This window comes from Phyllostomus discolor, chromosome 6 (genome assembly GCF_004126475.2).
Source record: "Phyllostomus discolor isolate MPI-MPIP mPhyDis1 chromosome 6, mPhyDis1.pri.v3, whole genome shotgun sequence".
Classification (NCBI taxonomy): domain Eukaryota; kingdom Metazoa; phylum Chordata; class Mammalia; order Chiroptera; family Phyllostomidae; genus Phyllostomus; species Phyllostomus discolor.
In genome coordinates this window covers 171554210-171615157 of record NC_040908.2, presented here as the reverse complement: position 1 = coordinate 171615157, position 60948 = coordinate 171554210, and the positions used below count along the sequence as shown (strand labels likewise).

The 60948-nt window shown below is 64.2% G+C and overlaps 6 protein-coding genes across 8 annotated transcripts; 3 read left to right on the top strand and 3 right to left on the bottom strand.

Moving 5' to 3' along the window:
• The first annotated feature begins 645 nt into the window (after window positions 1–645).
• NLRP6 (NLR family pyrin domain containing 6) lies at window positions 646–7133 on the top strand. The gene is made up of 9 exons (XM_036030042.1): window positions 646–674; window positions 769–896; window positions 1265–1654; window positions 1915–1953; window positions 2196–3999; window positions 4517–4609; window positions 5621–5791; window positions 5881–6048; window positions 6461–7133. The coding sequence occupies exons 1-9, from the start codon at window positions 646–648 to the stop codon at window positions 6597–6599; spliced, it is 2961 nt and encodes a 986-aa protein (XP_035885935.1). The 3' UTR covers window positions 6600–7133.
• A 2004-nt stretch (window positions 7134–9137) lies between these two features.
• PGGHG (protein-glucosylgalactosylhydroxylysine glucosidase) lies at window positions 9138–14736 on the top strand. Of its 3 annotated transcripts, none has more exons than XM_036029938.1 (14): window positions 9138–9444; window positions 9665–9951; window positions 10299–10509; window positions 10585–11020; window positions 11824–11943; window positions 12272–12403; window positions 12570–12681; window positions 12864–12936; window positions 13025–13161; window positions 13252–13385; window positions 13489–13584; window positions 13766–13863; window positions 13979–14149; window positions 14232–14736. In XM_036029938.1, exons 2-14 carry the CDS (start codon window positions 9693–9695, stop codon window positions 14734–14736), a joined length of 2484 nt encoding a protein of 827 aa, XP_035885831.1. In that variant the 5' UTR covers window positions 9138–9444; window positions 9665–9692. The 3 variants fall into 3 exon arrangements, with proteins under 3 accessions (XP_035885831.1, XP_035885832.1, XP_028370907.1); XM_028515106.2 differs by having other exon boundaries at window positions 9141–9444; window positions 13938–14149; window positions 14232–14358; XM_036029939.1 differs by having other exon boundaries at window positions 9139–9444; window positions 13489–14149; window positions 14232–14358.
• A 2257-nt stretch (window positions 14737–16993) lies between these two features.
• On the bottom strand, window positions 16994–18223 carry IFITM5 (interferon induced transmembrane protein 5). The gene is made up of 2 exons (XM_028517423.2): window positions 17835–18223; window positions 16994–17413 (listed from the first exon to the last, which is right to left on the bottom strand). The coding sequence occupies exons 1-2, from the start codon at window positions 18186–18188 to the stop codon at window positions 17201–17203; spliced, it is 567 nt and encodes a 188-aa protein (XP_028373224.2). The 5' UTR covers window positions 18189–18223; the 3' UTR covers window positions 16994–17200.
• A 1444-nt stretch (window positions 18224–19667) lies between these two features.
• On the bottom strand, window positions 19668–20810 carry LOC114500111 (interferon-induced transmembrane protein 1-like). Its single transcript, XM_028516703.2, has 2 exons — window positions 20541–20810; window positions 19668–19995 (listed from the first exon to the last, which is right to left on the bottom strand). The coding sequence occupies exons 1-2, from the start codon at window positions 20703–20705 to the stop codon at window positions 19801–19803; spliced, it is 360 nt and encodes a 119-aa protein (XP_028372504.1). The 5' UTR covers window positions 20706–20810; the 3' UTR covers window positions 19668–19800.
• Window positions 20811–36675: 15865 nt separating this feature from the next.
• Window positions 36676–37958, top strand: LOC114499172 (interferon-induced transmembrane protein 3-like). The gene is made up of 2 exons (XM_028515107.2): window positions 36676–37181; window positions 37675–37958. Exons 1-2 carry the CDS (start codon window positions 36996–36998, stop codon window positions 37816–37818), a joined length of 330 nt encoding a protein of 109 aa, XP_028370908.1. The 5' UTR covers window positions 36676–36995; the 3' UTR covers window positions 37819–37958.
• Window positions 37959–40502: 2544 nt separating this feature from the next.
• LOC114499173 (interferon-induced transmembrane protein 2-like) lies at window positions 40503–41637 on the bottom strand. Its single transcript, XM_028515108.2, has 2 exons — window positions 41304–41637; window positions 40503–40752 (listed from the first exon to the last, which is right to left on the bottom strand). Exons 1-2 carry the CDS (start codon window positions 41487–41489, stop codon window positions 40564–40566), a joined length of 375 nt encoding a protein of 124 aa, XP_028370909.1. The 5' UTR covers window positions 41490–41637; the 3' UTR covers window positions 40503–40563.
• Window positions 41638–60948: the final 19311 nt, after the last annotated feature.

Genomic DNA, 60948 nt, shown 5'->3' with positions numbered 1-60948 from the left:
GTGAGGGCCCCCCTCGTCCCCAGACACGGAGCCAGTCCCCGACACGTCCACACAGGCAGTGACATGCGCACACAGGCGGGCACCGTCAGGAGAGCCCCACACTCACATGGTCCCTTGGGGTCCCCACCAGCCCCACATCCTCCGCACACCCAGGCTGCTCCCCATCAGCTGCCCGGGCCTGGTTTGGGAGGCTCAAGGAGGGAGCCAGGGTCCTCCCTGTCCCATCGTCTCCTGGCCCCCGTGGCAGCCTTCCTCTCCCTGGAAACCCTGCCAGCCCCTCCTCTGCTCTGTCCCCCTCCACTGCGGAAGTCCCTTCTCCGCCCTGCCTTCAGGATTTAACCTAGCTCTGAGCCAGCCGCCTCCTCCATGCAGTCCACCCTGATCTGCAGAGTTACCTGCTCACAGCCAGGCCTCACTGCCACACCCTACGGGTCCTTGGGGAACAGTAACCGAATAAAAGGGAGGAGAAGCTCAAAGGTCACCAGGCAGAGCTCGGAAGGAGGGCTGGTTCACAGGTGTGCGGAGGCTGAGCACCAGCCGAGCTAAAGCCCCGGGGCCTGGGGCATGGGTGGGGCTGGACAGCCCCCTTGGGCTTGGCTGCAGTCCCGGTGCTGAGGGGTCACCTGGACCTGGGGGCCAGTGACCATGGAGGAGCCGGAGGCTGCCCGCTCCAGGTGAGTGCGGCCCCTCAGAGCGGCCACTCGGGAACTGGCCGGTCTCGGCCTCTGGGTGGGGGGCCTCACCCTGCTGGCTCCCGGGGCTCCACAGCCCCCGCCCCCGCCCTCCCCCACGGCCCCAGGCTCCAGATTCTAGGGACAGACCCTCCCAGGGTCAGTTCCCCACGGGGTGCTCAGACGCAGACCCCGCCGACCGGGGCGCAAGGACCCGGGCTGGGGGTGAGTGCGGTGCGGCCGGGAGTCAGGAACACAGCCTGTGCCGCCCCAGGCCCCGGGGGAGGGGAGGGAGGGCAGGGAGGCAGAGGGCACAGCCGTCCTCACCACCTCGGCTGGGGCCTTTGGCCCGGCCAGGCCAGACCTGTGAAAGTCACTGTGCGGGGAGGGGAGGTGGGAAGCAGAGAGGCACCCCTAAGTGGCCGGTGCCCACCCTGGAGTGCACCCACCTCACCACCAGGCCGCGACACCTTCACAGGCAAAGTGTGGGAACACCTGGGAGCAAAACCCCACCTGGGTCCTGGGAGGGGAGGACTCTCCTCCGGGCACAGTGTCGGCCGGGAGCCACCTGGGGAGATCCCGGCGCGTTTGAGTCCCTGCCCACCGTGGGCACCGGGACTCCGGGTCAGGGGTGCGGCGAGGTAGGGGAGGTTTCCGGACGGGCCCACGTGCTGATCGGCCCGCCCGCCCGCTTGCCGGCAGCGTGCAGCCCCGCGCCGCTGCCGCCCGCGAGCTGCTGCTTGCTGCGCTGGAGGACCTCAGCCAGGAGCAGCTGAAGCGCTTCCGACACAAGCTGCGGGACGCGCCGGTGGACGGCCGCAGCATCCCGTGGGGCCGTTTGGAGCGGGCGGACGCCGTGGACCTCGCCGACCAGCTGACCCAGTTCTACGGGCCGGAGCCCGCGCTGGACGTGGCCCGCAAGACCCTGAAGAGGGCGGACGCGCGCGATGTCGCGGCTTGGCTCAAGGAGCAGCGGCTGCAGCGTGAGCGCCGGGCGGGGGTCGCCGGATGCCTGCCCCTCCATTCCCTGCCATCCGGGCGGAGTCCGGCACGCAGCCGCCCTCCTTTCCGCTTCCCCAGGAGCGCCCCGCGCGCCCCTCGCCCGCCCAGGCTTCGCCCACAGGTTCCCGGGACCGAGGCTGGGATCCCCGGGTGCCCCTGGGGGTGGCCACGACCCCCCACTGCGCCCCTGCCTCCCCCCCACCGCGAGTGCCCGTGGCCTCACGACAGGCCTTTCTTTCAGGGCTCGGCCCCAGCTCCACGGCGCAGCTCTCCGTGTCCGGTAGGTCTCCGCGTGGGAGGCGCAGGCCCTCGGCTGTCCTGGGCTGGAACACAAGTGCCTTCCAGCCGGTCTGGCCCCAACAGCTGCTCCCAGAGAGCAGCGGGTGCGGGAGGGCCAGCGGGCTGGGGGGTCGTGGCGCAGCCTGGGAAGTCGAGCCTGGAGCCGGGTGGGGAGCGCAGCGGGCACCGGGGTCCGCTGACGCAGCCCGCCCCATCCCCGGCCCCGCCCCCCCTCGCCCCCAGAGTACAAGAAGAAGTACCGTGACCACGTGCTGCGGCAGCACGCCAAGGTGAAGGAGAGGAACGCCCGCTCGGTGAAGATCTCCAAGCGCTTCACCAAGCTGCTCATAGCGCCCGAGAGCGCCGCCCCGGAGTGCGAGGCCGCGGGGCCCGCGGAGGAGCCGGAGCCGGAGCGCGCCCGGCGCTCAGACACCCACACCTTCAACCGCCTGTTCAGCCGCGACGAGGAGGGCCAGCGGCCGCTGACCGTGGTGCTGCAGGGGCCGGCGGGCATCGGCAAGACCATGGCCGCCAAGAAAATCCTGTACGACTGGGCGGCGGGCAAGCTGTACCAGGGCAAGGTGGACTTCGCCTTCTTCCTGCCCTGCGCGGAGCTGCTGGAGCGGCCCGGCGCGTGCAGCCTGGCCGACCTGATCCTGGACCAGTGCCCGGACCGCAGCGCGCCCGTGCGGCAGATGCTCCAGAAGTCGGAGCGGCTGCTCTTCATCCTGGACGGCGCGGACGAGCTGCCGGCGCCCGGGCTGGCGGAGACCGCGACCTGCACCGACCCCTTCGAGGCCGCAGGCGGCGCGCGCGTCCTGGGCGGTCTCCTGAGCAAGGCGCTCCTGCCCCAGGCCCGCCTGCTGGTGACCACGCGCACCGCCGACCCGGGCAGGCTGCAGGGCCGCCTCAGCTCGCCGCAGTGCGCCGAGGTGCGCGGCTTCTCCGACAAGGACAAGAAGAAGTACTTCTACAAGTACTTCCAGGACGACTGGAAGGCGGAGCGCGCCTACCGCTTCGTGAAGGAGAACGAGACGCTGTTCGCGCTGTGCTTCGTGCCCTTCGTGTGCTGGATCGTGTGCACGGTTCTGCGCCAGCAGCTGGAGCTCGGCCAGGACCTGTCGCGCACCTCCAAGACGACCACGTCCGTGTACCTGCTTTTCATCGTCAGCGTCCTCAGCCCGGAGCCCGCCGCGGACCGGCCCCGGCTGCAAGGAGAGCTGCGCAAGCTGTGCCGCCTGGCCCGCGAAGGCGTCCTGGGGCGCAGGGCGCATTTCACGGAGAAGGATCTGGAAAGGCTGCAGCTTCATGGCTCCAAGGTGCAGACGCTGTTTCTCAGCAAGAAAGAGCTGCCCGGCGTGCTCCAGGCCGAGGTCAGCTACCAGTTCATCGACCAGAGCTTCCAGGAGTTCTTCGCCGCGCTCTCCTACGTGCTGGAGGAGGGGGAGGTACCGCCCGGGGCGCCGGCGGCGGGCGGAGTGGCAGAGCTTCTGCGGGGCGACCCCGAGCTGCGCCACCACCTGGCGCTCACCACGCGCTTCCTCTTCGGACTGCTGAGCGCGGAGAGGACGCGCGACCTCGAGCGCCACTTCGGCTGCGTGGTTTCGGAGCGCCTGAAGCAGGACGTGCTGACGTGGGTGCAGGAGCAGGGCCAGCGTCGCCCTGGGGTGTTGCCAGAGGGGGCCGAGGACGCCAACCTGCTGGAGGGCCCTGAGAGGTCAGAGTCCAAGTCGGAGGAGGAGGAGGACGAGGAGGAGGACGAGGAGGAGGAGGGGGGCGCGTTCGACTTCTCGATGGCGCTGCTGTACTGCCTGTACGAGACGCAGGAGGGCGCCTTCGTGCGCCAGGCCCTGCGGGGCCACCGCGAGCTGGCGCTGGAGCGCCTGCGCTTGAGCCGCATGGACCTGGCTGTCCTGAGCTACTGCCTGCGATGCTGCCCGGCCGGGCAGGCGCTGCGGCTGGTGAACTGCGCGCTGCCCGCCCCGCAGAAGAAGAAGAAGAAGAAGAGCCTGGTCAAGCGGCTGCAGAACAGCCTGAGCAGCGGCTCGTGAGTCTCGGGGGCGGGTCCCCTCTCCCGGGCCCGCGCGGTGGGCGGGGCCTCACCGCCTGCCCGCCGCAGACCCGTCTTGGGTGGGGAGCCTGCTCTCCCCCCACCCCACGCCCTCTCCACGCCCACCCCCAAGCGCACTGTGTGTCAGGACGGCTGCCCGCGCCTGTCTCCTTCGCCAGACCCTCCGCGACCCCCGGGCGAGGCTGGGGTCCTTGTTTCCGGCACCCAGGCCCCACCCGCAGCTCAGCATCTGCTGAGAGAACAGGCATTGGGGCCCTGACAGGGGCTGGGGGCGCTTGGCCCCCCACTGGGAACTTGGGCGACCCGGCCTCGCAGCCCCGCCCAGCAGGCGGCAGCGCGGAGGCGCGTGGGGACGCGGGTGAGAGGGCTCACTTTGGGCTTGGGGTGAGGACGCAGGCAGGTCAGACACCTGAGGACCACGGGGAGCAGGGAGGGGCTGGGAGGGGCCGGCGGCGTCACCTCTCTCCCCCCCCCCCCCCTCCCCCCCCCGCAGTTCTCAAGGCAGCACGAGAAAACCCCAGCCCTCCTCACTGCACCCGCTCTGCGAGGCCCTGACGGACCAGCAGTGCGGTCTGACCAGCCTGACGTGAGTGACCACGCCGCCAGCCCCTCCCCGGAAGGGACACAGAGCAGGGTGCCCTGGGGAGGACAGAGGTGTGTCCCTGTCTGGGAAGGGCTGAGGAGACAGCCGAGAGCCTGGAGCCCCTGGTCTCCTGCCCCGAGGTCCACAGGCTCTGCCCCGGCCCCTCACGGGCTTAGGTGCCGGTTAGGAAGGGGGTTGGCCAGGCTCCAGCCAGGCGCAGGGAGCCGCTGAGCACTGGCCGGGGGAGGGGGGCCTGGGGGGAGCAGTGTGTGTCTCCCATTCCAGGGGGCTGCTCCGCACCTTGTGCAACTGCCGGGCGGCCCCTCTGGACTCTCGGGGGCAGCAGAGGAGGCCAGGCTGTGCTCTGCCCCCTTGGGCGGGCCAGTCCGTCTGAGCTCCAGCCCCCCCCACCCCATAACAGAGCCTGAGGTCGGCCCCAGAGGGCTGCCGTGAGCGTTTTGTCAGCCAGGTCCCCAGCACGGCGCTCAGTGCGTCCTGGCGTTCCCTGTCGGTGGGCACCCGGCAGGCGAGCCGGGGCACCCTGGGAGCCGGCGGGCACCCGGCTTGATGGGGAGGGCCGTCCGTGTGTCACGGGACGCGGCAGCTCTGCTCAAACGGGGTGTCTCCAGTGAGCACACACGGGGACCCCAACGGGGATCGGTCGGCACACCTGCCCCGCAGCGTTTGCTCAGAGCGGCAGAAGGAGCAGAAGCCGCTCCCTGCCTGGCCGCTGGGCACCAGGCCGCCCAACTGGGGTCGCCCTGACCAGGGGGGCGAGTGCATGGAGGGGACGCGCGGGGGGGGGGGGGGGAGGGTCTGCGTGGGCTCCTCCTGACACTCTCGCGCCGCGGTGTCCCGGGGGAGCCTGGCGTGCGGCCCTGCCCCCGGGGACACCGCGGGGACGGGGGCAGGGAGGCCGTGCTGCCGGCACATCCCCAGACAGGGCCGCAGCCAGCGGGGGTGCCGTGTGGCGGCGGAGGGGCCCGACACAGACCCTGTGCTCCCGGCCCCCAGGCTGTCCCGCTGCAGACTCCCAGACTCGGCCTGCCGAGACCTGTCCCAGGCCCTGAGGCAGGCCCCCGCCCTGACCGAGCTGAGCCTCCTCCACAGCGGGCTCAGCGAGGAGGGCCTGCGCCTGCTGAGCGACGGCCTGGCTTGGCCCAGGTGCCGGGTGCAGACACTCAGGTGAGGCCGGGTCCGAGAGGGACTTAGGGAGGGGGCGGGGCGGGGCAGGGGTGGCCCCCCCAGCGGCTCCTGACCCAACCGTCCCCCAGGCTGCAGCAGCCCGGCCTCCAGGAAGCCCTCCAGCACCTGGTCGCCCTGCTCCGGCTCAGCCCCTCGCTGACCACCCTGGATCTCAGCGGCTGCCAGCTGTCGGAGCCCATGGTGACCTACCTGTGTGCGGCCCTGCAGCACCCAGGATGCCGCCTGCAGACCCTCAGGTGCGGGAAGGGTGTGGGGGCACACCTCTCAAGCCCAGGTTGGGGTGGGCGCCTGGGGGCTCCCCCTTGACCTTGGAGAAGAGCCCCTCCCAGGGTCCCCTGAGTGTCTGGAGACACAGCCTCCACAGCCCTGGCCCAGCCCCTACCTAGACGCTCCTCCAGACCAAATGTCCACGTGTGGTCTGCTGCCCGTGGCCGGTCTGGCTCGATGAGCCAGCACCCTCTCGCTCCCCAAAGACTTGGCTCCCAGCTGCCCCCCCTCTGCCCAGCCTCCAGTGGCCCCTGACAGGCCACCTGCTGTCACCGTGCACCGTGGCTGCCCCCTGTGGCTCCCCTGACACCACCTACCCCCACCCGGGACTCCTCTCCCCTCCCAACCAACGCCCCCCTCGTCCTGTGTCCACGGCTGCAGCCTGACCTCCGTGGAGCTGGGTGAGCAGTCGCTGGAGGAGCTGCGGGCTGTGAGGACGGCGAAGCCAGGCCTGGTCATCACACACCCAGCGCTGGACAGCCACTCTGAGCCTTCCAAGGGATACAACACAGCCTTCTGAGGCCCGAAGGCCAGCGTGGCCAGGAGGGCTGCCGCCAGCCCTACGAAGTCAGTCTCCCCGTGCCGAGGGGGAGCCCAGATGGACAGGGTCCCTCTCATGGTCCTGGACGGGGTGCAGGGCACGCCCTGGGGACGGCCGGAGACCACCACTGCTCCCCCTCACCTCCACGTTGTCCCCACCTACTCCCTCTGCCGGGGCCCTCCAGCCACCCCCTTGCCGGTGTCCCTGGCAGCAGTCACAGTGCCGAGACCCCCAGGGACTGAGCACCTGCCCTGGGTGGACCTTTCCCCATGTGCTGGGCACCGAGCAACACCCGCACCGACCCTGTCGCCGTCTGCGGTGCCGGCCCCACGGACCCACAGTTCTGTCCCCGGCCACTGAGGGTCAGGCAGGGGCTGCCCCTTGAGCAGAAGGCGGCCGGTTGCCGTGCCTCCCCTGGAGCTGGGGTCTTGGCAGCAGGAGGGACGCCGTCCCCGAGGCGGCAGGGCTGGGCCCGCGGGGCCCACGGGCTGCCGGAGGCCTTCCGGAACTGAGGCCAGGCCAGAGTGGAGAGGGCATGGGGGCAGGCGGTGTCCGTTGAAAATAAAGTCTCCTTTGCATTATTTTTAGGATTGCATTTACTTGTTTTAGAGAGAGGGTGGGAGACAGGGAGAGAAACATCAGCGTGAGTTTGCCTCTCGAGGGCCCCCTACCAGGGACCTGGCCCGCAGCCCAGGCGTGGGCCCCGACTGGGAAGGGAGCCCGCGACCCTTTGGTCCGGCTCCACCCACGGAGCCGCACCAGCCAGGGCGGCCTTCTCTGTGCTTGTCTGCTGGCTCCCGTGTGCTCAGCTCTGCCTCCCGTGGTGTCTGGCCCATCCTCGAGGGGCGGGGCCCAAGCCCCCATTTCGGGGATGGGAGAACCGAGACCCGAGGGGGTGGCCCGGCAGCAGGAAGCCCTGAAGCTCGGGGGGCAGGCCAGCAGTGGGCAGCTCTCACGTCCTCCGGCGTCCACTCCCCAGGGGACCCACCCCTGCCCAGTCCCTCTCACACCCGGTCACTGGTTCCCCACCCACGCCAGACAAACCCCCTCCCCCAGCGCTGGCCTTCGGGCAGGAGGACAGGCAGCAAACCCGCGCAGCTGCGGCCGGGGTCGGGGGCGAGGAATGCAGAGCAAAGGCACAGGAGGGAAGGAGGAGGGTCTCCTGTGCCCGGAAGGGCCTGGGGAAGCGTAAGGGGGACAGGGGCCCCCAGGACACCCCGAGGGAGTGTTCCCGGCCACGGACACGCAGGCTGGCGCCCAGGCCGCGAAGGGCGCATCTCGGTGCGCTGGGGCTGCTGTGGCAAAACACAGGCACCGGCGGGGCACGGGCCACGGGGCTTTCTTCCCCACAGTCCTGGAGGCTGCGAAGTCCAGGGTCGAGGTGCCGTCCACTCGGGGTCTGGTCAGGACCCTGTTTCTGGCCGCAGGGGGCTGTCCTCGTGTCGTCTTCAGGTCGCAGGGGTCGTGCTTGCTCTCTCCAGCCTCTTCCAAGGGCACGTGTCCCATTCTTGGCGGTTCTTGACCCCACGGCTCCCCAGAGGCCCCACCCCCACACGCCACCCGCTGCGGATTAGGTGTCAGCGGACGGACAGATTCGGGGGACACAGCCGTTCAGTCCGCAGCAGGGAGCAAGCTCAGCAAGTCTGGATGCCCCAGAGGCAGGAGGGAGCCAGCTTGCGGAGTGTGGTCGGTCCGGGAGGGGGCCTTGGTGCCTTGTCCTCCTGGCGAGGGGGCACCACGGCGCCCGTCTGAGTACAAGGGGTGGTCTGACCTCGGCACTGCGGGGGAGGAAGGGCGGGGCGGGGCAGGCGCAGAAAGCGTGGAGTGCGCCAGCCCGGGGGCCACAGGGCAGGGGACAGGGAGGGCGGGCCGGCCTGGACGGCGGGCCTCGTGGGTGGACACGCGTGGAGGGACACAGGTGGCCAGGGCAGCTGGGTCAGCAGTGTGGCCTTTGCCTGTGCTGGGGGAGTTGGCGGGAAGAGCGGTTTCGGGGACCTGTTGCATCTGGGTGTCTCCGGCCGGGCTCTGGGCTCAGAACGCCTGCCTCACGGGGCAAACCGGACGGGACCCGCGGGCGGAGGGGGGCGGGGGGCGGGGCCCGGGAGTCCGCGGGGCGGGGCGGGAGAGGGAGGCCGAGAGCCGAGGCTGCTCGGAGCCGGGAGCGGACGCTGGGGGCGAGAAGGACGCCTGTGCAGGAGGACGCCTGGACGCCCCCCGGAGGGCGGGCGGGAGGGGGACAGCGCACCGCGAGAGGCCCAGCGCGTCTCGGGTTCAACCTGGGAGAGTCTTTGAGGGCGGAGCTGACACTGTGTGTCTCTCGCAGGCTCCCTGGAGCCCCGTCTCCGCACCCGTCGCGCCGGGTCGCAGACGGACCGCAGCCTCGGGTGGGGACCGGGTGCAGCCCCGCCCACCGCCCTGCAGTCCCGCCCCCGGCCCGCGCGCGGCCCCGGCCCAGCGGCCCGCCCGCCCAGGGCCACCCCGAGGGCGGGGACCGCCGGCCAGTCCCGCCCTCCCCGCGCTGCCCCGGGGGCGGGGACTGAAGGGCCTTCCGGCCGCAGAGGCAGCCACAGGCGACCAGGCCCTTGGGTCCGGGAGCGGCAGCGCCGACCCGGCTGAAGCCGAGCGACTGGGCAGGGCTGCGGTGAGCCCGGAGACAGCGGCGACCCCTGATAGGGCTCCAGCCTGGCCCCTCGCTCCCAGCACCCGGGTCGGCGCTCCCTACACCCCACCCCGCTGCCTCGAGGAGCAGGGTTCGGCGGCGGAAGCCTCCTCACTTTCACTTGCATCCGCGGGGCGGGGTTCTGGGGGTGCGGCTTGGAAAGGGCCCGTAGGTCCGTCGCAGTCTGGGGACTCAGCCGGGTCCCCGGAGATGAGCGTGAGGGGTCCAGGGCTTTTCCTGGGGCGGCTGCAAAGTCGGGGCTCTGAGAACCGGGGCGGTGGGTCCACACTCCTCCCACCGTCTGTTGGGGGCATCGGCCCGGTTCCCAGGAGGGGGCTTTGGGTTAGCAGCGTCAGAAGGCAGAGACCCAGCCAGTTGGAGGTCCCCGACCCCACCCTTTTCCAGGCCTTTCCATGGCGGGCGCAGGTGAAGACCCCACCCTGTTCACTGCCCACTCTCTGCCCAGTGACCGCCGGCTCTGGGCCAGCGTGACCAACGCCTACTTGGGCACGCGTGTCTACCACGACACGCTGCACGTGAGCGGCATATACAATGGGGCCTTGGGGGACACGCACCGTGCCGTCCTGCCCAGTCCCCTCAACATCCGGCTGGAGGCCCCCGAGGGGACAGGAGAGCAGCTGACCACAACCTTCGTCCTGGACACTAACACAGGTAGCCGCCGCCTGACCGGGCCCCACCCCCAGCCACTGTTCCAGGTTAGCGGGGGCGGGGGGCATAGGAACCTCTCTCTGGCATGCCTGACCCGGCCTGCCCCGGCCTGCCCCGCCCAGGGAAAGGAGGGCAGCGGTGGGGCTCCTGGTCTGACCCGGCCTGCGGTCCCAGTACGGCTGCCGAGTCCAGTCCAGGGCAGGCGGGCTGCAGAGGGGGGTCCCCCTCACTGGGGGGAGGTGGACGCCACTTCCAGCCCAGCAAGGCCAGGAGCTAGAAACTGTGCTCGCTGGCCGTCTGTGGGGCAGGCCCGCCATTTGCCTGTCCCCCCCTGCCCCCCGCCCCCCCAGGCTCCTTTCTGCACGCCCTGGAGGGGCCCAGCTTCCGGGCCTCCCAGCGCATCTACGCCCACCGCACGCTGCCGCACGTGCTGGTCTGCGGCGTGTCCCTCGCCCGCCGGGGCCCCGGGGGCCAGCCCGTCACCGTGAGGCTGCGGTCCGCCTTCTCCCCAGAAAGCCCGGACCTGGCCCTGCGTCTGGGGCCTGACTTCCGGGGAGCGCGGTGAGGAGGGGCCCGGGGGGCCGCCGGGGGGCCCGGGGGGAAGCCTGTCCCTGAGACACAGCCGTGCTCCCGCAGGTACCTGTACGGCCACACGCTCACTCCTGAGCACCCAGGGGCGCCGCGGCAGGAGGTGCACATGCTGTGGACGCCAGCACCCACGGCCCTGACCCTGGGGGAGGGTCAGCAGCACAGGACCTGGGAGTTCCTGGCCGTGGTGGGCGGCAGCCAGGCCGAGGCCCAGGCCTGCCTCGCTGAGGCGCTGCGGCTGCAGGCCGGCGGCACCCTGTACGCCGTCCACGCCCTGGCCTGGGCCCGGCTCTGGGACAGCTGTGGCCTGGATGTGGTGGGGCCCCTCCCCCTGCGCCAGGCCCTGCGAGGTGCCCTGTACTACCTGCTCAGTGCCCTGCCTGAGCCCGGGGCCCCAGGACAGGTCTGCCACGGACTCAGCCCCGGGGGGCTCTCCAACGGGAGCCGCGAGGAATGCTACTGGGGCCACGTGTTCTGGGACCAGGTGCGCACCGCCCACCCCAACTCGCACCTGCCACGGAGTGGGCAGCGCACGGGCATAGAGGGTCCTGTGGCCAAGGGCACAAGCATGCTGCTGCCTCTGCCCGCCTGGGGCAGGGGCCGTGCTTGGGGGAGCCTGGGGACCAAGGCAAAGGGAAGGCTTCCCGGAGGAGGTGGTGTCTCAGCCAAAGGATGTGTGGGCACTTGATGGAAAAGCGACTCAGGCAAGGGGACCAGGGGCACGAAGTCCCAGAGCCGGGAGGGTGCATGGCGTCTGGCCAGGGTGGGGCAGGGGGGCTCACGGGGGCAGGAAGAGCAGTGGGAGGGGCGGCTGCGGGAGCCGAGGACTCTGAGCGGCACGGGCAGGTGTGTGTCCTGGAAAGGCTCTCGCAGCAGCTGAGGGAGCGTGGACGGAGGGGGGCGAGGAGCAGGAGCCCGGAGCAGCTGGGGCTTGGTGACCGGTGGACGTGGGAGGGTCCAGAGAGCGGGGGCCGTGGCCCCCCCGTCGCTGCGGGGCTGGGGGAGGCTGAGCCGTTCCCTGCGGGGCGCGCAGCGGCGAGCCCCGGAGCAGCTTCCCCTCCAGGCGGCCCCCTGCCTGGGGCCCGGCAGGCCAGGCCCAGGTGCCCACGGGGGAGGCGAAGCGCTGGGGTGGGGACCAGGGGTCTGAGCTGCAGATGGGCGAGTGCGGTGGGCAGGCCCAGCGGGCGGCAAGGAGCTGGCCGCCTCTGGGGCCCGCCAGGGCAGAGCAAGTGTGGGGGAGAAGGCCCCAGAGCTCCAGGACGAGGGACCCTTCGGCTGTGCCCTCAGGATCTCTGGATGTTCCCCAACGTCCTCCTGTTCCAGCCCGAGGCCGCCCGGGCTCTCCTGCAGTACCGCATCCAGACACTGGGTGGAGCCCTGCTCAATGCCCAGAACCTGGGCTACGAGGTAAGGCGGCCTGAGCACACCCCCACGGGCCCCCTTTCCGGGAGGGGCCGGGGCGTCCTGCCTTCTCACAGCCTGCATTGTAGGGGCGGGACTACAGCCCGGTGGAGTCCCAGCTGGGGCCCCTCACTGCCCTGCACGGAGCAGCACGTGCACAGCGGAAACCGGGCAGAGGCCACGAGGCCTGCGCAGGGGACAGGCAGTGGGCACTCAGAGCCCACAGGCCCCCCCCAGGGGCACCCAGGGAGGTGGTGCCCCCGCCTCCGCCCTCTGGGAAATGTGTGGGCTGCGCCCCGCCAGGCCCCCTGAGAACAGTCACCCCAACTGTCAGGGGGCCAAGTTCGCCTGGGAGAGTGCCGTGTCTGGCCTGGAGGTCTGCCCGGAGGACATTTACGCGATCCAGGAAGTCCACGTCAACGGGGCCGTGGCGCTGGCCTTCCAGCTGTACCAGCACAGCACCCAGGTGAGCCGTCGCCGTGGGCCCAGCTGCGCCCGCCTCGTGGGGCCGCCCGCTGCCCGGCCTTCAGGCCAGGGCACTGGAGCCACGGGCACTGGCGAGAAGTGCAGCGACCACTGGGGGCCAGAACCGGGGGTCTCATGGCCCTGCTTCGCCCTGTGCCCCCCCCCAGGACCTGCAGCTCTTCCGAGAGGCTGGTGGCTGGGACGTGGTCAGTGCCGTGGCGGAGTTTTGGTGCAGCCGAGTCACGTGGAACCCCACAGAAGAGAAGTACCACCTGATTGGTGCGGGCGTGGGGGAGGGCGGGTGGTCGTGGGGGCGTGACGGGGGGGCGCTTCTCCGTGCGGTGCCACGTGTGGCCTGCGGTGCCTGCGGCGGCCAGCAGCCCGCACTGGCCGGTGGTGTCGGGTGGGTCTCTGGGACCCCGGGACCCCGCCCTGAGCACCGTCCCGCCCTCGGCGTCCAGGAGTCATGCCCCCCGACGAGTACCACTCGGCGGTCACCAACTCCGTTTACACCAACGTCCTGGCCCAGAGCAGGTCAGACCCCAGCCCCGCCCCCCGCCCAGCACGCAGGGACCCCCCGGGCGAGCCCGATCTGCAGCCTCTCCCCCCGCCTCTGTCCTAGCCTGCGCTTTGCTGCCGCCCTGGCCCAGGACCTGGGTCGGCCCGTCCCCCGCCGGTGGCTGGAGGTGGCTGATAAGATCAAGGTGCCCTTTGACCCGACACGGAACTTCCACCCCGAGTTTGACGGGTATGAGCTCGGTGAGTGGACCCGGGGCCCCTTCGAGGCCCCTTTCCCGACCCCGAGTCCCTGGCTGCTGCCTCGTCAGCAGCTCCCGTGCCCCCCGCCAGGAGAGGAGGTGAAGCAGGCAGATGTCGTGCTCCTGGGGTACCCCGTCCCCTTCCGTGTGAGTCCTCAAGTTCGCAGGAACAACCTGGAGGTGTATGAGGCCGTGACGTCTCCCCGGGGCCCCGCCATGACCTGGGTAAGACGGGTGGCGGTCCCCATGGCCCCGCCTGGCCCGCCTCGGCCTGCCCTCCCCGTGTGCTGGACCCCGCCTCAGCGTGTCCTCTGGCCTCTGACCCCAGAGCATGTTTGCTGTGGGCTGGATGGAGCTGAAGGAGCCCCGGCGGGCGTGGGACCTCCTGCAGAGGAGCTTCGCCAACATCACGGAGCCCTTCAAGGCCAGCCTGGCCCCCGCCACACCTGCCCCGTCCTCGGACCCCCTGGGCGGCGGGGGCGGGAGAGCCCAGCTTTGGGGGCCACCGCCCTGGCGATTCCCCCCTGACCTTCCGGGGATGGGGACGGTGGCCTCAGGAGACCTGTGTCCTGGTGGCCCTGGCCCTGACGACCTTGACCCTGCAGGTGTGGACGGAGAATGCAGACGGGTCCGGGGCCGTGAACTTCCTGACGGGCATGGGGGGCTTCCTGCAGGCGGTACTCTTCGGGTTCACGGGGTTCAGGTGAGCGGGCCGACCAGCAGGAGGCGGCCCCCGGCCCTGCCCGCCCAGCACCCAGAGCCGCCTCCTCCCCCCAGGATCACGAGGGCTGGCCTGACCTTTGACCCCACGTGTCCGGCGGAGGTCTCCGGCCTACGCGTCTCTGGCGTCTCCTACCTGGGGCGCAAGCTCGACTTCTCCTTCTCCGAGGACTCCGTGACAGTCGCGGTCAGGTCCCGGGCGGGGCCCCGGGCGCCTCTGCTGGAGGTGGAGCTGTGGCCGTCACAGGACCGGCTGCCCCTGCCCCCAGGTAGGCTGCTGCCCCCGCCCCACGCCAGGGCCCGTGACCCCAGGTGCGTGCCCTCACCCCCGGCTGGCCCCTCTCCCCGCAGGACACAAGGTCTCCTTCCCCCGCTGTGCCGGCCGGATACAAAGTTCGGTCTCGTAGGGCGCGGTGGCAGCAGGCCTTGCTCCAAGGAAACCCAGGAGAGGCCGGTGCAGACACTGGAGCCCAGCGCAGCCCCTCTGGGACCCGGGGGCCCTCTGGACCCACAGAGTCCCTCACGGGGCGCTGAGGTCCTGCCCCTGCCCCGGCAGTGCTGGGGGCTTCAGGGACACCTCTGGGGTGCTCCCCGCTTCATGGACGGGGTCCCAGCCCACCGTCCGACACCCTCCCACCCTCCACCTGGCAGCCAGCTTCCTGGGCTCCGGGCAACGTCTGGGTTCCGTGGCCTGCAGTGCAAGACCCTGCTGAAACCCCACAGACAGGGGGCTTCCCCGTGGCCTCCCGCGCCAGCGGATCTGGCCCGCTCCTTGGGGCTGACACCCGCACCTGCCGTGGCCCCCAGGAGGGGTGGGGAGCACGGGCACCCTGCTGCAGAGGCAGAGGCAGGGTGAGGGCCGTGCGGGGACGTGCCCTGCAGCATCTCTCGGGCGCTCCCCCACAGCCTTGCGGGAGGACTCTCTGCCCCACGGACAGCACCGAGGGCCGTCCTGCTGCCCGGGCCCAGGTGCCCTCTGGCTGTCTCGGGGGCTCAGCATCCTTCGCCCTTGACTCCGGGCCACCACACGCCCTTCCTCGGCCGAGTGGGGTGTGGAGCAAGACCCCGTATCTTCTCTCCGACCGGCCGGGAGGACCGAGCCCAGTGCGCGTGGGTTCAAAGCTGTGGCCCTGGGCCCACCCGGCCCGGGCGGGCTGCCCTCGCGGGGGCGCTGCCCAATTAAAGTTGGGGCTGGGACAGGCCCTGTCTGCCGTGAGGAGTACGGGCGCGTGGTGGGGAACTCACTCACTCGGTGCTCGTGGCTGGGTCCCGACATCGGCCCCTCCCCCCCTCCTCCCTGTGGCCACCTGCGTCCTGGCGGTGGGGGGTCCCAGCTCTCCAAGAAGCAGACACTGGGCAGGCGAACTGTGGTGGGCCGGGGTGGGGGGAGGCGTGGGGGACCCCAGGCCTGACTGTCTGTGGCTTCGGGGCGGGGGGGGGGTAGCACACAGCACGGAGTGGCATCCGAGGGGCAGCCAAGCTGTAGTCCATCGCCCGTGCCAGCACCAGCTCCCGAGGTCCTGGGGCCCTGGGGCGCCCACAGGCTCTCCCTCCCCAGCGAGGCCCCCGAAAGTCTGCCGCAGCAGAGCTGAGGGGGTCCTGGGCCGCAGCCCTGGAGCCGGGGCGGGGGGACCGCTCTGACGCAGCATGGTCCTGCTGCGTGCACACACCCCCTGTGTGTGGCCACCTGTGTCGACAGCAGGGCATCCCTTGGAGGGACATGTGCTGGGCTGAGGGCCCACGGCAGCCAGCGGCCCATACTGGACCAGGGTCCCTCAGCCTGCCCAGGACACAGCCTGGTGCTAGTGACCTTCCCCTACCTGGCTTGACCGCACACTGCCGCAGCACCTGGGCACAGGCTGGACAATCTTCGCCCCCACACGACCCCCATCCCATCCCATCCCATGCTGGGGACCCACCCCCAGCCACACACAGGCTGACCCCTGCTCCCAGCCTCTCTGTCCAGCAGGTCGGCGCCTTCTTGAGCCAAACCTGGAGCTCAGGGTCGGCAGGCAGTCTCCATCCTGGACCACACACCGGCCCACGGCCCTGGTCTTTGGTCCAGTGTGGGACCCATGCCCGGCACGGCGCTGTGTCTCCATCCCCAGGCGCGGCCGGCCCAGTGCCGGCTCAGCCCAGCGCACACCACACCCCTGGGCTGGGGCCAGGGCACTGTGCCTCCACGCTGGAGACAGCGGGGCCAGCTGCTGGGGTCACCGAGGGTGGGGGAGGCTTTGGGGACTCCAAGGACAGCAGACAGACCTCTGCCCCCAACCCAGGCAGAGGGGGCTCCCTGGGGACGGAGGGGCCCAGGGTGGGGCGCTCACAACACTGAGCCGCCCTGTGCTTATGGCCCCTGCAATTAGCCTGCCCTGTCATTGGCCTGCCCACAGCGAAGCCCAGGGGACCCCCCCTCCCCCAGGCCACACAGGGTGTGTGCCCGTTTTGTACCCTCCCCCCACCAGACCGCCGGTCCAGGGGGTGCACAAGGCGGGAGAAGGTGAAGACACGCATATGGCACCCAGGGTGCTCAGAAAATATGCTCACTCCCCAGTGTCCCCTCCGCACAGCCTCGTGGTGGGGTGTGGTCCCATCTATGCATGGGCGCGTGGCGAGTGTGCACGGGTGACCGCGTGGGCATGTCTGGGTGTGCGTGTGTGTGTTTGGGCCCAGTCCCACTGACCCCGTGACCCCATGACCCCAAGAAGGAGATGGGCACCCACCCGACCCCCAGAGAGAAACACGTGGGAAACACCTCAGTGGCCTTGTGTGCAGACACGCGAGCACATGCAGGCAGGGCGGGCACACGTGGAACCAGGGAGGCATGCCACACATGTTCCGGGAGGCAGGCCACTGAACCGCGGTGCCCAGCAGGGCAGGCAGATGAAAGGCTTGCGTTCCCGGATCGGATTCCAAAATACTCGGGCGCCTCCGCCCAGAAGCCACAGGCCACCCCATGCCTCAGGGACAGTCAGAGACCATGGCCAACAGCAGATCATCCGGAACGAGCCTGCCCACTGTCCTGCTGGGCTCCGGCTGGGGCGACCCCAGGGCTGTCCCCTCGGGACGACACCCACCCGAGCCCCGGCCAGGAACCAGGCCTGGCGGGCACCTCGTGGAACCAAGCACTTTTAATCGTGAAACCCAGGCAGGGCCTGGTGAGTGGGGGGTGGGGCGTCCGGCTGGGGCAGGGAGTAGGGTGGGGGGGGGGACCAGGGACCATCAAGGTTAGGGTGAGGCCCCTGGGGTCCCACGGGGAGACCTCCGTGGCCAGCCGGGGCTGGGCATCAGGCCAGGAGGTCAGGGGGCAGCCCAGCCGCTCAGTCATAGTCCGAGTCCTCGAACTTGGTGCTGAAGAAAGCGGCGGAGTCCCGGGCCAGCCGGGACAGGTGCAGGGCGCCGGTCACCACCAGCGCCAGCAGCAGCAGGGGCGGCACCACAGCCCACATGGCGGCCAGGATGTTGTAGCACTTGGCCCTGGAGCCCAGGCGCCGGGCCTCCTCCAGGTCTCCGGCCACCTTCTGGTCCCTGGCCTGCGGAGGGCAGCAGGGTCAGGCCCCTGCCTGGGCCCGGGGCTGGGAGGGGGCCCCCGCCACCCCCAGGCAGCACTAGGTCCACCCATACCTCGGAGCGCCGTGCTGAACCCCGAGTTGAGGGCCGGGATGTGGCCTGAGGGGACATTGCCGGGGGCTCACCCCCCTCCCTTCAGCGCCACCAGCAGACACCCGGGTGTGGTCCTGAAGGGGGCTCCACCTGAGCTGAGGCTGGGAGGGCCCCTGCCACCTTGCCGGCGAGCGCAAGCCTCCAGGGACCCTCGGTGGGTGGGTCGTTTATGAGGAGCACCCCACCTTGGTGGGCAGGTCGGGAACTTAGGAGCCCCTTCTGGCTGCCCGCCGGCGACCCCCGACCCGAGCCCCCTCCCTCGGCCCGTCGGCGCGCAGGCCCCGCGCCCACCTTGATGGAGTAGGCCAGCGCCAGGAAGCCCAGGCAGCACAGGTTCAGGTAGAGGGTGCTGAACACGGACCAGATCAAGTGGTCTCGAGGCGGAGCGCGCGGCGGCCCCAGCGCCACGGCCGTGTGGGCGGCGCTGGCAGCCGTGCGGGGCGTCGGGGCCCCGGAGTCCTCGCGGGGGTATGCGGTGTCCATGGGTTCCAGCGCCGTCGCCGCCGCGCGCTCCACTCCCGCTATGAGGGGCGCCCAGGGCCGCTTATACCGGCCGCCGCCCGCCGGCCCAGTGCCGCCGCTAAATATAACGACAAATAACAGCCCGAAGTCCCAGCCACGGAGCGCCGCGCCCCGCCCGCCCATCGCCCCCGCCGCATGCGCCCAGAACAGCGGGGGCCCTGGGACCCCGCCCAGAGTGCCCCCCACCATGGAGGGCCCAGCGGCAGCCGCACAGCGCCCTCCAGTGGTCCCCCCTCTGTGCACCCTGTTCCCTGATCTCCAGCGGCGGCGGCCGCTGGGACGGACAGGGGATGCGGCCCGCCCACCACAGCTCCCCCCTGCAGCAGAGGGCCAGAGGGGCCGCCTCCGAGCCCTGGCGGGGACAAGGGCACCTCGGCTTCGGGCCGGTCTCAGGCCAGGGCTGCGGAAACCACTGCCCCTCCATCTCCAGTGCCCAGCGGGCAGACTGCGCGAACCACCGTCCAGACACCGGGGCCCCGCCTGGGCAGAACCAACTCGCCGCCAGCGTCCTCTCCTGCAGGGCCCCTTCCTCCCTGGGCCTGACCCCCTCCTGCTCAGTCGTGGGACCCCTGGGGAAGGGGCGCCCTCCTGATGGGCAAGGCCTGTTGCAGACACAGCACAGCCCTCTTTAGGCCCCGGACTCGGGGCTCCACACGGGCTGGAACAGGGTGTGGGGGAAGGGGGCCAGGGTCAGGATCTTCCTAGTGTGTGTGCGCCAGGACCCAACAAGACCACAGGGGGGAGAGGGGCTGCCCCCCAGGCCACAGCTAGCAGGACTGACCTCACCCCACAGCTGGAGCCCAGACGAACCCAGGTCCCCAAAGGGCAAGGTTCATGGGGAGACAGGTTCACCCCCCACACACCAGCCTGTGGCCCCCCGACTTCTCCAGCTTCTCCGTGGTGGCTGCAGGGTCTGCAGGCAGGGAATGGGTCAAGCTGAGGACAGCCCCAGGCCCCATGTGCATCAGGGGCCCTGGAAAAAGCTCCCACCCCACGCCTGGGGGTCCCCAAAGGCTGGGGGCCCTTCCCGGGCACTGGCAGAGGCTCCAGCCAGCAGGCCCAGCCTGTTTGGTGGGAGGATTTGGTCCTTCCTCTCAGGGTTTCTGTCCGTCAGGGCTGCCTGCTCCGTCCCTCCCTGGTGCCAGCACACCTGTGCTGCTGTCCCCTGAGGGGGAGCACAGACAGAGCTGGTGGGCTGGGGGAAGCACAGCCATGGCGGGACCACCCAGGAGGGGCTGTGGGGCCGGGCTCCACCCTGCACGGGACCTGCAACCACCATGGCCTCCCAGGGCACCAGTCTGCAGCACTCACCCCTGCTCCCAGCCAGCCCGGGGTCAGGGAGGCTTGTCCTCAGGGCCCAGGGTGAACGGGACCCAACCCCCCTCAGATCAGGGCTCAGATACGGGGAAGGACCAAGCCCCTCCCTGGGGCCCTGTCCCAGCTGCTGCTCCCAGCGGGAGACCAGAAACCAGGGACATCTGAGAAAGAGCTGGGTCCCCCTCAGAGCAGCAAGCAGGTGGGCCAGGGTGTGGGTGGTGGGCTCAGTCTCAGGGGCAGGCTGGGCACTCAGCAGGGACAGTGGCCCAGGAAACGTCGGCATCATCACATCCAAGGGCACTTTATTGGGTTCAGTGGGGACAGCTTTGTCCGTGCACAGCGCTGTGTGGAGGGGTGGGCGGCGGGGGCAGGGCCGGGAGGGGTGGGGAGGACGTGGTGCCCCGGCCACGGGCAGCACCTAGGCACCTCCGCCGAAGCGCTGCGTGCTCTGCACCATTGCATGATAGGCTGCCGGCAACACCACCACCAGACAAACAATGCCCACTACGATCACAAGGATGCCCAGGACCAGGGCCACGATGTTCAGGCACTTGGCGGTGGACGCGTACTCCCGGGCCCCAATCACGTCGCCCACCATCTTCCGGTCCCTGGCCTGGGGGAGGGGAGACGGTCAGGGGGGCCTGGAGCGGAGCTGGGGAGAGCCAGCGGCTGTGACTCAGGTCCTGCCCTGCTGGTCCCTGCCCAGAGCCCTCCCCCTGCCCTTCAGCCACATCAGGACCCTCCTCTGCCTGTTCCCTGGAGCCTGAGCAGGTCAGGGCCAGGGGGTCCCTCCCTCAGAGCCCCTCAGCCTCTCCAGGGGTCCCCGGGCACCTCTTCCCCCTGCCCTGGCCCCTCTGCTGGCCACATCCCACCAGCGGTCAGGGTCTCTGGGGTTTTCATTTTTCTGGACCAGATGTGAGGTCTGGGTCTGGTGTGTGAAGGACCTGATTTCTCCAACTGGGATGGAAAGGAGAGGCCCCTGGACACGGTGCAGACCCTCCCAAAGGCAGCGTGTCCCTGTAGCCCCCTCGGACTCTCCCAGGGATGGAGCCCCCACCTGACCCACACCCACATTGATTGAGAAAACTTGTCTGGTCTGAAGTCTCAGTGTCAAGGGGCACTGGGGCAGCAGGACCCCGGGGGCCCACACGCACCCACCTTCACGGAGTAGGCGAAGGCTATGAAGCCCAGGCAGCAGACGTTGAAGTAGAGCGTGTTGAACATGGACCAGATGATGTGATCGGGCACGGTGGTCTCAGTCTGAATGTTGACCACGGTGGACACCACGGGTGGTGGGCCCTGGCGAGTCCCCCAGTTCGCCATCTCCTGGTCCCTCTTGATAATCTCTGGATCTGGGGAGCCGGTGAGGTCTCAGGTGAAGAAGCTGGAAGCTTCCTGAAGCAGAGCCCAGAGCAGGTGGTTTTAGATGCTGGGGAGCACTGGGCCCCCCCTCCTCCCACCCTGGCGCAGTTCTGATTTATCAGTTTTATTTCCTGGTGTGTTATAAGCTGGGCACCTGGCTGGGCCCCAGGAGGGTGGGTCACACCACTGGGGTCGAGTTAGGCTGGAACCACGGGGGAGGTAGGCGTGAAAGAGAGGCACTCCCCCCTCCAGGCACCCCGCTCCTCACTGAGGGCTGAGGTGGGCCCTGGAGACCCTGCCCAGCCCCCGCTCACCCCACCCCGGGCTCTGGACTGCCCCCTGCAGGGCCCCTGCCAGCGGTCACACAGACCCGGATGCAGCCAGGGTGGGGGAGCTCTGTGCTGAGAAGGTCTGTTTTCTCTTCACTCAGCCTCCCGCTGGATTCTGCGAGCGTCTAACACTCTCCGGAGTCTGAACGTGCTCCTTCTGATCCGGCTGGCGGGGGGGGGGGGGGGGGGGGTGCTTCTGGAGTCCCCGACCCTAGGAAGACGCCCCACCACCCGCACACAGGCGCCAGGCGACAGGAAGCGCTGCTCTGGCCCGGGCATGGGAGCAGCCGCCTGGCGGGGTGTCTCATGGGGGGCGGGGGGGGGGTGAGTGGGGGGGAGCAAGGGTGCTGCGGGTCCTCCAGCCGGACTCCGCGCGCTGGTGTGCCACTCGTCCGGATTCGAGAACAGAAAGTCACAGATTTGCAAGGAAATGCGCGCGTGTGGTGTCCCTGCTGCTCAGGGTCCGTGGTCTCTGTGACGGTCGGTGCTGGCAGACGGGAAAAGGGGACAAAGCACTCCCTAACCGGCCCGCACGCCGAGGCCGGACTCGCCGCACCGGGGAGCTCGCGTCTGTCTCCGGGCCCCGGGCGGCGCTTCCGACTGAGCCTCCACCGGCTCCCAGCGTTTTTCCTGCCCGCAGAGGCGCGGAGCGGCGACCAGGCCGGGGGGCGGGCAGAAGGCTCGAGGGCGCTGGGAGTCCCTGTGACCTGGGCGCCTGGCGAGCGCGCGTCTCTGCGGGAAACCCGGAGAGGTGACGCGCTTGAGCCGGGCTTGCCTGCCGCGCCGGCCGCAGGAAGGGGCTTGCCAGCAGCCGGCCGCGCGGCTGAGGCCCGACCCGGTCCCACGCCCCGAGCCGCACCCCGGCGGGCCGGCCGTGCTGCCGGCGGCGCACTTGCCGAAGCCGCACGGGACGCTGGGCCAGGAGGGGCGGAGAAGGCGATAGACAGGGATCGCAGACCGGGCGCCGTGAAGGTGGGGACGGTCACCCACGGCGTCGTCAGCACCGCGTGAGACAAACGCCTGTGCCCGTCCCTGCGAACACAGCCCCGCTGCGCGCCGCCTCTAGCGCAAGCCCCAGCCGCCCATCGGACCGCTCTGACCGGAGAGACAGTGTCGGCTGCGGTGACGGCGCGGGACGACGACATCGTCATCGACTCCCGCGGCGCCCTGACACCACGCTCCACGTGGGTGTGCCGAGTGTCCGATGCCTGCACGGCTCGGCCCGTGCCCGTGGGTGTGAGCGTGACAAACACGGCCCGGGTTTCCAAGGTTCACAGAAGTTGTGCAACTGCCCTCAGTCAGTGTGAACAGATGTGAACCGTGTTCAAACCCACCTTAAGCCCCACGGTGACAGTGGGGTGAGTGCGGGCGCTGCTCATGAAAGGGACAGAGAAGAACCGCAGGGCGTCGCTCAGTGCCCAGCGTCAGGGAGGAGGCCGGAAAAGGAGCCTCGATCGCTGAAGCCACACAGCAGCTGAGCGGGACACCAGGTGTGCCAGTGGGGTCAGAGTGCAAAGAGAAAGGGGAAGCACAGCAGGTGACAAGGACTAAACTTCTGCAGTCCTCCCATTGCCCAGGGAACATTTATATAAGTAACTATTAATATACATTGGCATTTAATACATTTGAACGACAAGATATGCACAAATATCTTCAATAAAACAAAAGTTGAATAGTGAATTTTCTGGTAAAGAAACTAAGCGAGAGGGTAAAATGAACGTACAATAGAAAAAAGAAAGTTAAATCAAATGGTAAGGTTTTATTTTTATTTTTTGAAAGGTATTTTTTAAAAGATTTTGTGTATTTTTAGAAAGAGAGGGAGGGAGCACAAGAGGGAGAGAAATATCATGTAAAAGAGATACATTGATCAGTTGCCTCTCACACACTCCCACTCACACACTGGGGACCTGGCCTGCAACCCAGGCATGTGCCCTCACTGGGAATTGAACTGGTGACCTATTGGTTCACAGGCCAGGACTTGTTGGGAACCGCCCTGCCTGGTTTCAGAAGCTGTAATCCCCCCATGGCTAAGGCTGAGTAAAGGACCTTGCGACCCTAAGCCACCAAGGAGACAAAGCTTATCTCCCTGGCTGGGGTGCCACCTCTGCCCCCTTTCTCTTCACCCTGCTTGGCCCCGGGATGATGACTGGTTAGCCAATGATGGGTAAGATTCCTCAAAGGAGGGACGACCTAAGACAGACACGGTTGCGAAGGGTACCTCAGGGAAGGACCTGGGGGCTATAGAAAAAGGGGGTGATGGACCCTCACCCCACAACTTTGACATAGCCTGAGTCCTCATTCTGTCTGCGAGAAGTCTTCTAATGTCTCGGCTGCCTTACACTTAAGCCTGAAACAATGCCAGAGGTGGGTGCAGCCCTGTGCTGGAAAGGGCGGATTCCTGGGGGTGATCAGGCCTAAGAAGGAAAGCACAAAATCCTGTGAAACTTACTTTGCTAGTACCCTCCATTTAAATGATAAGGGTCCAAGCACAGAACGGAGCTTGTTTCCCCAAAGTCTTATGGCCCTTTAGCTCTCTGACCCTGACTCAGAATAAGCCCTCAGAGCTCTTTGAATGTTACCTATTGTTTGATCATTACAGCTTGACAAAGACTGATGAGCTTTACCTGTGTTCCTATGCAAATTAGACCCAGTAAAAGCTCACTGAAAAACGGACTCCTGGTCCTTCTCCTTAGAGAGATTGGCCACTTTTCCTCCCCAAGCAGATCATGTCTTGGTAGACTTATTCTCATCCATGGCGGACAGCAGTGGGGGGGGGGGAGCCCCCCCACAGGGACTCAATCCACTGAGCCACACCAGCCAGGGACAAATGGTAAGATTTTTAACTTATTCAAAATTAAATTCATGGTTTGCTAAAGCTGATTTAAATTTTTAAATAAAACTGTATGCTTCTTGTAAGACACACATTTTGAGAAAAGGCTAGAAAAGTTTGAATTTTATAAAACAAAAAATATGCAGCATGAAATATTAACCAAGAGGTTGTTTTGCATTTATATTACTACTGAACAGTGTAGACTTTTAGGAAAAAAACCTTACCAATGGCATATTTCACAGTGAAAAAACAAACAAACAAACCCCACACCAAGGCATCTCATACTCAAACTGCAACAACATCAAAAATAGATTAAACACACAATACACCTTATCTATGGTAAAATCAAAGACAGGAATCGCACCGAATGCCGGAGCTGAAAGAATTCGGCAAGAAGGAGGCAAGGTGCCCACCAGACACTGATACAGGAAACAACCCTCCTACGTGGATTCTCTGTCTAGTGGAATTATTCCTCAGGAGTGGAGGAGGAATGGATTTTCTCAAATGAACGAGGTCAGGGAATGTGTACGCCAGCACACCGCTCCTTTAAGAAAAGTTGAAAGAAGTTCTCACCCTAGCAGGTGTGGCTCAGTGGATTGAGCGTTGGCCTGCGAACCATAGTGTTGCCGGTTCGATTCCCAGTCAGGGCACATGCCTGGGTTGCAGGCCAGGTCCCCGGTAGGGGGCGCTTGAGAGGCAACCACACATTGATGTTTCTCTCCCTTTCTATCTGCCTCCCTTCCCCTCTCTAAAGATAAACAAATAAAGTCCTTAAAAAGAAGAAGAAGAAGAAGGAGGAGGAGGAGGAGAAGGAGAAGAAGAAGAAGAAGAAGAAGAAGAAGAAGAAGTTCTCCAGGCAGAAATGAAACTGCGCTGAGACACTCGGGCCTCCATAAAGACAGGCAATGCATTAGAGGAGGGACACGTGAAGGTGAAGGAAACTGTTCTGTTTCTACTTTCTAACTGAGTAGAAATAAGAGTAACTGTGAGGTTACACGGCAATGTCTTTGGTTCTTGCCGCGTCTGGCGTAGGGAGGGACAGGCGACGTCTGTTCTTGGTTTCCTGTGCGGCCGGCGAGGCTCGAAGTGCCGCCCGAGGGCAGGGCTCTCGCTTAAAAACGTGTGTGGGGCGATCTCAGCAACAGTGGTCAAGCGACCCCCCCCCCCCCCCCCCGAACCCTCTCTGCCATGAGGGCGATGGCAACGCCGGCAACGCGTGTGAGAATGGGACCTGCCCGAGCTCCGGGGATTACACAGCCCCTGCGCCAGCCTGGGTGTGGTTCAAGGAGAGCACCTGACCTTTGCGTGGGCAGGAGCCTTTCGGCGCCGGAACCGCCCACATTCTCCTCGGCCGCTGTCATCAGCCTGTGGGGACCTGAAACCCACAGCCCACAACACCGGTGGGGCGGGGCCTGTCAGGCTGAAGGCCCCGCCCCCAGAACTGCCACGCTTACGGGTTTGTGAGGACGCCTGGGGACGCCGCGCACGGCATCTCCTCTCTGGCCGACTCAGAGCGGCCTCCCCCCCAGGGACATTGTTCAGAATGGGCAGCAGCAGGACCCATTGTTCATCCCCGGGGAGGGACGGGGGTCAGGGGGGCGGGGGGGGGGCGATAAGCTGATCAGAAAGCCATGGAGGGGAAGCTGGGGGCTGACACGGCCCCAGGGGCCTTAGAGAGAAGCCGCCGCGGTGACTCTTTATACTCGTGCCTTCACAGGTGCTCCCGAAACCCCACTACCCCCTCCTCCCCCCACCACCCCCTCCCGCCTCCCCTCTGGTTACTGTCAGTTCATCTGATATTCTTAATACTCGCCTGTTCTTTTCATCTCCCAGTGCTAATCCTCACTTAAATAAGAATAAGCTTATGGAAATATCATAGCTTCTTTCCTTTCTTTGATTTTAGCAGTAAACCAAACATTTCAAATAGTTCTTCCGAATCCCCCCTGAGAAGTAACTGGCAGGAACGAACATTTTCTTGTTTACTCTTCCACTCTGTCTCTGTGTGTTTTTCTACCTGCTATTCTATACCTTGTTTATTCATTCAGACCTGTTTCATTTCTTTGCCTGACTACATACATTCCATCGTAGTAATGTGCTGTCACTGATTTTTTTTTTGGGGGGGGTAAAAATCAGTTTGTTTCCACAGGAGGTTGAACAGAAGTTCTCATTTGCCCCGAAGCCTGCCACCTATCAGCTGCACCGGCCACAGATTTTGTAACTTCCACGGAGAGGGAGAGGGAGGGCCGTGTTTTACGTGCCTGTCCCACCCTCGTTCTTCCGACAGAAGACCTCTGTGCGCACGAAAGTACTGTGTGTCGCTGATTTAAGGGAAATGGTCTTTTTCTTGGTCTTCTCCCCCTCATCCTTTTGGTTGCTGTTGTTCACGTAGGCCGCAGTGATTTTTAAATGGGCCAAGGACCGGAGTCACATCTCTCCCAAGAAGACACGCACGTGGCCGATGGAAAGGCCTTCAGCGTGGTGATCACGAAGAAACGCAAGTCCCACCGCGACGAGACCCACTTCACACCCACCAGGACGGCTCCGAGCAAAACGCCAGGAGGTGGGAGTGTGGGCGCAGACGAGGAGAAACGGCGGAGGGGGATGTGACGGGCGCGGAGGGGCCGCGTGACCCCGCGCGCCCACCCGGGGTCTGCGGAGACGCGGAACCTGCGTCCGCACCGAAGCGCACCTGCGGTGGTCACGGTGCGCAGACGGCCGGCCGGGGGCGCACGGAACCCAGAGGCCCGGCGGCGGCGGCGGCGGCGGCGGGTGTGCGGCCGGCCAGCCACCACCCGACACGGCGGGGCGGCCCTGACGCGCCGCAGCTCGCCCGCCCAGAGGAAGAAGACACACTCCGAAGTCGCACACTGGGGGGTCCCTTCGAAACGGCAGGTGCTCCCGGAACAGGCGATCCCCGGAGACGGGAGCACCAGGAAGCGGGGGGCGGTTACCTAACGGACACAGGATGTTTTTCTGGGGCGAAAAGAGTCGAAGCGAGAGGCAGGTGGGGGTTGCACAACGCTGTGAATTCGGTAAATGCCACGACTGTGCAGTTGTGAAAGGTCACCTGTCCGCAACGCGGCCGTCCTCCGAGGCCAGGCACGCAAGCGGGAAGACGCTCGCGCCCAGGAAGACGCTCGCGCCCAGGAAGACGCTCGCGCCCGGGGAAGGGCCGCCGGAGCCTGCCTGGCTGCGTGTCACAAGCGCGTCCCGACACCTTCCCTGAAGCCCTTGGCAAAAAACGTGGGACTTACGGGTTTCAGGTGTTTAAGTAATTTCTGTGCAAACATTAGCTCACCACAGATTTCTTCAGGGACCTCTGTGGCCACACAGGAGGAAGAGCAGATGTAGTAGCGTTGCTTCAGGGCCGAGAGCAGGCGGAGCAAGGGCAGAGCGGGGAAACCGTCCCCCCTCCCCCCGGGGTGAATCTGGCTTTCGATTTTCAGGTGGCCACATTTTGTAAGCCCAGTTTCCAAGCAAAGAATTACGAGAAATGCAAATAAACAAGAACTGTGGCCCATACACAGGAGAAAAGTGCAGCCAACAGAAGTCGCCTCTGAGGAAGCACAGACACTGTAATCACTAGAAAAGGACTCTAACTCTCTTATCTGAAATATGTTCAAGGGCACAAAGAAAACCAACAACCCGCCCTGGCTGGCATAGCTCAGTGGGTTGAGCGCGGGCTGGGAACCAAAGTGTCGCAGGTTCGATTCCCAGTCAGGGCACATGCCTGGGTTGCAGGCCACGGCCCCCAGCAACCGCACATTGATGTTTCTCTCTCTCTCTCTCTTTCTCTCTCTCCCTCCCTTCCCTCTCTGAAAATAAATAAATAAAATCTTAAAAGAAAAAAGAAAACCAACAACCCAAAGACACGCATGACAAGGACGCCTCCCCACACACAAAGCATCAGTGAAAAGATAGAAATCGCCGGAAGACCACACACAGACAGTGGGCGGAGGTGCAGATGCAGGAGCCACGGAGCCTCACGGAGGAGCTGGGCGGCCCGTCTGAGGCAGAAGGGAAGGGGCCTGCAGACTGGGGGGAGGCCAGGCGAGACCACTCAGGGCGAGGAGCAGAGGGGAGAGGGAGAGAGAAGGGACTCGACACACGGACGCCGGTGCTGCGGGGGAAGAGGGTCGTGGTGTCTGAGGAGGAGAGGGCAGAAACCCCACAGACGTGGTGAGAAGCTGCACTCCGCACGTCCAAGAGGCTCCCCCCCAGAAGGGTGATGCGAAGACCCCCAACCCAGGCCGAGGTAACCCGGCCGCTGAAGGAAATGGCGGGCAGAGGCCTCGAAGCTTGGAGAGCGGGGCGCTGCGGCACGGGGCGGTGCGTGTCGCTGGGGTTGAGTTGAGATCCACCCGAACCCTGTCGCTGCAAGTTGAATCGTTGAGGTAGATGCCCAAGCAACCACTAAGAAAGCAACTTGCACAAAGTGCAGTAAAAGACATGAAGATGCAAATGATCTATTTACTACAAAGAAGGCAGTTATTGAGGGAGAGAATCTGGAGACTAAGGCACAACCCATGAAAAACGGCAAACTGAAGACACACGTTCGCCTCAACGGTAGCGGGGTTACGTGTGACAGGAGGAGACAGGCGAGAGACGGGGCGCGGGGGCGGGGAGCGTTGGGAGGAAAACTCGGTCCCGACGTTCGTTCGCCGTCTCCACACGACGACCCGCTCTGACCACACAGACAGGCCGACGGGGAAGGGGACGGGCAGAACTGCCTGCCCCGAAAACAGCACCAGAAGGGACATGTACAGGTGACACCAGTGTCGAGATGACAATACCTAAGTCTTCACCAAAGAAACTAGAAAAAAGCCCTGGCTGGTGTGGCTCAGTGGATTGAGCGCCAGCCCGCAAACCAAAGGGTCACCGGTTTGATTCCCACTCAGGGCACGTGCCTGGGTTGTGGGCCAGGTCCCCAGTTGGGCGCACATGAGGGGCAACCACACACTGATGTTTCTCTCCCCCTCCCTCTCCCTCTCCCTCTCTCTCCCTTCCCCTCTGTCTAAAAACAACAAACAAACACAAACAAATCAATGAGCATGTCATCAGGTTGGGTGAGGAATTTTTTAAAAAACCTGAAGCTTGTAGAAGAAAGAAATCATAAGTTTAGAGCAAATATAAAGAAAACCAGGTAGATGTGGGCTGTCCAACACAAGAGCCACGTGTAGCTGTTCGATGCTTGACACGTAACTGGGCTGAACTCTGGCGTGGCAATGGAGACTCAGCAATAAACGTGAGAGCCCTCAAGACACTCACATTCTGGTGGAGACAAGTTCCACGCATCCTGGACTTCCGGCCAAGACGGAGGCATAGGTAGACATGCTGTGCCTCCTTGCACAACTAAAACTGGGACAGCACAAATTTAAAAGCCAAAAAGCAACCAGAACTGCCAGAAAATCAAACTGTATGGAAGTCCGACAACCAAAGAATTAAAGAAGAAACATTCACTCAGACCGGTAGGAGGAGCGGAGACGGACAGCCGGGGGGAGAGGACTTGTGGCCAGGTGGCAGCTGGAGGACCCAAGAGGGTGAGGTGGCAACTGGCGGAGCTGGCGGTTTGACCTTCACATGCAGATAAACCAGGAGGAACAACTGGGGAGTGAGACAGACTGTACAACCCCGGGTTCCAGCCCGGGGAAATAAAGCCTCAAACCTCCGACTATAAAAACCTGTGGGGGTTGTGGCAGCAGGAGAAACTCCCAGCCTCACAGCAGAGTTTGTTGGAGAGACCCACAGGGTCCTAGACGTACACAAACCCACCTTCCCGGGAATCAGCACCAGAAGGGCCCAATTTGCTTGTGGGCAGCGGAGGAAGTGGCTGAAACCCAGCTGAGAGCTGGAGAAGCAGCATGCTCCCTCTTGGACCCCTCCCCCACATGCAGCACCACAACAGAGCCATGTGGGCAGCCCCGCCCTGGCAAATACCTAAGGCTCTGCCTCTTAATATGTAGCAGGTGCACCAAGACAAAAAAAAAAAAATAGCCCTAATGAAAGAACAGATCAAAACTCCAGAAAAAACACAGCTAAGCAACCAAGAGATAGCCAACCTATCAGATGCAGAGTTCAAAACACTGGTCATCAGGATGCTCCCAGAAATGATTGAGCATGGCCGCAAAATAGAGGAAGAAGTGAAGGCTATGAAAAGTGAAATACAGGAAAATGAACAGGGAACCAACAATGATGGGAAGGAAATCGGGACTCAAATCAACAGTTTGGAGCAGAAGGAAGAAATAAACGTTCAACCAGAACAGAATGAAGAAACAAGAATTCAACAAAATGAGGAGAGGCTTAGGAAACTCTGGGACAACTTTAAATGTTCCAACATCCAAATTAAAGGGGTACCAGAAGGGAAAGAGGAAGAGCAAGAAATTGAAAACCTATTTGAAAACATAATGAACTAGAACTTCCCCAATCTGGCAAAGGAAATAGACTTACAGGAACTATAGAAAGCTCAGAGTCCCTAAGAAGTTGGACCCAAGGAGGAACACACCAAAGCACATCATAATTACATCACCCAAGAGCAAAGATAAGGAGAGAATCCTAGAAGCAGCAAGAGAAAAGCAGACAGTTACCTACAAAGGAGTTCCCATCAGACTGTCAGCTGATTTCTCAAAAGAGACGTTGCAGGCAAGAAGGGGCTGGAGAGAAGTATTCCAAGTCATGAAAGGCAATGACCTACAACCCAGATTGCTCTATTCAGCAAATCAATCATTTAGAATGGGAGGGCAGATAGAGTGCTTCCCAGATAAGGCCAAGTTCAAGGAGTTCATCATCACCAAGCCCTTATTGTATGAAATGTTAGAAGAACTTATCTAAGAAAAAGAAGATAAAAAATATGAACAATAAAATGACAAGAAACTCACAACTATCAACAACCAAAACTTAAAAAAAATAAAACAAAAACAAACTAAGCAAACAACTAGAACAGGAACAGAACCACAGAAATGGAGATCACAGGGAGGGTTATCTGTGGGGAGTGGGAGAGGGAGGAGTGGGTGAAAAGGTACAGAGAATAAGAAGCACAGATGGTTGATACAAAACAGACAGGGGGAGGCTAGGAATAGTGTAGGAAATGGAGAAGCTGAAGAACTTGTATGTGCGACCCATGGACATGAACTAAGGGGGAAGGGTGGGACACAGGTGGGAGAGGGTGTGCAGGGTGGAGGGGAATGGTAGGGGATGAGACAACTTTAATAGCATGATAAAACATAAAAAAATGTAAAACAACAAAATCAAAAACAGGAAAACAATATGGAGAGTCAACAAAACCAATAGTTGGTTCTTTGAAAAAAATCAGTAAAATTGACCACCAGCCTTTAGCCAGACTGACTGAAAAAAAGAGGAAAAAACCCAAATTTCTAAAATCAGACGCAAGCGGGGACAACAACCCAATATTCGGAAGTAGGAGAATTGTAAGAGAATTGTAAGAGAACGCTAGGGACGGCCGGCCGTGCGCCAGCCAGCGGGACGATCCAGAGGAAACGGGCGAATGCCCACAGAGCGGACTGGAGCAGGCACGGGCGGCACAGCTCGACCGCAGCGAGACGAGCGCCCCAGCTGGAGACGGCAAAGGGCTCGGGGAGACCCTTCTGCAGGGGGAGCGCCAGCAGCGCTGAAGACCCTGGCGCCGGCACCGCAGCCTCGGCCGCAGCGCACGGAGGGCCCGCGCGGCGAGGCCGCTTTCCGCGGGGGGAGTGAGCAGCCGCTGCGGCCGCGCCAGTCGGCCCGGGAGGTGTCTGGGTGTCTCTCCAGGTCGTCCTTCCTGGGGTCTGTCGGGCTCCTTGGGCGTGTGAACTAGTGTGGACTTTCCTCACATCTGGGGGGTTCAGACACTCTCTCTCCCCGTGTGCGCTCTGCGCGCCCTCTCCTCTGCTCTGGCCGCCCCGTGCCACACGTCTCGAGGGCCGATTCCCTTCTCCTGACGGTCCGTCTGTCCGACCGTCCGCTCTGCAGGCTGGACACCCCCTCCCCGTGGCCTGTCCTCGGACTCATCCCTTGCCTCTCTGGGAGGGCAAGCACACTCTCGCCCCGGGGATTTCTCGTGTCGTGTGTCGTGCTTTTCAGCTCCAGGATAGTTACCTGGCTCCTCTAAAACGTTTCCCTCGTTCTCCGTGGTCTGTGTTTAGTGCAACATTGTTCTCATGCTTCCCCTTCCCCTGTGAGACAGGGGTCCCTTTGCTTCGGGGCATTTTCAGCGGGAGATTGGAAGTCTTCGCCTGGAGGTCCACCACCACAAGGTCTGGAGTAGGGAGAGGCGGTCTGTGAGACGACCCCGTTCTCTTTTCTCTCCCTCTCTCTCTCACACACACAGCCTTCACCTGAGGCCCGGGCTCCTTCGAGCACGGTCTGTCACGGGCATTTCCCCTCTGTCCGCTGGGCTAGCCGACAATTTCACCTTGAAACTGGACGTTTGGAATGGCGCCCCGCGGCAGCGTGGAAACCCAGTCCTCCCCAAACGGGGCTCGTCCGCGCGGGGGTCGTGCGTTGCCCTCTGTCTGCCGCGCCCGGGACTGGTGCCCTGCAGCCCGTGTCCTCCGTGGCGCAGACACTGCGCCGTGAGTGCGCTGCCGTGGGCACCGTGACTCAGGGGCCGAAACCCATCTTTCCGGAAGGGCTCTGTGCGCGTGCGCGTGGGGTGGGGCTGCAGCCTGACTCGTTTTCCACTTCCTCCTCCGAGGGGTTTCCCGGGGAGCCTGAGAAACGCATGTCCAGTCAGCAACGCGCTGTGACACATCCATACGCTCCGCTGTCCCGGGGGAGGCACGAGGCAGCTATGTAAAACACTAGATGAATAAACAGAAATGACTAACGGGCAAGTGGGTCCAGCGAAAACCCAAGGCCCCAACCCGACGCGCTTCCCCGGGGTTCGGCCTGGGCTCCGTGGGCCCTGCCCGCCCGGGGAGGGGCTGTGCCGGGGGCCACACCACGGGGCAGCGTGACGCGGCTGTGCCTGGGGCAGCGACGGGGCTCAGCGGCAGGGGCCGCTGGGTGCGCCTCTGCAGAAGGGGCTGCCCGCCAGGGTGACCGGGGTACCGGAGACTTCAGAGCACCTTCCCGCCCCGTCCCCTCGGGCTGGCACATCCAGGACACGCGGGACCGCGGTGTGCAGAGCGCCCTGAGCAGCACAGCTGGACGAGACGGCGGGCGAGGGTCTCACCACCGGGACCCGTCCCCACCGGCTTCCCTCGGGACAGGACACCTTAGGACGGACGAACGAAATAGCCAGCTGTGACAAGCGTCGGTCTCCCCGTACCAGTCACCCACCCTGGAAATAGCTGGGACACTCACGGGGAGCGGCAACCACCAGACACCGGGCGCCCGCGGTGTCCTGGATGAGGTCGGAGTCCCAGAGAGCCCGGGAGGCAAACCGGAAGACGAAGCCCCCCCATGTGACTCGGGGAAGGGCCTGGCGGGGGGGGTCTGGCCGAGCCCTGAGTGGTGAGCCCCTGTGGGCACGGAGGTCGGACGCCTGGGACCAGTCAGCCTCCCGCCAGCGCTGCCCGCTCCCAGGGAGCGCTGAGAGCTGGCCCGGAGCCGCTGCGGGAGGGTGTGGCTGCAGCTGGGCTGCCTCTCCCAGTTCCCAGTTCTGCTCCTGAGGCCGAGGCCGAGGCCGGGCCGGGGCCCGGGCCCAGGTGGCTGTGGTTCCGAGGGGCCCCTGCTCCCAGAATAGAGGCTCTGCCTCCCACGGACAGGCCTGGCCGTCCAGGCTTCGGCTCATGGCTTGGTGGCTCTCCACGCCAGCAAAGGTGGGCTGGGAGGACTCCAGGCTGCCCTCCTCCCCTGCGGGCTCCGACTGCCGGGCCGCTCGTGGAGAAGCTTGCCACGGCCCCCCCTGCAGCCGCAGAGCACTGGGCAGAGGTCCCCGCAGAGGGGTCCGGCTGCCTGCCAAGCAGATGGCTCCCCACCTCTTCCCAAGGGAACCAGCTGCATTCGCGACAGAGCAGGAAGCCCGGACCAGCGGAGGCTGCGGGCAAGGCCATCGGGAGGAGGAGTCTCGCGGACGCGACGCGGAGGGAGCGCCGGGAGGAGTGAGCCGTGGGCATGAGCCCGCCGGGGGTCGGAAGAGCTGTCGGCCCTCACATCAGAAGCGACTCCTTCCAAGGAGCCAGGACCTCAGGGAGTCCGCACGCGGAGCGGCCGCTGCGCCAGGGGGCCGCGGGGGCGTGCAGCGACCCGCGCAGTTAGCGGGTGAGCGGCCCGAGGCCGTCTGCACACCCGCGCCCCCGCCCCGGCGCTGACAAAACGACCCCACGGTCGCTGAACACATTCACAAACAGCGACCGCACGCCCCGAGAGGGAGAGCCTGGTGCCCACAGTGACGACACACACCATCTACAATGTGTGGTTTCCACCAGAAACTTGGGAGGCGCGGAGAAACCTACTCGCAGGACCCTCCCGCAGAAGAGAGCCAGCCGCACAGTCTGCGTGGGAGCGCGATTGCCTGTCGGCTCCCGCAGGAGGGAGAATTCGAACCAGCCGTTAGAGGCGTGCTCACACAAGAAAGGAGGCTATGAGGAGAACACCACTTAAGATAGAGAATATGAATAAAAAGAAATGAATCACTTAACAAAACAAACGAGTCCTGGATGGTGTGGCTCAGTTTCCAAAGGGTCGCTGGTTCGATTCCCAGTCAGGGCCCATGCCCGGGTCGCAGGCCAGGTCCCCGCTAGGGGGCGCGCGTGAGAGGCAACTGGTGCACGTCCCTGTTTCTCCTCCTCTCTTTCTCCCTCCCTTCCCCTCTCTCAAAAAATACATAAGTGAAATCTTTTTAAAAATTAAATTGGATACAAACTCCTGGTCTCCCGTACAGTTGCTGGAAGTTGCGACTCCCCTCCTTACAACAAGAAAAAAGATGGAGACGCCAAACGCCACCCCCTCCCGTGAGCTCCGTCAGAGAAGTGAGGTCGAGAGGACGCCAACTACAAACCCAGAAGGGGCGGAGCCACGGCCGAGGGGGCGGGGCCCACCGCACAGGCTCCGTGCGGGGACCGGGGTGGAGACTGACCCCAGGGCCTGGAGCTGCTGGGGTCCCGCTTGAGGGCGCCCCACACTTCTGTCCGCCAGTTTTATCTCCGAGAGCCCAGCAGGCTCTCGAAGCGCGGCGATCCGGCGGGGAAAGGAATGGAAGGACCCAAAGGTGCTTTGCTCTTCTTAGCAAAGGCCTGGCCTCGCCAAAGCGCACAGCCAGCGGCAGAGAGGGAAACAGCCCCTGCGGCCCCAGAGCTGTCCCGGGTCACCTCGGGGGAAAGGGAACAGCCAAGGCCAGGGCAGGTTCGGGAGGAAGTGGGGCCTACGCCCGGGCGGTGGGCCCCTGTCCCCACAGCCCGGCCACACCCATGGGGCTCCTGAATGGGCCCAAGGACCAGGGCTGAGGAGCTGCGTCAGCGCCGAGGAAAACCGTGTAGCAGTTCTGGAAAGACTGAACACAGACACCCAGGAGGCCCCGAATCCACCCCTCGAGTGGTGACGCCTGCTCACACAAAACTGCGCACAGGCAGGCCACCCGAGGAGGGGCAGACGAACGGCGGAAACAGCTCAGACGTCCCCGAAGGTGCCGCTGATGAAAACACTGACATCCCACGTGACGGGTGCGTATTGGCCACGAAAAGGAAAGAAGCACTGATACAGGCGCCCAGCGTGGGGCACCGAAAACGTCCTTCCACACCCCACGAGCCAGTCACAAAGCACCGCACCTCACACGGTTCCACGCGTGTGAGAGTGCAGAACCTAACTGAGATGCAGACAGAAGCACGCGATGACCGACCAGGGCCAGGCAGGATGGCGCCTGCGGCCCAGCAGGACGCTGGCAGCTCTGTCCCAGCCCCCGGGAGGTCTCCCCAGACGAGGCCCAGCAGGGTGCAGCTCGCTCTCCACACCAGGGCTGCCAGTGCCCCGTGGCTCCCCCACTCGGGGCAGCCTCTGCTGGGCCGGTCCAGGGGAACTCAGAGCCACGCCGGCTCCTGCCACAGGACGGCGTCACCTGGGGACAGGCGGCAGCTGACACCTGGGAGGGGACACAGAGCAGATGCTCACGGGACCACAGCCCAGAAGCTGCAGGAGGGCCCGGCGCTGGAGACCCCAGGCTCTGGGCCCCCAGGGAGCCCTGGGTTGCCGGGGTGGGGGTCTGGAGCCTTGACCCAGCTGGGCTGCAGGGTGAGGGCCAGGGTCCCGAGGGGCAATCCAGGCCCGGGCCACCAGCAGCCCGCTCCCTCCTCCACGCAGGAGAGACCTGCGGACGGCGACCAGCACAACTCCACCCTCCCATCCCCACGGAGCAGCGTCCGGCTCCTGCAAGGCACCGCCCTCTCCCGGAGAAGGGGTCCCGGCCAGATCAGGACTCGTCCTGCCCCCTCCAGCTGGTCCTGTGACCACCCCCCGCACCTGGGCTCCACTGAGGGGCAGCAGGGCGGAGCAGACAGGGGCTTGCACAGCCTGCCGGCCTGCGCTTCCAGGCCATCGCCAAATGCCCCGTCCCACCACAGCTGCCTCCTGGTGTCCACACGTGTCCTCGGTCACGGGGACCCTGCTGACCCCCTGGGGGGACAGGCCACAGGGGCTGGTTCCTGGGCTGCACCCACGAGGCACCCAATGCCACCTGGAGCCTGGACGTCAGAGGGGGACCTGTGACAGCAGAGGAGGGGTGAGCTGTGGGGGCCGGGCTGCCCCTGGGCTGGAGGGGGTCTGTGTGACCACTTGCAGGGGCCCTGCATGGGGACTGGGGAGGGGGCAGGAAGGGGGGCCTCCGGGCAGGAGAAAGCCCCAGGACCCACCGCAGCCCCGAAGGAGCCACAAGAGCCATCCTGAGTGAAGGGGCAGGAAGCAGCCGTTACCCTGCAGGCTGCCCTGCACTCTGTTCTCCTGTCAGCTGACACTCGTGGGTTTTTCCGCCTTCTCGTACCCAGTGAAATCAACAATTTTGAAAACCCTAGGAAATAGACACTCCTGAGAAATCAGAACTACCCCGGAAAGGGAGGGGCCTCGAGCTCTGTCCCAGCACCTAAAACCACACTGCTCAGGGCTCCGCTTCAGGAAGCTTCCAGCTTCTTCCCTTGAGACCACACCTGCTCCCCAGAGCCAGAGATGATCAAGGAGGAACACGAGGTGGTCATCACAGGGGCGGACCAGGGCCCAGGACCCGTGGTGTCCACCGTGGTCAACATCCAGACAGAGCCCGCTGTGCCTGACCACATCATCTGGTCCCTGCTCAGCTCCATCTACTTCAATGTCTTCTGCCTGGGCTTGGTGGCATTCTCCTACTCCATAAAGGTGAGTGGGTGTGTGTGGGCCCCCCCAGGGGTCCTCCTGCCCACAGGGCTCCGGGGTGGGGAGCCCTTGGGTGTGTGCACATGTGCCCGTACAAGTCACAGAGAGTCTGTACTGGGGACATGGGGGTGGCAGGGTCAGCCCTGGTCCCCAGGACTCCAAGTAATTCCCTACTGACCATGCCAGAAATTAGCTCTCTCAGTAAGAATAAAGTGGTTCCCACACCCTGACCGCCTGTGGGATGTGGCCAGCAGAGGGGCCGCAGGGCAGGGGGAAGAGGTGCCCCGGGACCCGGGAAAGGCTGAGAGGCTCTGAGGGAGGGACCCCCTGGCCCTGACCTGCTCAGGCTCCAGGGAACAGGCAGAGGAGGGTCCTGATCTGGCTGAAGGGCAGGGGGAGGGCTCTGGGCAGGGACCAGAAGGGCAGGACCTGAGTCACAGCCGCTGGCTCTCCCCAGCTCCGCTCCAGGCCCCCCTGACCGTCTCTCCTCCCCCAGGCCAGGGACCGGAAGAGGGTGCATGACATGGCTGGGGCCCAGAGCTACGCGTCCACCGCCAAGAAACTGAACATTGCGGCCGGGGTCTGTGGTCTCATTCTGTTCATCATCTTAATTGTAATTAAGGCAACTACCCGGCAGTAACTATTCAGGACAGTTGTTACAACGTCACGAAGAGTTAGGAGGCTTCTGCTGGCTGCCCATAGCCTGAGGCGGTCACCTCTTCACAGCTGTTCATGTGCACGTGCGTCCCCGACCGAATGCAATAAAGGACATGCACCTGACAACGTTGTGCTCTCACCTGGGGAGGGGTCCCGTGAGAGTCCCAGCCTGTCCCTAAGCCTGAGCCCACCCCACACCCGGTGCCACCTGCTTGCTGCCCTGGCAGTGGGTGGAGCTTCTCCTCAGGCCTTACCTGCGCCTGGACCCCAGCTGGGGCAACAAAGGGAAAACTTAGGGGTGGGGTCCCTCCTTCCCAGAGGTCTGAGCCCCGACCCAGGATGGGAGCATTTGAGGCACAGAGGCCCTGGTCCAGAGCACCCTCAGCCCTGAACACCCCCATCAGCCCCAGAAGGCAGCAGGGCGCGTGACTCCGGGAGTCCACAGGTCACCTGGCAAGACAGCCCTGGGTTTCCCTGCTCTTCAGGTGGAAGACAAACCCAGCCCCGACCTGGACGAAAGCCCCCTGAACTGGAAGTCGGCTCCGAACCTGGTTCTCTCAAGGCTTCCAGATGTCGGGCACTAAGGGGTAGCCAGGGCAGACCCAGCCCACAAGCAGTGGGACAGCAGGGTTGGGAGCTGGGCCCGCCCGGACTGCCACTTCCTCCCTGTGCGCAGGGCCCCAGCTGTGGACGCTGCACACCCTCAACCCCACCTCCCTTCTGCCCGCAACCGCAGCGCACTAACGCTCCGGGGCCTGGCCGGCTGGGGACCTGAGGATCAGCCATAGGATCTCAGGCTGTCCCCGGCGGTCCCACGTCTGAGCAGGAGAGGGGTCAGGCCAGGGAAGATGGTCCTGCACAGGGCACGCTGGCAGACCAGCCTCCCTGTGTCCCGAAAACACTGGCATAGACGTGGGGAGGGGCTCCCGGGAGGGGAGGGGAGGGGGGAGGAGAGCCCCGCAGGGACACCAGTGAATCCCTCCCCTAGGTCTGGCCCCGCCCACACGCGTGCACCGCCCATTTCTGTTCGCCCGCAGGCTAGGCCCCGCCCCTTCTGGCCCACCTTCGGGTCCCACAACCCTGTGAACCCAGGCTGGAGACCACCCCACCTACCATCCTGGAAACGCCCACCTGGGTGAAGGTGACCCTCGTCCACCCACATTCCAGGCGGAGATGCTGGGGCGGCTCCCAGGACTCGGGGCTGTGGGCTGAGCCGTGGGGAGCCCAACGGACGGCACTCGGCCCCTTCGGACGGGCCTGCACTGCGCCTGCGTGAAGCCGCAGGCGCCCGCGCAATTTTCCCAAAGCTCCGGAGCTCGGCTGGTCTGCGGGCCGCCCCAGAAGGTGTCCGGCCTAGCGGCGCCTTTGTCCCAAGTCGCCGCCGCTCAGACGCGGGCCGCTGCAGTGCTGGGTGCACCTCCTGACCGGTGCCCCGTAGAAGACGTACTACCAACCCCGGGGGGAGGGGGAGGGACGGGGTCGCAGTCACGTGAGGGCGCCCCTCCCTTGTCCTCCCTTGTCCTTCCCTGGGCCTGACCCCCTCCTGCTCAGTCGTGGGACCCCTGGGGAAGGGGCGCCCTCCTGATAGGCAAGGCCTATGGCAGACACAGCACAGCCCTCTTTAGGCCGCGGTCTCGGGGCTCCACACGGGCTGGAACAGGGTGTGGGGGGAAGGGGGCCAGGGTCAGGATCTTCCTAGTGTGTGTGCGCCAGGACCCAACAAGACCACAGGGGGGAGAGGGGCTGCCCCCCAGGCCACAGCTAGCAGGACTGACCTCACCCCACAGCTGGAGCCCAGACAAACCCAGGTCCCCAAAGGGCAAGGTTCATGGGGAGACGGGTTCACCCCCCACACACCAGCCTGTGGCCCCCCGACTTCCTCAGCCTCTCCGTGGTGGCTGCAGGGTCTGCAGGCAGGGAACGGGTCAAGCTGAGGACAGCCCCAGGCCCCATGTGCATCAGGGGCCCTGGAAAAAGCTCCCACCCCACGCCTGGGGGTCCCCAGAGGCTGGGGGGCCCTTCCCGGGCACTGGCAGAGGCTCCAGCCAGCAGGCCCAGCCTGTTTGGTGGGAGGATTTGGTCCTTCCTCTCAGGGTTTCTGTCCGTCAGGGCTGCCTGCTCCGTCCCTCCCTGGTGCCAGCACACCTGTGCTGCTGTCCCCTGAGGGGGAGCACAGACAGAGCTGCTGGCTGGGGGAAGCACAGCCATGGCGGGACCACCCAGGAGGGGCTGTGGGGCCGGGCTCCACCCTGCACGGGACCTGCAACCACCATGGCCTCCCAGGGCACCAGTCTGTAGCACTCACCCCTGCTCCCAGCCAGCCCGGGGTCAGGGAGGCTTGTCCTCAGGGCCCAGGGTGAACGGGACCCAACCCCCCTCAGATCAGGGCTCAGATACGGGGAAGGACCAAGCCCCTCCCTGGGGCCCTGTCCCAGCTGCTGCTCCCAGCGGGAGACCAGAAACCAAGGACATCTGAGAAAGAGCTGGGCCCCCCTCAGAGCAGCAAGCAGGTGGGCCAGGGCGTGGGTGGTGGGCTCAGTCTCAGGGGCAGGCTGGGCACTCAGCAGGGGCAGCGGCCCAGGAAATATCGGCATCATCACATCCAAGGGCACTTTATTGGGTTCAGTGGGACAGCTTCGTCCGTGCACAGCGCTGTGTGGAGGGGTGGGCGGCGGGGGCAGGGCCGGGAGGGGTGGGGAGGACGTGGTGCCCCGGCCAAGGGCAGCACCTAGGAGTAGCCTCTGTGGTTCTGCCTGGCCACCGCTGCTGCAATGGTGACTGCCTGCAACACCACCACAACAATGCCCACTACGATCACAAGGATGCCCAGGACCAGGGCTGCGATGTTCAGGCACTTGGCGGTGGACGCGTAGCTCTGGGCCCCAATCATGTCGTTCACCATCTTCCGGTCCCTGGACTGGGGGAGGAGAGACGGTCAGCGGGGCCTGGAGCGGAGCTGGGGAGAGCCAGCGGCTGTGACTCAGGTCCTGCCCTGCTGGTCCCTGCCCAGAGCCCTCCCCCTGCCCTTCAGCCACATCAGGACCCTCCTCTGCCTGTTCCCTGGAGCCTGAGCAGGTCAGGGCCAGGGGGTCCCTCCCTCAGAGCCCCTCAGCCTTTCCAGGTTTCCCAGGGCACCTCCTCCCCCTGCCCTGGCCCCTCTGCTGGCCACATCCCACCAGGGGTCAGGGTCTCTGGGGTTTTCATTTTTCTGGACCAGACGTGAGGTCTGGGTCTGGTGTGTGAAGGGCCTGATTTCTCCAACTGGGATGGAAAGGAGAGGCCCCTGGACACGGTGCAGACCCTCCCAAAGGCAGCGTGTCCGTGTAGCCCCCTCAGACTCTCCCAGGGAAGGAGCCCCCACCTGACCCACACCCACACACACTCAGGAAACTGCTCCTGCTGTGAGTCCACAGTCCCCAGGGCCCTGTGGGCAGGAGGATCCCTGGGAGGGGGCCCACACGCACCCACCTTCACGGAGTAGGCTAATGCCACGAAGCCCAGGCAGCAGATGTTGAAGTAGATCGTGTTGAACAGGGACCAGACAATGTGGTCGGGCACGGCCATCTCAGGCTGGATGTTGACCACGGTGGACACCACGGGTCCTGGGCCCTGGGGAGTCCCCCAGTTCGCCATCTCCTGGTCCCTCTTGATCATCTCTGGATCTGAGGAGCCGGTGAGGTCTCAAGTGAAATAGGTAGAAGCTTCCTGAAGCAGAGCCCAGAGCAGGGTGGTTTTATGTGCTGGGACAGAGCTCGGGGCCCCTCCCTCTCCGGGGTAGTTCTGATTTCTCGGAAGTGTCTATTTCCTGCAGTTTGTGCATTGGTAAATGGGGTGGTGCCGCGGTCCAGCTGCAGCTAGGTCCAGGGTCTCCTGGAAGGTGGGTAAGGTGTCGGCGATGGGAGACAGACGGCAACACACCTCAGAGGACAGTGATGCTCTGTTCTGTTTATTGCAAGTACAAGCAGGTTTTTATACTTTCATTTTTAGCAGTGATTGACATTTGCAATTAGGTAAAGCAGAAAAAAAACATTAATACAAAGGTAACCAGGAAAAATACAAAAATTCCCATAGATTCAATTATATTAAACAAAGATTATTATAACCACGAGAGCCATAAATCAGACAATTAGAAATAGCTGTACGTACAGAGTTTGAATGTCTTATTGTTTATTAAAATTCTCAGAATTTGTCATGGGGCAAAAGGATACGCTAAATTGAACAGAGGTTATAGGAAATTTATTATAAGGCCTTTGTGATGTCTAACTTACCTATTTATCTTTTCTGTCTAAAATATTTCTCTATGCACCATGGACTCTAACTCCCTGGTAACTGTTTCTACGTGCTTAATTTATAATAGTTAACCAGCTTTTCTTATTTCTTTGCCTGTCTAATTCTATTTGATACATATTCCTATTCAAGGTAAAGGCGGGGCTGTTACTTCAACAACTTTTAGACATTCAGGGGCTATTTCATTAGAGGGGATTTTATTCTCTGGTCAAGAAATTATTTTATACAACTTCATTGGAATTATGCAAATCAATAAACCTGAGATACAGATAGCTGACAATCCCACCACCTTTTAATCTCCAAAACAAACAGGTAAGGAGAGATAAGCAGGAAATTCAGCTACAGTAAACTCTTTTTATTTCTTAGTTAATAAACACCAGGGAGGTCTGCTTCGAGCTAGCCTTTCCATGAAATTTAGATTATTATAAGGCACTTGGACTCCATCCTTATTGACCATTCTAATGCCACCCTCATTATATGCTCCTGTATAAGGCAATGGGAGATCTGGAACCCTCTGGAGACCATTAGCTCCTTTTGGGGGATACCACAATTTTGCCAATAATCTAATATGCTACCCAGGGGTATCCCTGGGCTGTGGGTAAGGGTCTATATAGTTTTTTCTTGTTTTCTAGAAAGATCTTTGTATCTATGGGTAAGGAACAGGCGTGGGAAAGTCCACCAATAATTCAACCTATTGTAACTGATTTATGAATTCTTATATGGGAACAACCGGGGATAATTTCTTACTCAGGTTTATAAACACTTTATTTAAAACAATCTGGGCATGATTCAATAGTCTAGGGAGAACTAGTTGTCCCTTCAGAATTTCCCTCAAAATCAATCATTGACTCTTTTCGAGCCTCTTTCTTCTCATGTTCTGTTCTTATGGGAATCAGGGTACAAAGTAAGACCCTGATTGATATTAGCAAGGAAATTATTAAAAGCAACCCCCAGAAAAATTACCGCCCCCCTTTGTATGCCACGCTCTCTTCCAGGAAGATGGATTCCTTGAATGCCCTCTTTCCACGTTCAGACCTTGTCAACAAACATGGTTGGAAGAGGGCGTGGCAGGGTGGTGCCCGGGAGTACTGAGGAAAGGAGTGTCTGATAGACGTTTATGGGCCCCATTCTGCAGGGTGGACCCAGTGTCGCTCTGCCCCAGGTCCCGCAAGGGGCCCCTCCCAGGTGAACAAACAGGGGCCCTGGGTTCCATCTTCGCAGGGAGATCTGCTGAGCATGTACTTAATCGGATTGGATAGGCAGACTGCCTTTGTCTTATTTTTAATTTTAACATTATATGTTACTTTTTTCCTTGGCGGAGGTCGCCACAGCGGGTCTGTGACTGGCACTGTCGCCAGCCCCAGGTGGGGCCTCGTCACAGCTGCTGGGTCCCTGCCTCAGACCCGGGTCGGGGTGTGGGTCTGCAGCCCGGCGTCCACCCTAAGGACAGCGTGCAGGCGGCTGGGACGCTCCAGTCTGGAACCTCTGACCACATTCGGCGTGCGTGGCTGCGTCCCCGTGGGCTCAGAGCCACGGGCGAGGGGCGCAGGGCAGGGGCCCTGTGTCTGAGGAGCCAGGCCTCCAGGGGTGTGGGGCGGGTGGTGCTGCCCCGGGGCACTGTGCTCTGACCTGGGGCGTCGTCCCCAGCTCAGGCACGTGGTCCCCAGAGAGCCGGCAGAGCCTCACTGTGGGGGTCTCGTTATGGCCATTTTCAAGTTTTTCTGAGACCTCAGAAGATTATCTTCAAAAAAAGGAAACAGATGGTTTAGTGAGGATGTCAGGAGCAGGCTGTGGGGATGGGGTGCTGGCTGTGTCATCCAAGCGCCCCCACTCCCGCCGCCAGGCCCGCGTGGGGCCGCCGCTGCCAAGGCTCCCCACACCCCGACCGCGACAGCCTCTGTATGGACTCAGGCGGGGCCTTCCCGCCCTCCTGAGATGCCGCCACCCAGTTTGGGGAGTCGGTGTGGAGGACCAGCTCACACAGACCTTGTGGGGCCAGGTCCGGGGTGGGGGTGGGGTCCTTCGCAGCTTCAGCGCCCACAGGTTCACACTGCTGTGGGCCGAGGACAGTGGCCGTGGTCGGCAGCCCAGGCCCCGACTCTTTGGGGTGTTGGCCTGGGAGCAGACCCGCCGGCCCCACAGTCCACATTTCTCCCCTGGGGTGGATGTCTGTGCTGTCCTCCCGCGGGTCCCACGGCCACGCTGTGCCGTGGGCCAGGGCGAGGCGGCTGCCCAGATTCTGGGGCAGCACCTCCCGTGGGCCGACTGTGGGCCCCCTGACTGCCGCACGCTGAGCCCAGCCTGTCCTGTCAGCCACGCGGGGTTGGTTCCTCCTCCCCGAGGTTCCCGGTCAACTTCTCTGACCCACTGCTCCCACCAGGTGCGGCCCGTCGTCCTGTCCTCACCGCTCCAGACACCGCAGCTCTGCCAGCTCCCTGGGCTGCCCCGGCCACTGCCCCGCGGCTGGTGTCACTCTGGCCGGTGTCGTTGGTGCAGAGACAGCTTCGTGTGCCCGGCACGGCCAGGGTCTCCCGGGAGGGGCTGGTGCTTTTTGGGTCTCGCTGGAGAACTGTTTTCCCGAGTCCAGAGCAGGGACCCAGCCTTCCGTGGCGTCTCCTGGCCTGCCGGCAGTGCTTCAGGGCCCCTCGGTGACGCCGGGCCTCGCCCCTGCAGCGTGAGTGACGCTCCGCTCTCCCACACAGGTGCTGGCTGACGTGTGCAGCGACAGCTGAGCGCCACACGGAGCGCGAGTCCACAGCTCTGCCAAACTCCCTGCCTGTTCCCGCCAGGGGTCTGCAGCGCCGACGGGCGGACCCCCGGCGCTGTCGCCTGTGAGGGGAGACCGTTTGGCTTCCTCTTTACACACTTGCCCGGCTCAGCGGCCACACTCGGGCCTCCTTCCCGGGGAGGTGCCGGGGGCCCCCCCGAGTCCTCGCCCTCCCAGCGTCTCCCACAGACACCCGGCTGCCCTGGGCGTGGCAGGGGCCCCTTCCTCTTTCCGAGCAGCTGAGCCAGCTTCCTGAGGACAGACCATGAGTTTCCGGGGATGCTTGTCCGGTGTCTGTTGGCATGACCCCACGCATCTGCATCTGTTAACGGGGTAACGTGTGAGCACTCCTTGGGAAGGAGCTTGTGGTTCTGGGAGGAAGGAGGAACACAATTTACTGCCGGGAATGGAGGGGCCAGAGGGATGAGGCCCCCAGCTCGCCCTCCCCACCCCCGCCCCCAGCTGGCTCCCCCTCGGCCCGCCCTCTCTCAGGTCCTCTGTGCGTCCACTTGGCCTCCTCGCGTCACAAGGCCAAACAACAGCCCACCCGGTTCGCACCCCCCTGATGCTGAGTCCACAGTCCCGGCCACCACCTTACCCAGCACAGCTCCACGCTGTTTCCCAGGCCCCGCCACCCCAGGGCCCGGTCCAGACGGGGGGACAGCCCCTGTGCCCAAGCCTCCTGGGATTACTCCAACCAGCCCATCCCCAGCGACTTCCCCAACCTGTCTGTCCTTCCCCTCCTCCTGCCCCCCAGCCCAGCCGGCCCCACCTTCCCCTGGCCGTGGCCCTGCGGGACCCGCCAGGCCCTCCTTTCCAGGGCTCTGGGAGTGACACTGAACTTGTGGCTCGGTGGCAGTGACTTCTGTGTCCTCACTCGGTCACCTTCAGGCATGAAGATCAGGCACAAAGCGTGCCTTTGGCGCAGAGCTGACGGCGCAGGTGCAGGCCCCCTGGGGGATGGATGCGGCCCTGCGGCACGGAGGGGCCGTGCGGAGGCAGAGCCAGCCGGGGCCCTCGCTGGGCCCCCCCCCCCCCCCGCCAGCCCAAGCAAGTGCTGCCGACCGCACACGGCACACAGCACACGATTGGAAATTATTTTGAAACACGAACCTTGTGCATTGGACTCGATCACATCTCCTGCTGCTCTGGGTGCAGGAAGCTTCCCGTGTGCCCTGAGCAGTGCGGGCGGCCCCGGGGCTGAAGGAAAGCAGATCCCAGTCAATTCCTCCAGACAAAAGGCCTCCAGGGCCGGCCCGACCTTGCCGGCAGCAGGGACCGGCTCCACGGCAGGCCGTTTTCCCCAGACGGACAGACGGGGCTGGGGTGGGGGACTGGAGGTGGTGCTCAGGCCCTAATGGGGCAGAGCTCCCCTCGCCTTCCCGCCGCTCCCCTCCTGCTGTGCGGCCGGCCCCTAACAGCCCCCAGACTGGTCCTGGGTCCACGGCCAGGGGGTGGGGACCCCTGCTCCAGGACTTCTGGGGGACACGGTGTCAATTGTCGCACACCGAGGTGACCTCTGAGTAAGCGGCCAAACGAGGCAGCAACCGGTATTATGGGATGGATCGGGCAGCTGATGAATGAAAACATTATGTTGTTCTCCACACTTTGTGTGTTCGAGGGATTTCTCTGAGTTTTAAACTTATAATTTGTCTTCTTTTCCCTCACTCTGAGTAAACACTCCCTTTTACACCAACTTTGTTTCTGTGAGTTTGTGCTCTCTTCTGCAGAGAGCGAAGGACGAGGTAAGCTTGGTCCCCCCACACACCCCCAGGCCCCCCGGGGCCAACTGGGACAGACTGGAACCTGCCCTGGCCTGCCTCCCGCCTGGGCGATGGGGCTGGCGGTGGCCCAGAGTCCAAGGTCAGCAACACCAGGGAGGAGCCCTGGCAAGTGGTTGTAACCGTGGAGCTCAGTAGGCCTGCGGGTCACGGGGGAGGGGCACCCATCCAGTGTCAGAGGTTGACAAAGTCTCATAGGATCCCACCTGGAGGTGGCCGCCCTCGGCACCCAGCGCCTGGCACCCAGCGGGCCCGCTCCACAAAGTTGCTGCTGGGGCTCACACCCCAAGGTCCGTGGGCTCGCTCGCTCGTTCATTCAGGAAGGGTTGGCTAGCCCTCAGGCAGGGCGGCCGGGCTGGGTGCAGGACAGGAAGAGCCCAGCTCATCAGGGCTGAGCCTGAGGCGCCCCCTTCTGGGGAAGGAGCCAGACACAGTGCCAAGCACAGGCTGGGCTCTGGGTCTTTGGCTGTCCCCACGGGGACAGCTGGCGTTGGCTGGAGACGAGGTGGTGGTCACAGTCGGGTGGGGGAATGTCCCCAACATGTTGGGGGTGGAGGGCAGGGATGTTTCGGGGCTCCCACAGTGCCCGGGACAGGACCCCACAGAGGCCGGCAAGCCCCAAACATTGGTAGTGCCAGGCGGTTACCCTGGGGACCGCAGACCGGGTGCTGGCCCAGGGCGGGGAGGCGCCTGGCCCGGCGGTCTGGGCTTGCGGGGCCCCTGCAGCACCAGTGCGGCAGGCAGGGCGTCTGCTCCGTGTCACAGAGCAGGGACTGGGTGCTGGAGGACGGTGTGCACGGGGCGGCCGGGCCAGCGCCACCGCTCAGCCTGCGGAACGCTTCCCAAGGGCCAGGGGCTTCTCCCTTCCGCAAGCGCCGTCTTTCTGTGTCCGATTGGCTCTCCCCAGCATTCGGAAGGAAAGGCGCTCTCCCCCGTTGCACAGACACTGGGCCAGGGCAGCACAAAGCCACAGGCTGCCCCCAGGTCCTGCGTTTTCCTGGTGACTCCACAGCACCCGCCTTCCGCCAGCTCCCTGGACCCCAGACCCCAGGGCCCCTGACCTTATCTGAGTCGAGAAGTCCAGGTCCTGGGGACCTTCCAAACTGCCCCGCACAGTTCAGACTCAAGGCGCAAGGCAGTTTGGGGATCTCCAAGGAACTATCACTGGGCTAATTAGAAAGCTTTCCCAGCCCTGGCTAGTGTAGCTCAGTGGATTGAGCACAGGCTGAGAACCAAAGAGTCCCAGGTTCGATTCCCAGTCAGGCCGCATACCTGGGTTGCAGGCCATAACCCCCAGCAACTGCACATTGAAGTTTCTCTGTTTTTCTCTATCTCCCTCCCTTCCCTCTCTAAAAATAAATAAATAAAATCTTAAAAAAGAAGAAAGAAAGAAAGAAAGAAAGAAAGAAAGAAAGAAAGAAAGAAAGAAAGAAAAAGAAAGAAAGATGTCCCCACGAGGCCTCGGGCCCTGCTTGTTTTCCATGAGATGGCCTCGTTGAGTGTCCCAGCCAGGCTGCTGAGGAGGTCGGAGGTCGCACCTGCCTTCACCACGAGTGTGAGGGGCAGGGCGTGGGTGCCGCAGGAGTCGCCCTGCGCCCTGGTCTCCCAGCCAGCACGCCTGTCAGCCCGTCCCACCCGGGAAAAGCTCTCCCCCCACAGGAGAGAAAGGCATGGGGTGCCACCCGACCCACACTGTCCGAGGGCACCTCGGTCCAGCACCTCCCACCACGCCTTCTCCTCAGGCGTTAGAGGACCCCAGAGCTCTGCAGTCGAGTGTGTCCTGAGGGGCAGCCATGGGAGCCACGGAGACCTGAGTGGCCCACAGGCTGCCTCTGTCCCTGCACCCAGCCACTCCTCCCCCCCAGCCTGGGAAGGTCCGTGTCTCAAGCTGCTGCTGGGAGCGACTGGAGACCGACCCACGCCTCTCCTCCCACCTCACCCCAGGCCTAGACTCTCACCCCCCACCCTCCTGGCAGGGCCCTTGGCACGCCCTCCCCTCGCCTCAGTTCCTACAGCTTCCCCGCCTCCCAGACTCTGAAAGCACCCTGCTTCCCTCTCCCTCCGTCTTTACCCTGCCGCACTTGCAGCTCCGTGGGAACTCAGCCTGCACCTTCCCGCCAGCGTGTCCCCAACCCCTGTGGGGACTCCCCCAACCTCCTCTTCAAGGGGGTGGGTGGGAGTGGAGGGGTCCGCCTGAACTCTCAGCACCTGCTCCCGCCCTGCTGTCGGCTGGCTGTTCAACAAAGGCGGGTTGTTCTTGGGGGGATGTGTCCTGCAGCTCTCAGCAGCGGGTGTCCTGGGGCTCACGGGCAGCGCTGGAGGACCCCAGGCAAAGGCAGCAGTACCTCCCTGGGGACACTGGCCCTGACCTCAGGCCGCCAGGGGCAGGTCCAGCCACTGACCTCCGCCATCTCTGTGGGTCGTCCCCAGTGCGCGGGGCCAACAGCCGCAGGTTAAACCCACAGGTTAAACTCCCGGCCCCTAGTTAAAGCAGGTCCTAATTTGGACTTCGGTCAATCAGAAACGCGGTGGAGACCAATCTGGGACAGAATCCGGATGAAGTCAGAATTCGGGTCTTGCGGGGTCTAACGCCCCTCCCTGTCTTTGGGACTGGGGAACTGACCGCCCCGATCTGGTGACACCTCCCCGGGGAGATCCCACTCCGCACCCCGTCGCGTTGCCTCGCTCAGGCCCTGCGGTCGTTGTCTGCCCGGGCGCCGCCAGGGGGCAGCGCAGGACCACGCGTGGTGGCCGGGCTCGCTGCTCCGGGTGCGCACGTGCCCCTGAGCCGCCCGGAGCTGGTGCTGTGTGTCGGGAGGGGGCCCCGTTTCCCCGCGCGCCACGGAGGCCGTGCACAAGGTCCCCGGGACCAGACCAGACCCGGTGCTTGCGGCCGCGGCTGGGTCACCGTGGTCCAGAAGGTGCCGGAGAAACCGCGTGCTTTAGACCCGGAACGCTCCAGGCCGCGGGGGGGATGCGGCTGGGGGCGCCGCACCAGAGGACTGGGAGAGGGTCCCGGGGGGAAGGGGCGCGGGTCAAGGAGGGGAGTGGGGGGGCAGGACAGGGGCTTCTGTGGTTGGGCGGGGCCGGTGCCAGGGGCTGGACCAAGTTCACCAGGTGGGCCCGGCTGGGCCCTGGGCGCCGGGAGCTTTGAGAGGTGCCGGCGCGAGGAGGGGGCGGGGCTCGGGGTACGCGCGGCTGGGAAGGGGCGGGGTGGAGGCGGGGGCGTGGCCAGGACTTGGGGCGCGGTAGTTCGGTCCAAGTCGCCCCGCCTTCCCCCGGAGCTGTTTTCTGTTTCCCCGAAGTGACGTGCGCGGGGTGGGTTTGGGGAGGGGAGCGTGGGGCGGGGAGAGCGCGCTGGCTCCGGGATGGTGGGCCCCTCCTCCCCGTCGTCGTAATTCATCTGGCAGCTGCCGGGACGGCGAGAGACGAAGCGGCGGCGGGGGGTTGGCCCCGTCCCGCACGCGGCCGGGGCTGAGAAAGAGGACTGAGCGGCGGGCAGACAGACCTGTCCTCGCGGCCCAGGGACGGCGGGGGCAGCTTTTGCTCCCGTCTCCGCGGACGTGGACGAGCTCAGTGTTCGCCGGACGACCTCCAGCTGGTCCGACCCCCGGGCCTGCAGTGCAGCCGCCGCCGGCTCTCGCCGCAGCGGGTGGGGCGCTGGAAAGGGGGGACCACCGGGGTGCAGCGCAGAGACGCTCCCCGCGGAGGCTGAGCCAGCAGCAGCTCGGATCCCGGACTGGGAACAGAAGCCCCTTCCCGCATGCGCTGTCTGGGGAGTTTACTGTGCAAATCGAGACCCGCGTGGGCGGGGGCTGAAGGGATAGCAGTCCATACCCTTGCGAAGGCTGTCTACAGGGGACACCTCAGATACACAGACGCACACAGCGCTGACCCCTGGGGCTCAGGTGCTTGAAGGTCCTGCAAAGCTAAAGGTCACAGGTTCCACCCTGCCCACCCCCTCTCGGGGCCCAGGCCTGCCTTGTGGGTTTAGTCCCAGTGGGTCCCCTCCAGTGGCAACCCCTGATGTTTTGAAACCAGAGAAGACACTTCCGTTTGGGCCACCGTCACTGCCAGACCTAAGACGCAGACACAGGGATTGAATCTTTCTGGGCACTTGACTCAGGTGGCCAGCAACCTGAGAAGACAGTGGGTTCACATCCTGACAGACCATCTTATATTTTCTTTGCAGGCCAGACTTTTATCACAGTGGACAAAGTGTGCTGAGGGGTTTCGAAAAGCAGGGGGAAAAAACAGTGCTATTCTTGCCCTGGGCAGTTAGCTGTTCCCAGGGGCTGGGGGTGGTCTGACGATCTCCGGGACACAAGGCTGCAGGTGCCTCCACTTGACCTCAGGCGGAAGTCTCTAGCCGGGCCCCAGGAGGCCGAAGTCTCCCGGGAGACAGGGTGGGCCTAATCTATCTATGGTTTCTGAAACAAAAGCTTTTTTATATTTTTTAATTTTATTTTAACCCTTAATGAAGTACAGTTTTCTGCCTTTTACTCCCATTCCAGCCCACCTACCCATGAAACAAAAGCTTTAACATATACATGACTCACGAGGCTTATAACTATTTCCTTTAAGGTAAAATTTTCCAACTCTTGAGTCCTCCATCAGCTTCTCCCTCACATCAATGTTTCACTGTGTCTCTCCTTTCCCCTCCTTTCCCCTCCCTCTGACAGTGAATAACTAAAATCCTCTTAAAAATAGACATACAAAGACTGAAGTAAGGGTGCAAAAACATATTTCATGACATTGGAAACAGACAAAAAAAGCTGGGGTACCAGTACTCATGCCACAGGAAATGCACTGTAACTCAGACAGAGACAAGAGGCAAAGAAGGACCCGGCAGTTCCCCTGTGACGATCTAGCTGGAGGAAGGCATTCGAGGAGACCTAGGCACCCACGTGTCCGCTGTAGCGCTTAAACAGTCCCGAGAAGGGAGCAACCTGGCTGCCCGGGGCAGAGGACAGCATGCGAAGCGGAGCAGACAGACCACGGACAGGTCTCGCCCTGCAGAACGGGGAACCAGTTGCGAGAGCCCAGATGGACCCGGAGGGCATCAGGCTATGCACAATACGCCCGAGAAGGACCAAAGTCATGCGAGCCCACGTGTGGGGGCATCTAACAAGGAGAAGAGAAGAGGACCCATAGATACGGGGAGAGGGGCAGGGCTGGGGGCCGCTGAGAAAGGTGAGGGGACGGGGAGCACTGGTCGGGTGACAAACAGTCTCGGGGTGTCAGGCGCAGCCCAGGGAACACAGTCAGTCCCACGGGCACCAAGGGTGGTGTCGCGTGGGCACTGGGTCTCCGGGGGTGATCGCTCAGTTCTGCCCATCACACTGGGGTGCGCGCCTGAGGCCAATCCAACGTCGTCTGTCAACTCCAGTGCAGAAAACAAAGGACCTTTTCCCTCAACGAGCTGAGGGCCAAAGAACCTGGGCTCCAGTTCTGCGTTCAAGTCCAGAAAGTTGCAGGAGTGGGAAGGGAAACAAGCAAAGGAGGGCAAAACAGAACTTTGTCCGGGAAAACAAAGGAGCTGTTTCTGATCAAAGGCCCACGTGACTCCCGGCTGTGGGCTGGGCGTGCTGGCAGGCTGAGGGTGGCTGGGCCTGGAGTGGGTGCCTGCCCTGGGGACCCGCGCAGACAAGGACCAGGCCTTGGAGATGTGCTGGTCCCTGGCAGTGGAGCTTTGCTTTGACGATCAAACAAGGTTGTTTGCTTCCACATCTTTCCCCAGGTCTTCAGAGGCTGCTCCTGGAGGGACCCGGGAGAGGCCCCCAGTTCCCCTATCCCTTTCTGCCAGGCCTTCCCCTCGTGGCCTGGGGGTGGTGAGGCCCCCGACTGAAGGCGGCTGGGCCCAGAGCCTCTGCTGGAAAAAGGCCCAGCGTGGCCCTGGCCCGTGTGGTGCAGTTTGTTGGAATTCCCGGTCAGGGCACCTGGGCAGGTTGTAGGCTCCACGTCCTCTCGGGGCTTGGGTGGGAAGGCAGCAACCAGTGTCTGCCTCTCTCTCTCTCTCTCTGTGTCTCTGTCTCTCTCTCTCTCTCTGCAAACACAGTGAACAAACGTTCTCGAGTGCCGATAAGGAAATGGAAAGACCCAGGGTCTCTGGGTGAGTAAGATGTTCACGCTGGAACCAAAAAGCCAGCCTTCGAGTTGCTGGTCACCTGCCAGACCCAATGAGCAGAGACAGGGGTGGGGTCTCCGGGTGCTCTCTTCAACTGGCAGGGGTCAGAGGAGGCCGAGGGTTTGTGCCCTGACACACTGCCCCACCTTCCTGCCAAGCCAGCCTCTTAGAACGGAGAGCCAAGTGTAGTGAGGGGTGTGCAATTCAGGGAAGACTGGATGGAAGCAAAGTGCAGGGTTCTTGCTCCGGGCCATGGGCTGGGGCCCGGGCAGGCCTCTGTGTGTCCCTGGCACCCCAGGGCTGGGATACCACCTGGATGGCTCCAGGTCTCTCCTGGAGGACAAAGGTCAATGGCTGTGCTCTCCTAATGACAGGCTGGGTCCTACCTGCAGTTCCTGAAACAACAGCTTTTCACAGGTGCTACCTAGTGGGCTTCTTGATGTTCCCACTCCTGAGCGCCCGCCCCATCCACACCACAGTGGGTCTACCCTCACTGTTCAGGCACAGATTTCTCCACTTCCCAGAGACCTTCAGGCAGAGACCCAGGGCTCCCCAGGAATGCAGATGGGGGCATCCCAGGAAGAAAGGAGAGACAGGAGGGACCACTCTGGTCACACAAATGACAGACAGCTCAGGCCAATGCTCCCTCCTCCAGGAATCCAGGGGGAGGGGGAGGAGAGGCTGGGTCCCTGGGCCGCTGTGCCCGCCCCTGGCTGGAAGCTCTGGGAGGAAGCTGCTCTCCCTGAGACCTTGTGTGGTCTCCCTGCAGGGGAGTGGTTTCCTCTCCACCCACTGCCGCCCGGGGCCCTGGGACGCTCCCTCCCCCTCTCTGGTCCCACGGAGGAAGGCAGGACAGCGGAAGAGGGACAGTGAGACGGACAGTCCAACGAGCACTTTGCAGCCGTTTGGGAAATGCCACCTCCCCCCAAGCAAGGACACTTAGGAGTCAATGGTTTGCCCTTCACCCCTACTGTAACCAGAAAAGACACCGGTGTTTAGGCTGCCTGTCACCGCCGAATCCAATAATCAATGACAGCCATTGAATCTTTCACGGCGCTTTATTCAGGTGGCCGGGGATCTGAGAAGATGGCGGGTTCAGACCCTAACAACCCATCTTCCCTTCTCTTTCCTGGCCAGATCTCTTATAAGGGGGTGGGGGAGGACACACAAGGTGGGGTGAGGGCTTTGAGATTCAGAAGCTGCAGCCTTCCTGTCCTGGGCAGTGAGCTGCTCCCAAGGGGTGGGGTGGTCCTCTGCTCTCCCTGGAACAAAGGTCCGAGGTCCCCAGGTGGTAATCTTCCTCAGGGCCCCAGCAGGTCGGCTGTTTTTCCCAGGAGCCAGGGTGGGCCTTCTGTGTAGTTTCTCAGACAAAAGTTTAACATACACAGTACTTGCTAGACTTACAGCTTTTCACCTTAAGCTAAAATTTTCCAAGTCTTGAGTCCCCTGTCACACCCACAGGGCCAACAGCTCCCACCACCCACTCGGGGAGACAAGAGCAGAAATCTAATCAGTGCCATTTGCTGCCCAGGCCCAGCACACAGGAAGTGCAGGGAGTCATCTCATGCTGGCACATCAGCATAGAGATGGCGAGTCTGCCATTGCCACCCTGCCTGAGCCTCCTCTGACCCCCAGCCTTCATTTTCTCCGTTGATATTCTATGCACTTACTTTACCAGAGAGGGGGAGGGAGGGAGAGAAACATCACACCCAGCTGGGGACCCAGCCTGCAGCCCAGGCCTGAGCCCTGACTGGGAATCCAACTGGCGGCTGTCGGGTTCGCAGGCCGGGGCTCAACCCACGGAGCCACAGCAGCCAGGGCTAAACGCCCAGCCTTTAAAAACCCTCACGACACAGGTCTCTGCCCGCCTGCCCTCACTCCCACCAGCACGCCCACGCCCTTCCTCCCCCACCAGCGAGCATCCCCTAAACCCTCAGGGTCCCCAGGAGTCTAGCAGCCAGGGGGGCAGCCAGCAGCAGCGGCTCTTGCGGGGCTCACCCCCGACCTTGTCCCCGAGGCCCCGTTGCTCTGATTCAGAGCCTAGGTCGCTCTTGCTGCCCATGCTCACAGGCTCGGACCAACCAGCACCGTGGAGCCTCAGGACTGGGGAGCGTCCCAGACAGAGGGCCCCTAGTGCAGGGAGCCAGGGCCCCAGGGGACACGCTCCCGAGGGCGGGCAGGACGGGCGCCCTGGACGCGGTGCCGGCGGCCCCGAGCACGCAGCTCCCGCGTGGCCTCACGCAGGGACGTCTCCCGGGACTGGGGTCCGGGGACCCTGACGCTCCGAGCTGTGCACGGGAACCGAGCAGGCGCGCCCGTGTCTGTGACGAGGACGGGACCGGTCCCTGCTGAGACAGGCGCCGGGTCCTGTAGGGCTGGGCGGCGACCCCCAGGGGCCGCAGGGGGTGTGGCCCTCCACGTAGATCAGGCACAAGGACAGCGGCACGGCGTGTGCCCGGCTGCTACAGGCGCGGGCACTGCCCTCTGCGGAGGGGCCTCGCAGCTGGGACAGCAGGCAAGCAGCCCCCAGGGCCCCGGTTGCCCTCCCCAGGCCCTTCCTCCAGCGCAGGACCAGGGCCCCGGGAGCAATGGCTGTGCCCGCTGGGCAGGAGGAGTCCAGGAGGGGCCTGGGGCGCCCTGCAGCCCCAGAATCCAAAGAACTGGACAGGGTGGCAGGAGGAGGGCACCGGCACCACCACCAGGGGTTGGGGGCGGGGCTGGGGGCTGCTGGGAGCTGTGGAGTCTGGAGAGGCTGGAGCAGCAGCTCCTGCGAGGCCTGGACCCTCCTCCGAGGGGTAGATGATGGTCCTCGCTGCTCTGAACGGGTCACTGCAGGCACACTCCCCCGGGGGAGGGACAGCCCGTCCCCACAGGGCACTCCAGGCAGCCCGTGGGGGAGGACAGAGGAAGCGGAAAATCACCGCTGGGCAACCGGCAGGGGAGTAACCCTAGAGACCCCCCACCCCATGGGCTGGGTTTGTGGGCCTCAGCTTGGGGGGCCCGAGCGTGGTCGCACAGCCTCCAAGGGTCTGCGCAGTTACTCCCACGGGCCAGGAACACCGGGGTTCTACAGGGGGACACCCCACAGACCCACCCCTGCGCAGGGCTCCCGGTGACGGCGCCATGGAGAGAGTCACCGTGGGCAGCTCCCCGGGAGGGGTGCTGACGAGGCCCAGCTCCATTTCTGCAACACTGTTGCCAGAGAAGCGCAGCCTCAGGCCCCCCCCCCCCGCCCCCGGCCCCCCCGCACGGCACGCAGAGCAGGGCTCTGGGAAGCCGCAGGGGTGCTCTCGCTGGGGCCACCACACTGAGGACCAGGACGCGTGCAAGGGCTGCCACCAGCGGGACCGGGGACCCTCCCTGGGAAGACCCCAGTGACGCACTGGGGACAGCGGCTGAGGCGTTCAGTTCCCTGACGGTTTCCCTTCAAGGCAAGTGCTGGTCTGGGTTGTGGGGGCTGAGAAAAGGCGTCAACAGGAAGTTCCGGGCAGGGGGAGGGGGCCCCGAGTTCTCTCATCTGTCTCTCAAAACCTTCCCGAGTCTCGATTTGCAGCAGAATGCAGAGCTAGAGAGCCACTGGTGAGAGAAGCACAGCAAAGGTGGCCGAGGGGCTGGGGCCAGGCCGGCTCTGCTGCTCTGAGGCCGTGCGACCAGGGGCAGGTGGTGAACGTCCCCGCGTCCCCGTTCCCCGTCCGATGATGCGGGAAACGGCAGCACTTACCGCCTTCCCAAGGGCATTAGCTCTCTTAGGGCACGCACAGCATACAGAGCCTGGGACACGCCAAGTGGCCTGGGAGCGCCTGCTTCTGTCGCCAGGAAGCCCCAGGCTGCGTCCCTCCCAGACAGGCGCACGGGAGGAGGAACTGAAAGAGGAGGAAACCAGGCCCAGAGTCGCAGGAGCCACGGCGGGGTCAGGGTCCCACCCAGGCCTGTGTCCTAAGAACAAGCCACCCCCCAGAGAAGGGAGGAGCAGGGCTCCAGCAGGGAGGCAGGGCGGCCACGCCCTCCCCCAGCAGCTGCTGGGGTGGCTGGTCCAGCGGAGTGGGGGACAGGGGGGACCCAGAGGGAACCCCAGAGCAGTGGGGCCAGGCCCCAGCCCTCAGACGGGGTGGGGGGTGGTGGACGGTCGGGGACAGGCTGACAGGTGAGCCTGGGGCCGCCACGCCCCACAGCCGGGCCACCCATCCTCCCCTGCAGCCGCTCCTCCCCGAGTCCGGGCTCACTGAGCAAGTCCCTGCTGGATACACGAATGCATAGAACTTTTCCTAAAGGTGTAAGATGAACACGGTCCACCCGTGAACATCAACGAATAACAGGAAAGAAACCTTGTGCAAATACTAAATGTGAAAAGCATGAAAGAATTAAGTCTGAACCAAGGAATTCGTAGAACGAGTATGAACTTCCAGGAGGAGGTGCAGCAGGGGATACAACGTAAGAAATCGTCCGGAGACACGGGGCCGTCTCAGCCTCGGGTCGCACGTGGGCGAGTCCACGCCCTCCGGACCCCAGAGGAGCCTCTCGGGGGCGTGGCCCGGGCCTGCACCCACCTGCACCCACCTGCACGCCCGGCACCCGGGGCACAGGAACACGTGGCTGAGGATGTGCGGAACCTCGGGCGACAGAGGCGCTGGGCCCTGGCGTTTCCCGGTGAGACGCCGGCCGAGCGGTGACCTCCTGAAGGTCAATGGTAAGTGTGCACATTCCCGTACAGAAGGGGACGCGGTGACACGTGCCCTTGGGGTCTGCCCAGGAGCCGGCCAGCCACCCTGGAAGTGCCGGAGCCCTGAGCAAGGGGCACACTCAGGGGCGGGGGCGGGGGCAGGGTCCCGCCGACACCCAGGGTCTGGCCCCTGTGCAGCTGCCCCCCAGCCCCACTCCGAGGAGGCGCACGAGGGGCAACCTTCCTGCCAGAAGCGCCGAGGCCAAGGGGGCAGACACAGGCAGGCCAGTGTGAGGAGGCGAGAGGAGGGACGGCTCCACTCCCGCGCCCTGGGGTCCGGAAGGGAGGGCGTGGGCGGTGAGGGAGGCTCCTGTGTGAGAATGCACTGGATGAGAGTCTCCCAAGACCCTTGGGAGACAGGAACGCACAGACCTGAGGAACCCAGCATTCTCCACCCGAATAAAGAGGGATGAAGCCACCCTCAGCACATCCCGGTGAAACCCCAGCAAACCAAACACAAGATCCAAGTGACAAAGAGCCTGACGGGGTGACACTCGGCTGGCGGCTGGCGTCACAGCAACTGTGGACTCAGGGGACCCCGAGACGGGCCACCGCAGCCGCCTGAAAATCCCGCTCCCAGTGGACAGGCCGTCTGGGCACAGAGCAGACAGGGGGCTGTTTTCAGGGACACAAAGCAGAGGGCTCGGGTGTCAGCAAGCCCTGAAGGGGACCCCTCACACGGAGGGGCTCTGTGGGGACACCCTGGGGAGCCAGGAGCTGGGCGCATGTGCCCAGGGACACGACAGTCAGCGGCACCAGCTGTGACCATGGCAGCTCCCGTGGGAGACGACAAACACCCACAGGCTCTGCCACCACGGTGGGTCGGGAGGCAGTCGGCAGACCCGGGACCCCGAGGTCCCAGGTCGCCGTCGGGCGGGACGAGTGCTGGGTGGTCTCGATGAGCAGGGACCATGGGGTTGCGTCACAGCTGCAAAGGGGACCGCCGCGGGGCCCTCGGAGCCGGGAGGAGCCGCCCATTCAGAGGAAATGGTGACACAGAGACACAGCAGAGGTGTTGCTAGACTTGGTAAGAGGGCTGGGGGAGGCCTCCGGGTGCAAAGCTCCTGTCCACCCAGTGGTGGTTCCTGTAGCCAGCAGGTGGCCATCGGAGGCAAGGAAGGGGCCCTCCCTCAGGGGCTGATGCAGAAGTGGCCCCAAGTCCCTGTCCCCAGAGCAGGGCCTGGAAGTGGGCCCAGTCCTTGGAGGAGACTCCACGCCCCAACCAGGTGGGTTCCCCAGTCCCCGCAGGAGAGCCAGACTCTGAGGAGGCTCCCAGCACAGCCTCGCTCCACCACGCTCGCCCCCAGCAGCAGTGCCACCCGCCCCTGGAGACCACCAGCCCCTGCAGGGTGGGTGCGGGGTGCCTACAGAGCAGCACTCACAGCGCAGCCCTCGAGCCCGGCCACGCTGCGGGGCCAGGGCACTCAGCTCCCGGTGCTCACAGGAAGTCAGGACAGGGCTGACCCCCGAGGGGAGGGATGGCCGGTGCCCAGAGCGAGGCAGCTGCCCCCGGGACTGGGGCACGCGCTCTCAGGGGACATGGGAGCCCATCTGGTGGGGGTCACAGGTTAGCCGTGGGTGAGGTGCTACTTTTGTGGCCTGTGCGCCTCTCTGTCAGGGTGTCCCATTTCCCAGGAGGACGATGGGCTCCAGGTGCCCCACACAGACTCCCGAGCCCCAGGCTACAGCCAGCGGAAATGCTGGGACGTGACTCATCAGACTTTGTTTCTGAAATCGCCTGGTCCTGCCAGGAAAAGATTCCAGGAAGGAGGGGAGCCGGGCTGGAGGCTGTGGCCCCAGGACGCCCAGGGAGGGGGCGGCTTTCAGGGCGGGTGGGGTCAGGGACACGCAGGTTCAGGAAGGTCACCAGGGGGGCTCTGCTCCCCACAGCCAGGCAGGGTCCTGGCAGCAGGGGACACCCTCCTAGGCCCCCTGCTGGGGAGAGCAAGGACAGGTGGGGAGCGCAGGCCTGACTCAGCCACTCACACACCTGGCCCTGAAAGTGTGGGAGCCACCCTGCCCGGCCCCTCCCGGACCTGCCCCAGGTTGCCTGTGGCCACCAGAGCTGAGAAGGGACCCGAGGGGCAGAGGGGGCCTGGTGCTGTCTCCTCTGGGGCAGATGTCTCAGCTGCCCCACCCCTAGCACCCAGTCCTGGGGCAGGGGCAGTGAGCAGCACCCCCTGAGGAGCACAGGGCCGCCCCCAAGTCCTGCTGACAGTTCTGAAGCCCCTCTGTGTGTCCCCACCCCCGACCCTGAGCACCCCTGACCCCTGACCCCAGGGTGTGCATGCCTGGCCCACCCCTGGCGTGTGCTCCTAGTGGTACCGGGTCTCCGTGGGCCTCGGCAGCTCCCTGGTCGCCCCTCACCACCCTGCCATCTAGCCCCTGTGCAGACCTGCTTTTTCCTTACGATGCCACCTGGTGACCTCCCAGAGCCTGGACTCCACAGGAGGAAGAGCCGGCCTCCAGCTCCTTGACCGGCCCAAGTCTGCTGGGACAGGGTGTTCCTGTGAGGACGTTCACAGGAGCGCCGGCCCTAGGCCTGCGGCCCAGCTGGAGGCTCCGAGTTCCATGAACGCCCCAGGCTTACCCCTCCTTTCTGGCCACGGGTCCTCGGGAATTCATGGCAGAAAGGCTTGGACACCCGACACGTCACACGGGTGCTGTGGGTCACCCAGAAACCCTTCCAGGGGACCCAAGTGTTCCCTCCAGGTGGGGGCAGGGGAGGGGCAGGGCGTCGGGTGACCCTGCCACCTGCTGTGCAGGGACCCGGGGCTGGAGTCAGGCTGAGGGAGAGCCTGCCCCCTCACAGCCCTTGGGGTGCGCCGGCTGCCTCTCGGCTCGGGGACCCTCCTGGTTCCCCCTGGATGCCTCCCCCGGGTTTGTCAGGTCACCCCGGGAAGGGCCAGGTCCCCTTCTCTGTCCCACTGATCACCTCGATGTGCGTGTAGCAGGGTGTGCGTGGCCAACCCTTGGAACTACTCCAGCAGCCATGCTGAACAGAAGCCAAAGGAACCAGGGGAGGCTCGTGTTAATGGTCCCCTCGATCGAAACCCACGTGTGTGGCAGGTAACAAAGTCGCACGTGCAAACCACTGGCCAGAAGCAGCCCAGTGACGTCCTGAAGGAAGAAACGTCATTGGTCAGGGCATCGGAAGAGAAAGCTAGGGAGAAACTGAACTCTGTGAGCACTGAGACCCGCACAACACAGCAAGAGGCCCAGAGGGAGGTCTCCCACGGGTGCTTGCTGGGAACCGCCCTGCCTGGCATCAGAAGCTGTAACCACGCCCCCCCCAGGCTAAGGCTAAGGGAACACCCTTGAAACCGTAAGCCAGCAAGGAGACAAGCTTATCTCCCTGACAGGAGCGCTGTTTCTGCTCCTTCGTACCTCACCCGGCCTGGACACCGATGCTTGGTCGGTTAGCCAATGAC

Excerpts from the sequence above, each read along its gene's own strand:
- NLRP6 (XM_036030042.1), top strand. The coding sequence starts at position 646 with ATGGAGGAGCCGGAGGCTGCCCGCTCCAG. Across the intron at positions 1,655-1,914 it reads CAAGGAGCAGCGGCTGCAGC|GGCTCGGCCCCAGCTCCACG; the intron begins GTGAGCGCCGGG and ends CCTTTCTTTCAG. Across the intron at positions 6,049-6,460 it reads TGCCGCCTGCAGACCCTCAG|CCTGACCTCCGTGGAGCTGG; the intron begins GTGCGGGAAGGG and ends CCACGGCTGCAG.
- PGGHG (XM_036029938.1), top strand. The coding sequence starts at position 9,693 with ATGGCGGGCGCAGGTGAAGACCCCACCCTGTTCACTGCCCACTCTCTG. Across the intron at positions 12,937-13,024 it reads AACGTCCTGGCCCAGAGCAG|CCTGCGCTTTGCTGCCGCCC; the intron begins GTCAGACCCCAG and ends CCTCTGTCCTAG. Across the intron at positions 13,864-13,978 it reads TTCGGGTTCACGGGGTTCAG|CGGAGGTCTCCGGCCTACGC; the intron begins GTGAGCGGGCCG and ends CCACGTGTCCGG.
- IFITM5 (XM_028517423.2), bottom strand. The coding sequence starts at position 18,188 with ATGGGCGGGCGGGGCGCGGCGCTCCGTGGCTGGGACTTCGGGCTGTTA. Across the intron at positions 17,414-17,834 it reads CGCTGGCCTACTCCATCAAG|GCCAGGGACCAGAAGGTGGC; the intron begins GTGGGCGCGGGG and ends TGCCCTCCGCAG.
- LOC114500111 (XM_028516703.2), bottom strand. The coding sequence starts at position 20,705 with ATGGCGAACTGGGGGACTCGCCAGGGCCCACCACCCGTGGTGTCCACC. Across the intron at positions 19,996-20,540 it reads CCTTCGCCTACTCCGTGAAG|GCCAGGGACCGGAAGATGGT; the intron begins GTGGGTGCGTGT and ends CCCCTCCCCCAG.
- LOC114499172 (XM_028515107.2), top strand. The coding sequence starts at position 36,996 with ATGATCAAGGAGGAACACGAGGTGGTCATCACAGGGGCGGACCAGGGC. Across the intron at positions 37,182-37,674 it reads CATTCTCCTACTCCATAAAG|GCCAGGGACCGGAAGAGGGT; the intron begins GTGAGTGGGTGT and ends CTCCTCCCCCAG.
- LOC114499173 (XM_028515108.2), bottom strand. The coding sequence starts at position 41,489 with ATGATCAAGAGGGACCAGGAGATGGCGAACTGGGGGACTCCCCAGGGC. Across the intron at positions 40,753-41,303 it reads CATTAGCCTACTCCGTGAAG|TCCAGGGACCGGAAGATGGT; the intron begins GTGGGTGCGTGT and ends CTCCTCCCCCAG.